At 33.9% G+C, this 69,614-nt stretch overlaps 2 protein-coding genes across 4 annotated transcripts; one reads left to right on the forward strand and one right to left on the reverse strand.

Moving 5' to 3' along the window:
* The first annotated feature begins 4,033 nt into the window (after positions 1–4,033).
* LOC143229174 (uncharacterized) lies at positions 4,034–6,413 on the forward strand. The gene is made up of 2 exons (XM_076461094.1): positions 4,034–5,375; positions 5,893–6,413. Exons 1-2 carry the CDS (start codon positions 4,995–4,997, stop codon positions 5,980–5,982), a joined length of 471 nt encoding a protein of 156 aa, XP_076317209.1. The 5' UTR covers positions 4,034–4,994; the 3' UTR covers positions 5,983–6,413.
* A 13,346-nt stretch (positions 6,414–19,759) lies between these two features.
* Positions 19,760–60,505, reverse strand: mRpS31 (mitochondrial ribosomal protein S31). 3 transcript variants are annotated; one of them, XM_076461097.1, is made up of 9 exons: positions 60,351–60,430; positions 48,057–48,110; positions 47,531–47,726; positions 41,647–41,756; positions 33,336–33,509; positions 23,685–23,870; positions 23,144–23,214; positions 20,949–21,101; positions 19,760–20,766 (listed from the first exon to the last, which is right to left on the reverse strand). In XM_076461097.1, the coding sequence occupies exons 3-9, from the start codon at positions 47,534–47,536 to the stop codon at positions 20,534–20,536; spliced, it is 933 nt and encodes a 310-aa protein (XP_076317212.1). In that variant the 5' UTR covers positions 47,537–47,726; positions 48,057–48,110; positions 60,351–60,430; the 3' UTR covers positions 19,760–20,533. The 3 variants fall into 3 exon arrangements, with proteins under 3 accessions (XP_076317212.1, XP_076317211.1, XP_076317210.1); XM_076461096.1 differs by lacking the exon at positions 48,057–48,110 and having other exon boundaries at positions 23,144–23,211; positions 60,351–60,505; XM_076461095.1 differs by lacking the exon at positions 48,057–48,110 and having other exon boundaries at positions 60,351–60,505.
* Between the last annotated feature and the right edge of the window lie 9,109 nt (positions 60,506–69,614).

Below are 69,614 nucleotides of genomic sequence, written 5' to 3' on the forward strand. Positions count from 1 at the left end.
ACATTGCACTATAAGGAAAATGTGTTTTGAAGGAAAGGAGTGGTTAATTTATATATGTTTTATATCCATATAAATAGTATATGAATGTACTATGTATGACATGTTATCTGTATGGATATTGATGATTAAACGTTTGGTTGCAAGTTACAATTACAGTCTTAGTAATAGAATTTTAGAGACAATATAATAATAATATTGTAGGTACTTGAGTATTTTATTAAATCACAAGTATATTGCAAACGAATTTTATTTAATTTTATGAATTAAATATATAATATTATGTTAGTTAGTTAGTTATCACCATTAGATTCCACCAAGGAACATAGGGCCGCAATCACTTGCGGATTCTTCAACAGGTATTTAAGTCAGTAGGTTGTTAGCCCGCTGCACCGAGCCGTCCCTAATTTAGCAGTGTAAGATTTGAGAGAAGGCAGCTAGTCATCACCACCTACCGCCAACTCTTGGGCTACTCTTCTACCAACGAACAGTAGGATTGACCGTCACATTATAATGCCTTCACGGCTGGGAGGGCGAGCATGTTTAGCGCAACGCGGGCGCGAACCCGCGACCCTCGGATTACGAGTCGCACGCTTTACGCGCTTGGCCATGCCAGGCCTATTTAATACTATAACCCAGGTATTTTTCTTGTTTCCTTTTATCATAAATTTGAGTTGTATAATATGTATAACAAAGATGTATGTTTTTCCTTTTCATTTGAACTATGAATATAAAGATTATAATAAATAAAATGGGGATATATTAGTTTTGACTTTGATTATTAATTATACTATATGAATATATAGTGTTAATTTGGAGTTCATATTGGCTGTTGTGTTTTCTTATAGGAAAGCCACATTGGGCTATCTGCTGAGACCACCGAGGGGAATCGAACGCCTGATTTTTGCGTTGTAAATCCATAGACTTACCGCTGTACTAGCGGGAACGCCGTTGTGTTAATTCTGTCGTAGCATCAATTAATTAATAGCATGACTACTGTATATTATGTTCCAGTACTGGGAACTAACAGTTATGATTACCAGCACCGAGAAGACAAACTTCCACGAGAGAAAGCAACAAATACTGTAGCTCATCATTAGAGGAAACAAGTTTTATAAAAAATATTATTGAAAGTTTAAAGAGTATCAATAATTGGAAGAATATCTGTAAAAAGACAAAAGTTAAACGTTTTGTTTCCATCCACTCTAATTTAATAATCTCGGATCTTTATGCTAATGTTGAGGAACAGTTACTAAGAGATAATGATGTAATTCACATGAATGGACAGCAACTGCTTGTTGGAGAAACACAAGTATAGAAGACAATATTTTGAAAGTCTTCTTCCTTTTGTCTTCAAAGAATATATAGTTGCATGCAAACTAATTAGAATATTTCACTTGTATTAATTAAGTTTAAAGAACTACTTGCAAAGTACATTCATTGGACTTGTTTAGGAATTGAAAAGACCCGGAAAATTGCGCATAAAACAATCTTTTCAACAATGTAGACATCTTGCTCAATCTGGTTCAGACTGACCAGAGTACTTATCATTTTGGCCGTGCTACAAACCTTGGGAGAAATATGTCACAGAAATTCTCTATCTAGCCTAACGGTGTTTCACTTTAATAATGTATATTGTCGGAGAGAGAAAAGTGAAAAACATTAACTGTGTCGAATATTTAGTGAGACTAAGGAAAGATATGAAATTGTTAAGATATATATAGAAGATTTGTCAACATTGTTGTATAATAAAAAAGTATGACTCAATGAATTTCTCATATTACTTTAATAGATAACCTGTTAAACAATGTATCCATGTTAATGAACATAGTAGAAAATTTAATTACTGAACGTATCAGTATTCCAAATGAAGCTGTGTTTGTATTACAGTTGTCTTCGCGTGATTTCTTCATTCCATACATAAATTCCCTGAGTTGGTGGCTTGAGTGCTGAACCCCAATATGCATAAACTGGATTTAAAATAAATTCATTTGCAAGATGTGTAAACTCAAATCCAGTGAAGATGACTACAGACCACCTGATACACAGCCACATTACATAGCTGCGACCAAATGCAACATGACTGATCTCAACAGTTAATGATGTTATGCTTTACCTCGACTAAGTAAGTTTTTATATATAGGTGTTATATTACTACTTTATTTGCGTAATCAAAATGAAACTAGTGATGTAAGTATGACCCCACAGACTCTACAGAAACGAGGTGGGTGAACAAAAAAGGACCCAAAGGACCTGACAACCTGAAGAATTGCCAACAAAGAATAAAAGGTAGGGGCTCCTCTTTTGTAATTATGTTACTGAGCAAAGCATATAATTTAGCAAAATTACTCCTTTCTTGAAGAATTGTAATTGAATATGCAAATTTAAATGCGTGGCAAAATATTTGTTTATTGATATTTACACAAAACCATACTCGAAATATATTTGCGCCAGACAGTTAGTCAACACCATCTATTGCCAACCACTCTTATAGCGTACTTACGATCCAAGAGCTCGAAATACAGTAATCTCTTAAGGTAATGGAATAAGAACCAGAACCTCAGGTTCAGCAAAGTAGCTATTAGGCTGTGCTTTGCCCATCAACAAATTAATGCATGAGATACTTGTTCTATATATATCATTTTCCGACCTAATTAGGTAAGGAAATCTGAAAAATTGCTTCTATGTTGGAATACTTGTATATTTAAATAATGAAGATACAAATATTATGGCTACGAACAAAAATATACATAACGTTTGATTCAGTTTTCGATGAAATATTGCAAAATGTGCAGTTGAAGAAACAGTAACTGCTCATCAAAAAAAATAACAAATAATCATTAGAAATGCGAGAACTCTGTTGTTAACTCTTCGCATAATCCCATTTACAAGAGTTATACGATCGGTGCTTTGAAAGTAGTATAAATGATTAATGACACGGATTATATTAGTTCCTCATGAAATATCAAAGATACCTTCTCCAGTGGACTTCACAATATAAGGTGGATAAATAAAATATCTGATAATAATAAACATGGAAAAGCAACTTCAATAAACAGTTGGAAAATGCAAAATAAACTGAGAATCTCAAATAGAAACCATGGTAGAAATAAGAAGTGTTAAAACCAATTAACAGTCCATTGGCATCAATTATTGCACTTGTTGACCCAAAATCAGTGAGTATTTTAAAATTAAAAATTTGCTTAACAATTATAATTATAACTACTTCAACTCAAAAACATTTTAGATACGATATTTGGTCTTTTTATAATAATTCTTTAGTGTAATTGGCAAAGAAAAATGAAAAAGCTCAACAAACTTATTTCAGAGTAAAAGTTTTCACCCAAATGATCATATTTGGTAATAAGTTTTCATTCCTAGAAAATATATCGATTCATGCCATGTTTCTTAAGTGACTTTACTTCTCTATTCGTAATTTTGTTATTATAGCATCTAGGTGCCACCCTTTATGATGTCACAGCATGTGGTCTGAAAATTATTAAAGAAATTCAGCTTTGAGAATAGCTATAGGCATCGTTTCAACGCAATTTGACAGATCAAATTAAAAGATGTATGTAAACATAAAGTAAATAAACTGATTTGAGTAGTGATGTATGTTTTATAGAAATACTGACTACACGAATGCTTACTGAGTTGAACAAAGAATGTTTTGGAGGATTTAGGAACGAACTACAAATTTGGACTTTCTTATAGTTTCTTTAGACTGTTTTTGTTATTCCTGAAAACGTCTTCCTATACCAGTGAAGAGCCTTCTGAGCCTGTCACAGCTACGGAAACGTTCTTCTATGACAAAAAACATTAGATAAGCGTACTAAGGTATAAACCATGTGGTAGCAAGGGTAAAATATTTCAATAACATAAATCCTCATTTATTATTACTATAAATAAATTTACTATATTTAAATATAGTAGATACGTAAGATAACTTATTATTTATCAAAAATAAGCTGTATTTATTAGACAAATTATGTAAACAAAGAATATTGTCATAGAAAATACTTGTAACCTAACCTGACACCTAATAATTATTTGTTAGTTCAAACAATGTTTTTCAGATTTATAACTCGAAGTGGTAGTCACAAATTAAAGTACCAAAACAGACACGTAAATAAAAATCATTGAAGTTGAAATTGGCTAGACAGATAAAATATAATTTTTTGATAAACAGTATAAAAATTAAATTCTAAGGTGAAACAAAGTATTTATAATGTCTTTTTTTAAAGATGAATTTTCAACAAATTTAATAATTGCCTTAGAAACTATACTTTGGTAAGGTATAATTCCTGTGTGGTTGCCATATTTTTAAACAGTTTAGTTTTTGAGTAAAAAATGAAACAAAATATGCGGGTCCTCGAACTCAAGTTTCTCTCGGCCGTTCAGCTGTTTCCGTGACGTTTTACAACTATGATGTAATAGTTGCTAAACACGCTTCGTTGCGCGCCGACCATTTTGTTCCTTTCAGTGCTGGTGTTTTATGTATTAGGTTGAGGAATAATTCGTGAGCGTTTTTAAATAATTTCATTCAAGCATTACATGCAAGACTATACAATACTTCAATGCATGAACACATTACACCCAAAACATTTATTATGATACTTTATTTCATGTAATACCTAGGTATATAGTATGCATTGTTTTAAACGAAATTGCAAGAAATTAAATGCGAAAAGCAGATGGTGTCGAAAATGCTCGATTTTGTCCACTTGACAGTCCATTTAATGAGCTGAAAATGAAAGCAAAAATTAAAGACATATGAAAATCAAACACACCATCTATTAGAGCAAAAAATTATCTACCAAATGACATGAAATATTTTGCGAAAGCGTTTTATTTATGAATATATTTGTTTAACTTGAAAAAACGCTCACGAATTATTCCTCAACCCAATAAATCTAGCGGTGCTTTTTTCGGATTACATACTTTGTGAGACTATTTTTTGCCTTGGTGTTGCTACTTTATGTTTGTTTTATGATAGCATGGTTTACTGCGTTGCTTATGGTTGTAAAAACGTTTCGGCATCGGGCAAAAGCTTCTTTTCGTTTCCCTGCAAGGAGAAAAAACCGGCAAGGTGGCGACAGTGGGTCCGGATGGTCAATAGGAAGAACTGTACAACTTCACACCATGCAAAGCTTTATCAAGATCACTCTGAACGCTCATGTTTTGTGTCGGATCCCACTGTTTTAGATTCCGTAGGTTTCAGGCCAAGCAGGTTGAGACTGAAAAAACCATCGGCAGTAGACAGGATCGTCCCCACCATCTTTCCTCGTGTGGAGCTGAGGACTGATCTCAGCCTGCTGCGTACAGGTTCCACCCCTCTGAAGCCATCCCTTACCATCACGAAAAGAACAAACTTAAAGGTATGTGTGCAGTATAAAGCGATAAACATAACTAGTATAATATAATTTAAAAAGTACAAGTTTTTGAAGAATGTAACTAGACATACACATTTCACATTCATGAGCGTGTTTTGCATTTGTGGCATCTGAAAGTCAGTGAAACCTTGATTTCCTGGTCTAGACAGTGGACAAATTTATCCCAAATAGAGTATATTCCAAGTTTAAAAGCTGGTAGATCATTCTGTAGATGTTTTTGTATCATTTTTACATATGGAAAAGTGAAGAATTCCATTTTTTAAATTTAACATTTCTAGATAAACTGAAATAAGACTATGTCTTGAGCATATTAAAGTAATCAAGTACATGCTATGTATTTAAAAGAAAAATTGTAACTTGTAAAAAATCAAATATAAACTCCATAACATATTTCCATAACTCATCATAATAAAATTAATCTTAACACAGTACTTTGACATTGTCATATTAAATGTAAATCTCATAAACCATGTTGTTTTAATATATAATCTTATATCTTCAGCTTTTAGAGGAAAGTGCTGCTGATGACATAGTGCCTACTTCTGTAGAGGAAGTTGTGATTCAGCCCACCCCTGATGATGACTGCCATTAATTTGAATCCAACCGTGAAAGAATGTTATTATTTCAATACCTAAATTAAAACCTATTGATTTAGCCTATCCCAAGTATTCCAAGAGAGACACAGACTGGCTGGTATTCTGTTTCCAGTAGTGTACAGGTATTCCCATCTGACTTGAAGACTGTAGCTACCCAGACAGAAAATCTTCCAACAATAGATTTTGCTTGTGGTACTGGTAAGTTAGTTTAAACATGAGTATGAAATTTTCATTCATGATTTAACAATATTCAATAGTCAGATTAATCTTGTAAATATTATTTTGATTATTTATTACAAACTATTGCTAGTAAACAGTACATTGTTCATATACATGTAATTCTTTCACTGATTTTTGCAGAATCATCACCTACTGCTAAGAAGTCCTCTGTATCACAAGTGACAAATGCTGATGATGTTCATGAGTGATGATGAAGGTGCTGATCCTGACTAGTACTTGTCAGATCTGTATCAAAAGTAACTATTCTAGGTTCGTTCAGAGTAGGTTCGAATTGATATGGCGCTACTCGACACTGTTCAGAACACAAAGTCAAAACAGACTCCGCCTCTGTTTCTCCGTATGCACTGGCCATGTTTATTTACATTCAACGCGCTGGCGTTGGCGGTTTGTTTGGCAACTATTACGTCACAGTACTTTTCCTAGCGGCAAACGTAAAAACTACAATGTTCGGATTGTCGCTCGGAAAGGGCTCTTTCTACACCAAGTTTTGTTTCATTTATTAGTACATATTTTTATAAAAAATGTGAACCTGCAAAATTAATCAGTATGAGTAGTTCTTTTGACTGCAAAGTTTTCTTTTTTTCTGTAAAATTCACCTTTAAGTATCTTACCACAATACATTTCACATTTCGTGACATAAAAATTATAGGAAAAATTTCATTATATAAAATTTCTTAAAGAACAACATGGATACAAAAGTAAGTTTTCTTTAAGTTTCATACAAACTGGTTACATCAGCGTATCTCAAACGTCTCGGTTCACAGCGCCCGTTTTGTCTTACCAGTTTTTTCACAGCGCCCATAGGCAAAAAGGAAAACTAAAAGTTCCGTTCATTAAGTAATTATGTCCAAACAACTTAATACTTAATAAGTACTTATGTCCTAAAAACCTAGTAGCCGTTTGAAAGAATAATACATGTAAACTGAAAGTAAAAACAATTTTAATTTTTTTTAAATAACCACAATTACTAACGGAACGTGTGCGCCGGTTGGGCACTGCACAGCTTCTCAAACCTTGGAATAAGATTGGACACCGCCATCCTCATTTTCCTGTTTTACGTTGGTTTTCGCGCGGTACTTACTTTTTATCACAGCAACCGCCAAAAACCCAACTTTGAAGAGATATGACGTCGCAAATGGAATTAGGATTGCTGAACTTTAGCATTTAGCAGCAGATATTCATCTTTTACCGATATCCAAAACTCAGTTAGTTCCATGCTACCAAAATTTGTTTTCAAAGTCTTGTCACAAGACAGCTTAATAAGATTTCTTCTTATGCAGATGTAAATTCACATGGAGCCTTAGTTTTGAATGGATCTTGGATCCATGGATACTTCTCCATATCTTCTGGAAAGTAATTTTCAAACCAGTCACTGAGCTGCGTTAGGTGCTCCTCAAAAACAGATTTTAGTTCGTGAGTCAAATCGACTTTATTGGATGTAACAAACTGCTGCAAGAGGGGAGACACTTTTCCACCATCTTCATTTTTCTTCTCCGTTGTAGTAATGTTTTTCTGAAGGATGAAATCTCTGCGAGTTTAAGAATGTTTGTGTTGCTTCCCTACAGAAAGAGATTCAATGCATTCAGTTTTTCGAAGAGATCGCACAAATATGCTAATTTTGACAAAAACAGTATCCAAGAAGTTTTTAGCACATTCGTGTTCTTCTTCTTCGAGATAAGGGTAGAGTTCCTGTCGTAATTGAAACACACGAGGCAATACATTCCCACGGAAGAACCATTGCGTGCTACAGTAGTACAACAAAGATTTGTGCTTAGATCCCACACCCTCACACAATTAAAAAAAAAAACACAAAAACTTGCCTTCTGTGGCCGAGGTTTTATAAAGTTCACTACTTTCAACACATTTTCCATTATCAACAGACCCGAAGAGTCGACAGGTATTTACATACAAAATCTAAGAAACGAGAAAGTTCGAGAAGTTACTGGCGTAACCGAAAGTATAAGTAAACAAAAACAATCTCAAAAATTCGAAAGTTATCGAAAGAATATAGCGCAATCTAATGTTAAAATTGTGAACTATCTCGAGCTAGTAATTCGCACGGTGTCCTACAGATGCCAATATCGTTGCGTTTTCCTCGAAAATTTGAAATATCCCGCGGCGTACAGTTTGGTTAAGTGGTTCCACTGCGAAAAGGGGAAAATAAATTTCAAGTTTCACTGTGTCGGTATTTGGGTATTGATGTTAACTACCCAGGAGGGTCAGGTACATTTGACCTCTTCCTCCAAAAGGAATATTAGTGATTTTAGTTTGAATTTCGCGCAAAGCTACTCGAGAGCTATATTAGTGACATCTCAGTAAATAGTAGGTAAGTTACATAGTATAGAAAAACAACTCTATTTGTAGGTATGGCAGTAAAATTGTATAGAAAAATAAACTATTTTTAGTAGATAGGTTAATTACATACTATGGAACGAAAAAAGATGTGTTTAATAAATAGATTACTAAAACAGTATAGGAAGAAAAATGCATGCCCATTATGTACGTCAGTCAGATTATATAAACATATAAAGCAAAAATATTGATTACTTAAATTAGTTAATATCAGGTAAAATAATTAAAACTATAATAAAAATATTTCACAAGAAACGCACACGAGTAGTTTGCAATAGCTTGAAAGTAATGTAATTGGATTGTGTAACGTAAGTTGCACGTGACCAAAGTGATTTACAGTTTGGATTTCAGAACGGCTGGTATGAGTATTAACACTTTTATTGATAAGGAGAGAACAACGTTTCGACTTTCCTAGGTCATCTTCAGGTTAAGAAACAGAGAGTTTGAATATGACCGTTGACAGACACATATCTCAGGGACGAGAGTACTGATTCTATAAAGACTAGTATAAAGACGTCATGTGGTCGTTCAAATCGAACAAGCCCGTGTTAGGAGTTAATGAAACACTACACAATCCCAGAAACTTCTTAACAGAAAAAAATCTAAAGTCAAAATAAACAATTCTGTGTCCACAGCTTTTAACTTACAAGCAAGAGCTCCACTGAAACCTTTGCAAAACACCTAAAGAAATATTCCTAGAACTAGCTACAGCATATTACGAAAAACCTAAATATCGAAACTCCCAATCGAGAAAATCACGAAATTAGCTGAAACACCTGAATAATGGAACAAACACACATCTACCTTTAACATAATCCAAATACTTAATACAAATTAAACTCCATGGGGATTTACTTTTTCCTAAGCCCCCTTTACACATTTCCAATCAGACATGGACAAAGACTGCATGTTATATTGGTTTACGTATTGTATACATAATGTGTTAAGTTCTGTTGATGTAGTAACTGCATATGTTCATCATTTTCTGTTATATCGTAATCTGCACTTATAGCTTCTGTTTGCCCTGTTCAGTATTAATGCTGTTTATTTGTTAGCATTGTAAATGTTTATATTTGTTAATTGTTGTAATAAATGTTGAGGAAGAGTCGTTTGGTTCTCCTGATGTCAGTACGTGCCATTATCTGCATCTTCCCTGCTGAACATATCCACAAAAGTTGTAGTAGGCTTGACGGGTAGCTTTATGTCTTGTAGTCGACAAACAATTTGAAGAACCTTTCCGGACTACTCTATAAGGTTTTTCCATACTGCTTGAAGTGGCAGTTCAGAAAATAATTATTTACTCCAAGAACCAACTGAACAATTTCAGAATGTAAAAAAACCAAAAACAAACAGGAAACAGAGCAGGGCAAAAATAACATCATATTTCTAAACACCGACGTTTTAATCCAAAATACCCATCTCAACGAAAGAAAAGGACACACTGACCTTTAGACGTCTTTTCAGCTCTTGAATCTTTTTACAACAAGCTATTCTTTTTTCACAATATAAAGGTACGGAAGAGGAAAGTCAGCAGCATGATCTCAGGTACAGAGCCTAAGACTAACACAGATGCTAGCTCCAACCAACCTATGTCAACCACCCCATGATGAATGGCAACAAAATTTACTAATAAACCACAAGCCAAAGAACAACTTGCCATGATTCAAGTTTAATCAAGTTAATTGCATCTCTAATATGTCTCTACCATCTTGAACAGTGCAAGAACAGTACCAACTACACGTCTCCAGCAAAGGTACCATCACGACAAGCACCAACAGTCTTGATCGTCAAAGGAATACCCGCCGTCTACAGGCAACCACAGATTGCAACTTAACTACACTGTATATTCCCAGAGTTAAAATTCACTAATGTCAGGTGACTAACCAAGGAATGAACAGTCATTAATAATAAAGCCCCTAAAAAATATGTCAACATATTAAAGCCATGAGAAGTATCAGCCTTTGAAGGTTCGAAACTACAGGTACGTATTCTCAGAGACAGTCTCGCGTCTAAGTCAACTTTCAAAAGTGTACCAATTATCAATTGACATTACTGTAGATGAAATCTCCCACAAACTGAAAACCTAAGGGCTTGCCATCAAGAACATTGAAAGAATGAAATCCATCAGAACTAACCAACTAATTCTACTCATGAGTGACAACAAAGCTGCCAGAGATCTAATTAAAAACGGATTTAACTTCTGGATCGTGTACCACCAAGTTGAATCTGCCATGCCTAGACTGCCTCCACTACCCCAGTGCTTTCATTGTCAAAAATATGGAAACACCAAGACTATAAGTACGTCTTTTATGAAATGTATCTGATAAGGAGACAAACACCCCTTCACCAACTGTCCTCAACAACGCCAGGAATCCACGTGCCAGCTACAGAGGTCGACATTTCACTAGTTACTGAGAATGCCTGAAATATTAACACGTTCTGGAGGTTATATAATGCTCAGACCACCACTAATGGACAGCCATCACAGTGACCATTCACCCAGTGCACGCCACCAACTTTCACTCAACAAAAGAGCACTGTCCACCATTCAACCCAGCCAGCCATGACACATAACCAGCAAATTACGAGAAGCCAAATCCAACAGATCCTACATAGATGTGACTCAGATGAATCTTCAAAATAACATCTCATCAGACAGTACTGCAGCATTCATAACCAATCTCATCCTCAAAATTATCAAACAGGAGGCCACCACCCCTGAAGATATCAATGAAAATGCATCTCATGCAGCCTTCTTCTACTTCAATGTCCTTGCAACAATGCCTGAAAGATTGAAAGCCAACATGGAAAGAACAACATGGAAAATGCAAACTCCTAGCTCCAGGAAAAGGTAAAATGCTCAGACGTTTGCAAATAAATATTCAAGATGATTTCAACACAAAGAGATGTGAAATTTTTAATCTTAGTAATAAAACTAACTGATATAATCACTATCAAAAAACTTTTAAAACCAGAACAGTAATTTTAAGTTCCCTAACTATTACACCAAGTTCTTCCCCCAAACCTTAGAAAAGGCATTCTACTTCTCTATAAAACTGGTTTAAAAGTAACTCTTCTACACACAAGCACTAACAACTCACATCCACATGAAAGATAATTCTTTATTACTTTCCTTGCTGCCCATTTTTCCCCATCGAAAACCTTACATATTTCACCCTTTCAAATAAATTACAGAGAATAACAAACATATAATAATTCTACGAGATTTAAATGCAAAGCCCGCGGACTTTAATTATCGAATGTCAAAGATCATTTCTTGTACACTATCATTTAATATAACAATATAGTTATACTCAGCAATACAACACCAGTTGATGCTATCCGTAACAAATCATAAAACATTATAGATTTAGCTATAGTATACCACACAAAAACAACTTCTATTTACACGAAAACGTCACCAATAGCCATGACCCAATTTTCTTTAATCTACAGTCCAGATCAATTACAATAGCCGAGCTCAAAAGAGGAAGGGTAGATCCTAATAATAAGCCTCTTACACGCTTTAGGTAAACTATTAGAAAAAAATAATCGCAACCAGTTTGCTCTTTTATCTAGAATCTAAAAACCTTTAAACAAATTTACAAAACGTGGTCAGAAAGCAGAGATAAAGCACGGACCATATGGTCAGACCAGCCGAATCAACAGCAAAATCTCAACTTTTACCCAAAAGACAGGAGCCCTGCAAGGATCCGCACTTGGGCCACTGATTTGTGTCATTTTTGTAAACATTAACTTTCCAGAATTTCATGAAGCTTCAACGTCCTGTATTTGCAAATGATGTTGCAGTCTGGAGCACGTCGAGAGACCCCTCCTTGCTATCAACAAAGTTAAGCGCACGCTGGACCATGTAGTCACGTGGTGCGTCATCCTTAGCTCTTCCTAAACCAAAGCTATCATATTCTATAAAACATTAAAAAGGAACAAAAAACAAACTGATAAAGGAAACTTACACAAATACAATACCAAATCAAATTTATCAGAAAACTTAGCTTTATAGGAATATCATTCAAAAGCACTCTTCAATGGAAAAAAATCATAAAAGAATTAGTTATCTACTTAAAATCGGCAATCACGCAATAAGGTGTAATGCCAATTCTATCATCTCGAACACAAGCTGCAATATTCCGTAACCTTCAACATGAGAGATAATCTATTCAGTAAACTGTAGTCCGCCCAACTCAGAGCTGTTATAATAACACTTCCTGTTTATACACCTGGAACCTAACAAATCAGACAATCTAGAGAATGTTCAAGAAAGTATAACCACCCCAGTATTCTTTGTTTAGAATTAAGCACAAAACTACACAGTTGACTATCTATGCTCTGCTCTCCATGGGTATCGAAACACTGTTTTTAGCAGTGTGAATCCGCAGACACACAGTAACCAGATATTTCCAAAAACCAAAATTTCGCTATTTTCGAAATCAGTATTATTTCAGAAACATCGGAAACATGAATTCATACATTTCGTGATACAAGTACTCGAAACCCTTAACCACCAACCACTTTGAGCATTTACCTTTCCCAAAGAAATCAACTAAAAACTTTTATGGATAAACGATACAGCATTAACTCAACCATACTCGGACGACAGCTTCTACAGAACTGTTTAATTCGACTTACGGTCTGTTTCTTCAGTTTCGTTCATGTTTGTACGTGTACCGCGTTAAATGTCAAAAAACTTTTCTTTTTTCATGATGACGAGAAACCCACTTGAAGTAACAATGTATCTTAGGACGGCTGAAATAGGTATTAACACTTCTACTAATAAAGTAGAGAACAACGTTTCAACTTTCTTAGGTCATCTTCACGTTAACGAAACTGTTACACAGTATAGAACGAAAAAGGAATATTTGGTAGAACGATTAATCATGTAGTATAAGACAAAAAGGCATATGTATGAGGTAGGTTGGTGATATAATAAAAAAGAAAAAGGTTTCTTTAATACGTAGGTTACATATGACAAAAATAGTTGCTCAGTTGGCAGGCTATTATATATAGAAAAAGGTTCTCCTTATAGTTACACAATAAAGAAAAAGAAAAGCAATTAATGTACGATGGTTAGTTACATGATAAATAAAGAAACAAGGTGTGCTCAGCTGGTAGATTATTTACATAGCATAGAAAAATGTACGTGGTAGGTAAAGTAATTGAACATTAAACAAAAGAAAAGGTGTAGTTAGGTTGATTAGATAATATAGATCGAAAAAATATAGGTAAGTTAATTAGGTAGTATATAAAAAGTGTATACTTAGTAGGTAAGTTAATCAGGTAGTATAGAAAGAAGAGGGTATACTTAGAAGGTAAGTTAATTACGTAGTATAGAAAGAAGAGGGTATAGTTAGTAGGTAGGTTAATTAGGTAATATAAAAAAGAAGAATGTACACTTAGTAGGTACGTTAATTAGGTAGTATAGAAAGAAGAAGGCACACTTAGTAAGTAGGTTTGTTAGGTAGTATAGAAAGAAGAATGCACACTTAGTAGGTAGATTTGTTAGGTAGTATAGAAAGAAGAATGTACACTTAGTAGGTAAGTTGGTTGATTAGTTGATTTGGTGTTTTATGGCACAAAGCAGCTAGGTAATCTGCACCAAAAATGTGGTGAAAAGCTAAAATTAAAGTCAATTTAGTGAAATTCATAAAATGAAATTAAGGTAAAACAAAACAAGGTTTTAAAAAACATATAAATAGCATAAAACCAATGTTTACATCTAGTTTACAACGTTAAGAGAAAAACTACAGTAACAAAAATTGAAAAGGACTTTCTGACACTGAAAACACAGACCTGAGAGACTCAAAGTTCCTGCAGAAAAAAATGGGAAAGTGTCGAACCCACACGAACTAGGAATCTCCTGTTCATTAAATGTTTTTAATAAAAACGAGCAAATGATAAATTAGCCCATATATATGGAAGTCTTGCAAAATGCCATACCTCCATGTTGTATCACAGGCCTTCCCAATGTCAAAGAATGTTGATACAAAATGTTATAATTTGAGGAAGGCTTCTCTGATTGACGTTTCAAGTCGAATCAGGTGGTTCACAGTGGAACACTGTCTTCGGAACCCACACTGGGTGGGTGAAAGGAGGTTGTTTGATTCAAGGAAAGAAACAAGACGAGCATTAACCATCCTCTCTAAGGTCTTACAGAAACAGTTCGTCAAAGCAATTGGATAGAAAGGTAGAACAATATTTATACGCAAACACGGCTCGTTTGGGTTGAGAAAATATTTTACATAGAAGAGCGAACAACGTTTCGACCTTCTTCGGTCATCGTCAGGTTCACAAAGAAAGAGGTAACTGACCGGAAGCTGACCACATGTTTGAAAGGGGTTGTGTAAGTGAGTGTCGGAATGTAGAGGGCGGTGTTAGATGTTTGAATATATAATTTTATTTATTTTATTATTTTAATATAGGTATAAAAGGTACCGAAGAAGGTCGAAACGTTGTTCGCTCTTCTATGTAAAATATTTTCTCAATCCAAACGAGCCGTTTTTGCATATAAATTTCTCAACAAGTGGGTTTCTCGACATCACTGAGGTAGAACAATAGCTGGTGCCAAGCATTAAGAAAAACATTCTCCTGCCAGATCCAGTTAAAAAACAATCAGAATAATAGCAAGGAGATAGATGGCGCAGCATTTCATAGTGTACATCATCAGGTCTAACTGACAATGGGCCAGTTCGAGTTCCACCAGCATAAAGGAAAGATTATAGTCAAAGAGACAATCAGCTTGAAAATGAAAGAGGTGATTGCTCTGCCTGAGTTTTGATGGCTAAGAAGGTGAAGGAAGAAGCAGAAGTGCTAGATACCCAGCAAAAGCTTTCACCTAGAGTATCGGCAATGCTCCAGGTATCAGCTACTTCCTGGCCATCAGAGAGCAAGATTGAAAGGGTAACAGAACTATATTGCCCACTGATCTTTCGAGTCTTGTCCCATATGACTTTGGAAATGGTGGTAGAAGATATGCTGGTTGTGAACTTAATCCAAGATTCCCTCTGGCTTTGACGTCTTACCCACAGAGCATGTGTGTGGACCTACAGGAAAGTGATTCAGTTTGTGAGTGTGGGATATCTATGGAAAGTATCCCAGACCCGTTTTTGAGCCTTCTGTGCCATGTGGCAGGCAGGATTCCACCAGAGACAAGGATATCTTGTCGAGGTTTTAGGAATACAATGAGCACCTGTTTGTATAATACAGTCAGTTACTGCTGCCACACAGTTGTCTACTGATGGCTTACAGACGATAGCAGGATCAAGTTCTGTGTGAGCAGTGAAAGAGGGCTAGTTTGCATGATTCAGCTTCCAGCGGGGCATGCAAGTTAGGTGGCATTGACCTTGGCCAGTCTCTCCCAAAATTATAGGAAAATGATCACTGTATCATGGATTATTGTCAACCCTCCATGAAAAATGGGAGAATAATGAAGGGGAGCAAATTGAGAGATCAATAGTAGTAAAAGACTGACTAGGTGCATGAAAATAAGTAGAAGAACCAGTATTGAAAAGAGAAAGGTTGTGATCAGAGAGCATACACTCTACAGAACGACCCCCTCCTATCAATAACAGCACACCCCAGAGGAAATGATGTCCATTAAAGTTCCTCAGGATTAAAAAGGAAGATGGCAATTGTTTAATGAGAGCATCAAGGTCTTATTGATCAAATGTCTCTCCAGGTGACAAGTAGAGAGAACAAACAGTGATGGTATGAACCAAAAAAACATGGATGGCTACAGCCTCCAAGGGTGTGTCGAGTGGCAAAGACAGGGTGGGCACATGCTGATGAACCAACAGTGCCACCCCTCTATGCACTTGTCCATCACAAAGCCTGTCATTTCTGTAAACAGAAAACTGCCAAAAGGTGACTGTATCAACAGGTTTTAGAAATGTTTCCTGTAAGGAAAGGCATATAAGATGGTCGAAAGAAATGAGTGTTTTGATGTCATCCAGATTAGAACGTAAACCTGGACAGTTCCATTGTATCAAATTGCCCATTTTTATTTACGTGTAAGCGAATTGGGTGGAGAACCCTTCTGTTTGTGACCACACCTTTTTTCTTTACTGTCTTTATTCGAATGAGGTCTATCAACCTCTATGCATCCTGCCCTAGGTCGATTGGGCAGGTCTTTGCTGCTGGAAGAGGATTTCAGTGAATGAGGACGTGAACAAATGATCATTTTGCATCTTGGGGTGGGAGAAGATGTATCAGAGGAGATGTTTGTACCATAAAATCAAAGGAAGTGAATCTTAGGATTTGTTAGAATGTATGTAAAGAGAGGAGATGGGTGTTGAAGTTGATTCATCAACTTTTATAACCATGGAAGTCAAAACTTTTCATTTTTTTTTAGAGCAATTCTTTTGTAGGCACAGAGAGACTCTCTGCACTCCCTCTGTAGTAGTGGAATGAATTGCAGCAGCATACATCTGAGATGAAATGGTGAACAGCAACTTTTGAGCCTCAGGATATGTAATGTTATGAACCGTTTTCAAGCACTGCACCTCTTTTTCTTCCACCCATTTAAGGAAAGAACTAAAGTAGAGCAGGTGAGAGCCATTGCAATTAATGCAATGAGGGTCCATTTCACACTCATAGGCATTGTGGTCCTTGCCACCCCAACAAGCACACGTCAAGGAACCAAGACGTGATATCTTTGAGTGACCAAACCATTGACACTAGAAACATCAGTGAAGGTTTGGAATGTATGACCATACCCTGCAATTAAGATAACATGCCTTGATGGTGGCGGGTGGAGGTGATGATGTAAATGTCAGAATGAGGATATTGGTTGGCATCATAATTCCGTCTTTCAGAGTGGAGATACACCTCACTGCAGAAACTCCTTGGGTGGAGAACAAGCGAGAATTTCTGACTCAGGGATGTTCTTCAAATCCCTCTCAACAATAACTCCTTGTGATGAATTCAAAGTATCATGAGGTTTAACCTTAATAGGTATATCCCCAATTGCCTTCGAATGCAAGAGAAGTTCATTGTGTTGAGATGTGGATGTTTCCACCAATATGTCACAAAGTCAAAGCTTCTTTATTGACTTTGGAGAGCCAGAAAGTTCCTCTAGTCCCTTCTGAATTAAAAAGGGAGACATTTGCCCTAAATGTTTGTCTGAAAGAGAATGTAGGATAAGAAAATGAGGTACAACAGGTGTTACAGATGAAGATAGCTGCTCAGAATCTTCAAGATGTGGTCTTTTATCCATGGACTGTTTTTACACTATTTTATGTAAGTTTTTATTTGGAGGATCCATAATAAAAAAAGGAAATTTTGGTGCCCACTGACCCCACCCACCATGGAGCCCTACAATGTAAAACAATAACACTGCAGCAATGCCAGGGTTTTGTGAGCACTATACCCAAACACCAACATCAGATATAATGTCCACAACACCTGTTGAGAACATCCAACACTGGTACTTGGTTGACCCTAGCCCAAGTGGACCAGCTGATTGACCCAAGGGGGCCACCCCAAAGCTGCCCCTCTACAGGAATTCAAGGCCAAAGTGGTGTGTTAGGGTTGAATCCCTCAACCACCAGGATCCTCTCCTCCCTTCACGAATTGCCATGCACAGGAAACATGTGGGTAGATATTTAGATCCCAGAGGAGGTAAACTAAAAGAACAGAACCTTCCCCCGAAGGTCCACTCACCAAATACAGGAATCCACACCAAGGGGAATTAGGTAGTATAGAAAGAAGAATGTATACTTAGTGGGTAAGTTAGTTAGGTAGTATATAAAAAAGGTGTACTCAGTAGGTAAGTTAATTAGGTAGTACAGAAAGAAGAATGTATACTCAATAGGTAAGTTAATTAGGTAGTACAGAAAGAATGTATACTCAGTAGGTAAATTAATTAGGTAGTATAGAAAGAAAAAGGGGTACTTGACAGGTTAGTTAATTACATAGTACAGAAAGAAAAAATATACTTAGTAATTTAATAACAGTGTAGAAAGAAAAGGGTGTATTTAGTAGATAGCTTAGTGTCATTTTTAATTCATTAAATTTATAGTTTAAAATTTTGGTTTTTAGGTTTTTTGTTGGAAATATTCCAGAGGTTTAGAAAAAGGAACATTCCTGACATTAAAATAAATAATAAATATTACACAATATTAAAACTGATACACAATGAAAAACAAAAAACATTCATAACATGTTCATCACATAATTATCAGAAAGAGGAAGTTTTACTAATAATGCTATACTGGTTTTTTCATATTTGTTTTCATAGCTAAAACTTCAAGAACATAATTTATTTTTCTGATGTGTTTTAACTTCACCACTCCGGAGTTGGATCTTTACACACAATTAATCATAATAAGCTAATTCTGGAACATTTAGTTCATGCAAGTCACCTTAAAAAATGTTACTTGAAGGGGTTGAAATGCATCTTATTATTATCACAGAAATGTGTCCCTATCAGATATTTAGTGCACTGTAAAAGTTGTACACTTTATCAAAGCAAATATTTGCTATACAAAATTATAATTTAATTTTGACTAACTGCAAATCAAATAATGATGTCATAACACAAATATTTCACTAATTATTTACAGAACTAACAACTACAATGAAAATATTTAATCAAAATACCAAAATAACTTTTAAAAACAAACTTGTAATGACATAATACACATATGACACCAATATTTATAAAAGTTATTTATGCTCTTATTAAATACAACTTTAATACTTGTTCTGTTTCCTCTCCTTATGTTTGTGATAAACTTGCAGTGGTTAGAATGGCAGCTCAAAACTTGCATAATCACCTGCTAAATAAAAATTCCATTGAACAAATGGCATAGCTATGTATGCAATCCTGTTACAATATCAATTCTAAGTTGATGTTGTAAAAAACTGTAAAGGAATTTATTTATAGGATTATTTATCTCATATTGTGTGGATATGCCTAAATCTCTTAATATACTCACATTTTACTATCCTTAATTAAGTGTTAACTAAGTACCTAAAATACTAAGGATTTTTCATTAATGTGCATGAGCAGTATATGTAACATTGTACAAAATGTTTCAAAGTGTTTTAACACTTAGAGTATAAAAATAGATAATTGTATATACTTACAGTTGTCTAAGTTCCAATTTATTTACATTCATACCATGTACAATGCTTGTAACAAGTCATTAAAAAATTCCAACATACTTTGATAATAGCCAAAATTTTTTTATTCTTTCAATTTTTTACTTCACATATTAGATAGCTTAAAACACTAGCATACTCAATACTTTAGAATTGTTCTTCATCTACTCTAAGATCTGACAAAGACATTTAAATTTCACACTTTAGTATTACCATGTCTTGAAAATTCCTCTGACTTTCAACATTCAGGTTTCTAGTTTTTATCTCTTGTCTTTTACAAAAATGGAGACTTTGTTGATACCTAGCTTTCATAACAAACTCGTAAAAGTTTAAATGTGTTAATTCATAAAAGAAATCCTGACAAAAACTTAAATATTTTTCACTTACTTTAAAAATAGTCATTTTCAATTTTAAACAGAAGAAACATTTTATTGTTTAAATTATAGCATTATTGAAAGCTTAAAAATGTTTTTAATCTAATTCTACCATAATAGTGCACTGTCATCAAAAGCAATCAGGGTTTTAGCCAATTTTTAGAATTATAATGAAAATACTATTGTAAAAGCTTATTCTCTTACTTGAAGTCATTATTGAACACTACATGATTTGTTAACATTTAACTATGTAATAAAATGTTTAAGATGAAATGTTTAATAATTTAATAAAATATTACAGAATTAAAACAACCAGAAGAATATCAATTGTCTAATAACAAACACTGTGATTTTGAGGTTATCAACCCTTGTTACCACTAAATCAAACAGTTACCTATTTTGCAGCTTAAACTTCACTAACATTAGACAAAACTGATTTGTAATAGCTACTTGACCAAGACCATTACTCTGAAAGAGCTCCAGAATCTTCAATAATTTGTTCTTTTTCTTTAAAGTATTTTCTAAACCATTCTACATGGTCCTTCTTCCTTTCCACAGTCAAGTAAGGATTTTGTGAAAGACCTGTAATGACCAGCTCCATGAAATGTCGTACTGGTCCTTGTTCAGGAAATCCTTCCAACAGATGTTCAAGGAAAATGTGTTCATGGAATTCTACATTTGCTTCTTGTTCCAAACCTATAAAATGGTCTTTTATGTAAGAAGTGATGATTTATGAAAAACAAATTTTGATGGATAACAATTAAAATTGATAAAAATGATTATAACAACAAGATTGTTAAAATTATTTCTTTCAAAAAAAATACTTCAATTATAATAAAGTTGGTTCTTTTGGAACTTTAAAATGAATGCCATCTCACCAGCTTCATTATTTATGGGGAAAGTCCACAACTTGCCCTGCTCTGTTAACTGAATCATTTCTTCAAATCCATTTCTGGGCAGTTGTCTAACTAACATCTTAAGTTCTTGCTCTTGCAGAATTTCCAGTATTTCATTATTTGAAACATCAGTGACTAGAAAAACAATATTACAAACTGGTATTGAACTTTAAACTTTTTATTTCTTTATTTTCGATAAGCATTCCAGCATACTAAGAGATACAAAAGACAAGCTACAAAAATTTCCTTTGAGACATGTGACAGTTTATTAAAAACGATTTCTTCTGTGACTTAAATATAGCTTTAGAAATGTAAACATCTTAAAATTGAGATAATATTTAAATTATTATTTCACGTTTCTAGCAGTTTTACACTTTGATTTGTGTCATTTGTGTGAAAGAAGTATGAACATATAGTAGTTATGAATATTAGCAACTGAAGTTTCACAATTAAAAAACTAACAATGTTTACGATGAACAACAATATTTATTTATAACCGAAGTGGATACAAATGTTTTGGAATTCTACAATTTCCAATTTCAGTACCTGAAGTAAAATAAAATTGCACAAATCTTGTACCTGTATCAGTATGAGTTATAGTATGCTACCTTTGTGCAGTCTTATCTAGACTGATCAAAATATAAAGAACTATCAGGCCAACAAAATGTTTTTTCTTGACCCACATAAAATTCAAAGAAAGGCACAAATCCATTCTGTCTTTTTTAGTTTGTGGGTGTCAATGTTAGGTATCTTTTGTGAAGATGGAAATATAAGAAAACATCAAGCCAAAATATCTAATGTTTTAGTATCATTTGACCTCCTAATTTTAAAAGGGACCAAAATCAAAAGTTTCAGACTGGTTGACCCAGAAATAAAGTAATGGCACTCAACTGTAATCACTGAGAATAAACATACAAAATACAATATTTCTCCCTCCATAGGAAAAATATGTAAACAAACAACAAAACACAACCTAAAAACTGAAAAATAACAACTGAAGCAATTCTATAATTATCAAGAGAAACAGTGACTAAATAATTAGAGCTAGATAAGTTAAGCAATTAACTGATACTAGCCAATTACATGTGGCACCAGTGCATTAGATCCTCGTATGACATATTTATGACATCTCATCTGCACCCTGAGAATGGAGAAAAATAAAATTCTCCATAACAGGTAATGGAAGCAAAACAGAGAAATTGTGACCCCTTTTGCAAATCTACATGCACATAGGATAACAATTTTGAGAAGTTGGGGTTGCATGTAGTGTAATAGAAAAGGTTTTTCAGTATCACATAAGCAAGAGTTTTATTACAATACAATAACAGATTACCTAAGAGTAGTGATTACATAAACTAATTTATAAATTGAAATTAGTGTGTTATTACTTTCAATTACTCCAAGAATTTATTATATCAGTTATCATACAAATAAACTGACATTATGATTAAAATAATTTTTAAGAAATTAATCAACTAAGCATAATTAAGGTTTTACAATCATTACTATTTCCAATTATTGCAGCAATGAAAGTAATCGTAATTTTGGTACTATGTTTGTTGCAAAGCTCAAAGCTATATAGCAGGCTATCTGTGCTATTCAATTTCATCCTTACACAAGTTTTTTTTTTCCACTTCAAGTTTTAGTTTTGGTGATTCAAGAGTCTTGGGTTCAATTCCCATTCCCCCAAAGCTTGTTTGCCCTGTTTTATTGTTATGGCAAAGTTATTAAGGTTAACTTCCACTGTTTCTAACATTGAATTGCTGACTAGAGAGTAAAGTTGGCTGACTGGACCTCCTAACAACTTGTTTCATTCATTGTTTCTTTCTTATTGAACTTTTACCTGAAAATAATGAAGGCATCAACCTTTTTTTTTCACTTTTTTGAGGTGCTGACTGGAAGGAAGACAACTTATTAATTTTTTGTTGTACATACCATGATTTAAGGAGCACCATACTAATCAATTAATTGAAAGTAAGTAATTAAAAGGACTATCAATTAGCAAATAAGTAATAGATTGCAGATTACATAAATAACAGCCACAAAAAAAGGGGAAAAAGAGAACAGACAGGTCACACAAAGCAACTAGAAAGTCTGTATCTTACCATAAGAACAGTTAATGGTTTAGTTTAAAGATATTACAATAAACACTCACTTCAACACATACAAGGACTTACTCTTCTTGTCTGATGTTAGAAAGATATTTAGAGGCTCTGAACCGAAAAGATCAACTCTGCCAGTTATGCTGCTAAAATATAAATTTAAAAAAGTAAATTTTTAAGTTACTTAATAGAAATTCACAACCATAATTAAAATGTATATAAAGTAAAATTACATTAATCAGAAACTTAAAGTTAAATCACATCTGTGAAAAGTTCCTTCCATTACATACTTGGTTACAACAGATAACAAAGGATTGTATCTCGTACATCCTGGCAAAATTATTACATCTAAATATTTATACACATTGGTAATGCTTCATGTCACATAATAACTCTAAAATATTAAGATTCATATTTTAACATTTATTTATCAATTTACACATAATTTAAAGAAAGAAAAATATAAAATAAAATATTCAATTGCTTAACAATAACTTTAAAAAAATACCAAAAAATTAAAATAACTTAATTAAAAGCTAAAATAAATTTTAGGATTAAACATTAAATCCTAAAATGTTAGGATTTTTTTTTATTTTAAATGATAAAATTCAAATACCTTTTGGGTTTCATATTTTTTTGAAATTCAGATGAAACTGGTAAGCTATCACAAGGAACAAATTTCTCTGAAGTTCTTAGCATTGGTATCTCAACATCAATTTTACTATTTGGATGAGATTGCAGTGTGTGTCTTGGAACCATTTTTGGCTTACTTCTATCAATCTTCATTCCCAAAAATACTTTGCTATTAATCACAAAGATAGCATTTTGGAAGTTACCAGTAAAATAAAATAATTTTCTATTTATTGATGATTCCCAAATTTTGACTTTAAACATTTCATATTTAAAAGATGCATTTTATATCTCTAAATACCTTTTATATCTTTAAATATGTACTAAACAGTGGTTAACATCATTATAAAATTCACAAACAATTCTATAAATTTTAGATTTTATTGATTATATAACTTGGACAAAATTTTCTAAAATAGCTGATAGTAAGAATTATTTCATGCAATATTAGAAATATCGTTCGTGCTTCTTATGTCTCAACACAAACATTTTGCAATAAATGATAAATAAACATCCACATCTTGTATATTGAATGCAGTAATGTATTTGATATGCAAGTTCCAATGTGAAAACAGAATGGCATGGCACAAAATCTATTTTATGTTTAACTTATTAACACTTATGTGAGTGCATTGCAAGCAGTTTGCACTGATTTTTTTTAACCATATAAAGTGCACAATGTAAAAAACAACTGTGTTCTTTTCATTTCAATTAACCCTTCTGCTACAGGTCATGGGTCAAAGGCCATTTCATCTTGTTTGTTGACTTGCATTCAAAATTTGTAGTTGGTCAAGTAACAGACTGCACATAGTTAGAATATAGAAAATAAAATATAAAGTCTTACTCAAAACATTTGTTTGCAATATATTTAGGAGGTTTTAGAGATTTCACAGATAATACTTGAGATTTCGGGGAGGAAGAATAGTTTTCTTAATCATAATATGAAATCACTCTGCACTTGAGATTAGTAAAAAAAAACACAATTATATAAAATGATCTAGAGGATAATGCCCTAAATACCGCAATCAGCCACAGTGCTATGTTAAGATCTTTAAATTTCAGACCTAAAACCTACACGGAATTTCGAAAAAGACATAAAATAGCACATGTTTAAGTATTCAAATATACTTATTATTCTTAAATACATCTCAACATAGCCTTAATTAGTCTTAACACAAAGTAAAAATTTGTCTAGTACTGATTCAGTTAACACCACTTTTGAAATCACTAAACTTACCAAAACCAAAAAAGCAAAACCTGGGAGCATCCTTTTGTAATAGGTACATTTTAATTTAGTTTGATTGTAAAAACATTTTAAATTTTTTGGCTCAAAACTATTCAAATTACAATATTAATAACACTTTTTGAGTTTCAAATCAACCACATTTTTATTTTCTGGTATTCTGATGTAAAAAGCTTCTACAGTGGTTTTATGCCTTTCTTTGTGGACTTGAATGTTTTTCACAACAACAATAATAATAAAAAAACCTACAAAATAATCAATCACATGAAACATTTTAAATTTAACATTACTTTTTTGAATGAAGTTTAAGAATTAAAGAATGATTAAATAAATATACTAAAAAATAATAAACACAAATTATTATTATAAATAAGATGGTTACTAAAACAAAGTATATAAATAACAACATACCTTTGTTGCAGAGCATCATTAACAATATCCACCAATTCATGTTCATCAAATCTTATCATTTAAATGTCAAAAGTGCTGTACAATTACATATACACTTTAAACTAAACCTACTGCAAAGCTTTGTCCAAAGTACCCGTATGCAAGTGTTCCGTAAAGTCATTGGGATAGTTATTTTTTATATATATGTTCATATACATAGCATTATAAGACTTAAGCTACTTGGACTAAACATCTGTATTTTCGTGTTATAATATGTAATCATTCTAGCATAAAAAAAGCATAATTTTTTTTTTTATGATGGTTATGAGATTGGTCAAGTGACAGACCCTACATAGTTAGGGTACAGAAAAAAACATAATATATATAATCTTACTGAAAACAAACATTTAAAATGTATTTATGAAGTCTTAGAGATTATGCAAATAATATTTGAGAACTTTGAGATGAAGATTAGTTTTTCTAATGAAATTACTTTGCACTCAGAATAATAATGAAACAAACTCAATATTTCACAAACAATTCTTATGTGAAAATAGTTCATTAATAAAAGTTTTTTTTTGTACAAAAACTTGTATAATCTTTACTAAAAGTCTAACAAATTTTGTGAAGATGCACATATTATATCAAAAGTTACAGTGCAAATACTTAACAGTTACAAATGTGTATACAAACACCAAGGCCAATTGCAGATGGGTTAAGTGTCTTGTGTGCCTTCATGCAGTTTATAAAAATCTATTCTTAGAACTTTCACAGATAGTTTGTCTTTTTCTAGATGTTTTAAAATGCGTATGAATACCAGACAATGTGAAAGCCGAATTCATAATTCCATTAATAAGATACTTAAACATTATTGTTTCAATGCCTTTTCAACACATATGAAGCATTATTATAATTAATTATATTTGCTGTAATAAATTTGTTCTTTATCTAGTTTTATAGTTAGAAATGTTTATAATAATTGTATTCCATCCACATTATGTTATTATATTCGAATTCATAAGTTAATGAAGTCATCTGTTGTTCTTCATTATAGATACACATTTATTTCAAATACTAGAAAATTGAACCTGTTTTATGAAAGTTTACCAATCTTTACATGCTTCATTAAATAAATCATTTTTTGAATGCCTACTGTTTAAACTTTACAACATGAAAATTAAAACAAGCATATAAACAAGCTAAAATGTAAAATAAAAACCTCCCACCTCTTTGATTTCGTATATGTAAATATATTTAGTCAATCTAGGACAGTGATTCCTCTGTTACTCCCAAAAGAAAGAGTAGTTTGCTGTGTACATAAACATGAGTCATTTGTTAATAGCAAGAAGAAAAAAAAGTCATAATTTCACTGAAATCATTTAAAGGCGATGTCTAAGCTGTTGCTCTGAAAGAAACGGAATTTTTAAAACTTCTGTTTGTTTAGATCCCCAAATAAATTATAGGTATTATGTATGCACTAATATAATAAGTTCATAATTATTTGGTTTACTAAAAGTTATAATTTTCTTATACTGAAAATGTACTTTCAATAAGTACTTTTTTCTTCACAAGATTAATTATTCTCATTCTCTGCTGCCGTCTATATGCAAACTTGTTTACTTATGCCACACGCCTTCTATTTCTCCATATTTGGAATCAAATTATTCCAATGTATTTTTTTCATGTAAATCATCATGCATCACCTCTCCATTAATAGGAGCATTGTATACTAAAGTGATGCATGTGACTACCTTTTTGTGCCTCTACCAAACTATCACTTTAAAGCAGTGGTTCCCAACTTTTTTATGCCCAGCACCCCTAAAAAATTTTATTATGTTCTCATACCCCACACAGTAATTATTTATTTAACAATAAAAGTGAAAGTGGCCAAAACAAATGTTATCTCGCACCCCCTGGAACACTATCTTGCACCCCTGGTTGGGAACCACTGCTTTAAAGCAGTGGTTCTTAACCTGGGTTCAATCGAACCCCAGGGGTTCGGTGAGTCAGTCTCAGGGGTTTAGCAGAGGTCAAGACAAACACACTGTGTGTGTCCATTCCGTTCACCCCACTTGTATGATTCGTGTCATCATGCTCCACTTGGCCACCACTGGCTGCAGCTGATCACGTCACATCACTTGGCCTTAATGTCTGTGCTGCAGGGAAGTTCGTGCGCTTAGCAGTCGACTTGTGACTGTAGTAATCGTGCATCATTTGTGATTTTTTTCCTAATATTTCAATCCCTTCATACTAACTATGTCGAGCAAAAACAGAAAATGGTCGAACAAATACGTACAATATGGATTCACGTGTATAACAGAACATGGAACATGATGGGAACATGATTTGCAATGCCATGTTGAGCAATTCTAGTCTAGCACTGGCAAAACTAAGAGAACACTCCCTAAAGCTGCACGGAGATGGGAAATACAAGAACACAATGCTTGCTGAATTCATGGTAAAGGGAACAAGGTTCGATGAAAAGGCTACTTTCCCTGTTCTCAGCTTTGTACCCATCGACAAACTGATCCTAACAGCATCGTATGAAGTTGCGTATTTGATCGCAAAGCAGGGCAAACCACACACCATTGGTGAAACACTCGTAAAACCAGCTGCATTGAAGATGGCGAATATCCTGCTGGGAAAAGCTGCTGAAAATAAATTATCCCAAATTCCTCTTTCAAATGACACCATCAGCAGCAGAATAGATGACATGAGCAATGACATCTTGGCTCAAGTAGTTGCAGATCTGATTTCAAGCCCAGCAAAATTCAGCCATCAACTCGACGAGACCACTGACGTTTCCAATGTAAGTCAGCTTGTTGTATTCATTCATGTGCTATGTGAAGAACGATGAGATAAAAGAAGATTCTTTATTTTGTCAGCCTCTTACAACAACAACTAAGGCAAATGACATGAAGAAACTTGTGGATGACTTCTTCAAAGACAATGATCTCTCATGGAATATGGTTTCTGCAGTTTGTTCAGACAGAGCTCCAGTCACGCTGGGATGAAACTCCGGTTTTGGTGCACTGGTGAAATCCGATGCACCACACATCATTGTAATGCACTGTGTTCTGCACAGGCATGCATTGGCAACAGACACCTTGCCTTCAAAACTGGCAAAATTATTAAAAATTGTAGTGGAATGTGTGAACATTGTGTGAGATAGTGCCCTGAAGCACCGCATCTTCAAAGAGCTGTGTAATGAATTGGGCTCAGAATTCGAGATACTTAGGCACCATTCTAACATTTGGTGGTTATCCTGGGGAAAGATGCTGAATCGTGTTTTTGCCATGCGTGTGGAATTAGCCTTGTTTTTGCAAGAGCATCAACATTGTCATGCAGATTGCTTTGAAAAATCTGAGTTCGTTCTCATTTTGGCATACATGGCTGATATCTTCAATGCTTTCAATCAACAGATGGAGGGTGGTGGAGTTAACATTATCAAAGCGGAAGAAAATCTGAAGGTTTTTTCAAAAAAAGCTACCATTATGGAAATGCTAAAGAAAGAATGAAAACTTCGCAAACTTTCCCTTGCTGGACGACTGTATAAGTAAGATCAAAGATGTGTCTGAAATCGGAGACATTTCTGTACCTGGGGAACTGAAGCAAGCAATTGCCAAGAACTTAGATGAGCTCGCAAAGTCTCTCAACAGATACTTCCCCACCAAAGAGTCATTTTTAGCATGGATGAGACAGCCGTTCACGTTTAGTGTTGTGACAGCAGATGTCAACGATGAATACCTTGACAAAATCATTGAACTTCAGCAGAGCCAGGTTCAACAGCACCTTTTCAGAACAACGCTCTCAGCATTTTGGTGTCACCAAATCGTAGCGTACCCTATTATTGCTAAGAAAGCCCTTGAGATACTCATACCATTTGTTACAATGTATCTTTGCAAGCAATCCTTTTCGAGGATGGTAGACATAAAAACAAAGAAAAGAAACAGACTTTGTTGCAAAAATGATATGAGAGTGGTACTTTCCAAGGTGAAGCCACATATTTCTGAACTTTTCTCTGAAAGGCAACAGCAAAAGTCAAATTGATTTGCAGTAAATATTCATTGAGTTATGTTTTTGTTTTTGTGTGAAATTCATGTTTTGTTCTTTGAACACAGAGATATTGTGTGCAACTGATGTATGGTTCATTTTGTGCACTAATAAAATATCTACTTATGTTTTGAATTTGAAAAAAATATTTTATTTTTCCAATTATGAAGGGTTCAGCGAATGCAAGTATGAAACTTCTGGGGTTCAGTACCTCTAACAAGGTTAAGAACCATTGCTTTAAAGTTTGGCAAAGAACAGAAGCAACAGAGGTGTGTGGGGAAAGTGTAAAAAGTACTTAATAGAAATACATTTTTAGTGCAGGAAAATTATAACTTCTGATACGTTACTTCCTTCTACTCACAATATTAGCTAGAATCCCACACTGCTTAGAAAAAGAGAGACCAGTTCAAAGGAAGAACAGACATATTACTCTGAAAGCATCTGAAGGATACATCTTTAGACGAGACAGTCACTTCAAAAGAACTGAAGAATAGAATTGCACCACTTTTGAGCCATGTATACTCTTCATCTATGTGTGGAATGTGTAAGATATAAAGGTGGAAAATACGAGGAGCACATCCAGGTGGTAGGAAATTAATCCTAACCAGAGAAAGATACTGTAACCCAATCACATGATGAGAAAAGTGGATAAACAAGGATGCATCCCTGGATGTAGAATGATGGATCATACTTAGTAGCTCAACTACATCCAAAACCTCCTCATGAGGTACTGAAATCTGTGTTATGGTAGGAGGAGTATCATACCATTTTCATCCCAAACCCAAGAACTGTGGAGTTGAGAAATATTCTGATTCCATGTATGGCACAAGAATTAACTCTGAGTTGTTGATATATGAACTTGATATCCTGTATTTAAAGGATGTCTACCTCATGCTACTAATTCCTGCAACCATGAAACAGGCCAGGACTAGCCACATGGCAATAGTATCCCATAAAAAAAGAGAATGAGAGATAACCAAGGACAAAACCAAAACCATATTTTGAAAAGCAGACCATACCAATTTACTTAATCAAGGTATGGTAGGAATGAACAACTATCCCCTTCTGTCTTTTCCCATAACGTACATAGATAATACAGTCTAGAACAAGTTAATTTATGAAGCAAGCATCATGAGGTCCTTCACCTGCAACTGATCATGTAAAACACTCCCTCTCAATGGTGAATGCTGTGAAGCCATGGAAGATGAAGTATGAGTCAACATGGCCATACAGTGCGGATTTAAGAGTTAAAGAATACCTGGTTAGTCACCACTCACCATAGAAAGGGATTCATGTGATAAAACGTAGATAAAGGCACCTGAAAAAAAGAAAGTATGAAAAAACAGTTACCAGTGAGAGCCACACATAAGTCTGTAGCATGGCCACAAGTGAGAGATGGAAACCCTGACGAAGAAAAAAACACAATATAATGGACACAGTGGGAGATGAACGTACTGGGAATGATATACATGCCTGATTGCAAAATCTTCTCCACTGGACAACAAAGACATGAAACAAGAGAAAGAGTGAGGGGTCAGATCTCATGAAAGAACATCTCGAATAAAGACCAGGATAATGAAGGTAGGTAAGAATAGGCCAATCAAACCATGAGGCAGACACAACTGGTAAGGGTAGAAGGTGAAAATTCATAACAGGAGGAAGATTGCCAAAAGATCAAGAGTCGTGAATGTTTAACTCAGAAGTAAGCAACAAAAACAAAATTTTCTGATTGTACACAAAAGTCTATCCATATCCAATCAAGGATAAAAATTGGAAATAGAAAGAGGAGGAGAAAGCAGAAACAGCCATCCTGAGCTACTAAAGTGTTCACGAAAGAAGAATGATCTGGATAAAAGAGAAAACAAGTAAGGTAATAAGGCAAACATGAAATGTCAATGGAACAAAATCTAATCTTCAATGCCCATGGGTTTAAAGAAGGATATCCATTTTATGTAAAAGATGAAACAGAAGGAAGTGATTCAAACGGAGGTAAATCAGAGGAATGTTGAACCACAAGAATGACCAAATCCAGAAGGGTAAAATGTCAGAGAAGGAGATGTATTCTGGAAGGAACATGTGAGCATGAAAAGATGTAGATGCAGACACAGGGAAGGAAGATGCACACCCACCAACATACAGGTGGAAAGAAAATCCCAAATGAAGGTTCCATCATTCATGAAGTGCTCACTGAACGACCAGTGGTGTCATAGATTATCACATTCCCAAAAACAATAAAACTTCTCAAGCCATAAATGACTAAGCAGAGAGGGCATGATGAACCACAGTTTTATTGAACTAAATCATGATGAAGTCAGTGCTCAACTGATAGTTATGTTGACAAAGACCCCCAAACTGACAACGAGGACTTCTCCTTGCTAATCAAACCCACCTACACCACCACAGAAGTAGCTGCCAAGCATAAGAGGCTGCTTACTGTTTGTAATGAGCCAGAAGAAGCCAGAAATCCATATAACAATGCAATCACAGTCTCTGGGCATAGAAATGATGTGTATAAGCTCAGACAATTTGACAAAACATGAAGTATCAAGGCTAGTCTAACGGGAAGGATCCAAAAGTATTAAACAACTCCAAGATGGACAAGCTGAAGATATAGACTAAATTGAGGTGATATTAGTATATCTAAGCAAATGTTGGACATAACTATTTATGCCACTCACAACTCTGGAGAAAATGTCACTCTAAAGGTGAGAAAAAATTCCAAAATGAACTTGGATAGTGATATGAAGCCATTGAAACAAAATAAATCAGTTATTTATTGCTAATCCTTGGTTTTCTAAAGAATAACAAATATTTTGGGATAAAAAATCCTTGGAAATATGGGGAACAGATTCAACTGTCCAATGCTAGAGAAATTTCCAAATTGTTTCATCTCAAAATGTTAAGGAGAAGGAAAGGAAAATGAAAAGGTGAAACAAGAGGTTCAATAATATATGGGACTGTGTATGTCTCACAAATGAGACCATACATAATCCCTAAGAGACGTCAATGGTGAATACACCCAAGCCTATACAGTATAACTACCTATAAGGTTCCAACAACAAGAAACAACATTTCAATGCCAGAGCCAAAGATAAGATGCAGGCTAAAGTGTGGAAGAGAGAAAAACAAAGGTAACTCCAGAAAACCCCACAGGATTTCTGTGGAGAGCCTCAGAGAGGAGGTGTATGTAAGGATACTTTAAGAGATTGATAAGGGTAAGAAATAAACAAGGATATTTGGCATGTGCAAGATAGACATACACTTCGAGAGCTGCCCTGCAAACAGGTAACAAGCAACCAAAGAACTGCAGATCTAAAAATGGATAGACAACACCCTCATAGGAAAAGGCAAAATAATCAGAAAGAAAGACGATCAAAGTCCTCATCAACCAACAATGGCTCAGCAGTTTCTGTAGCATCCTTGAAAATGTCTAGGGATAAAGATTAGATCATCTAACATTCAATTTTCTGATTTATAAAAGCCAATAAATTCATCACTGGGTTGCTCATACATGAGAAATAAAAAAATGGTAGATGCTGGCATAACATCTGATATGGTAAAGTGAACTTCAAAATTTATTGCATAGAAAGATTTCACCAAACTTTGATGGACTGATAAATACAAAAATCAGATTGAAATAAATCAACTTAAGGCGAAAAAGTCGAGCATGCAGCAATAAACAAACAAAAGAGTACATTCAAACTCAGCTGTTACGAAATGAGAAGTAATAGTACAGTACAGGCACACAGAAGGAGTTACATGCATCATGTGAGCATACTATGCTCCTACTGGTGGAGGGATGACACATGATAACTTACAAGACACCCTGGAATCACTTGATACCAACAGGGGGCGGAGCATATAGCTTCTGGCATGGAACGAGAATAGTTAATTAATATCTCTTAATCTTCTACTTGGATGAATAAACAAAACTTAGCAAGTACAATTTACCTTAAACTGTCCCTATCTTGTGATCTACTGGCAGCATGTGCTTCCTGTGTCTCCTGAGCATGAATTTGAAGCTTTCGAACAAGTTCTGATTCCGTCTCATCAGGATTTCCCTGCAGTGATTTTGCCACATCTCTAACTGCAGTTACAAGCTGCTCATCAAGTTTCTCATACAAACTGCAAGCAATGTACAAATATAATGAAATAAGTGAGACAATTTTCTTTTGAACAAGTATTGTATACACACAACAATATGCAGTACACACATTTATATTCTCATCAGTATGTTATGGAAAAAAACTGATGAAAAAAGTTAAATATTAATTAAAATCAAAAACTCACTCAAAAATCCCAATCTAAACACTAGAGTTTAGATTACAAACAGTCTTGCTATATTTCCATAATTTTAATGGAATATATACAAGAGACAATTAGAATGTGCTTTATTACTTTAAAATTTCAACAGTGAGGAGAGTTATATTCATGACTTGAATACAAGTTCATGTAGCATACATTTAGCAAATAAACAATTAGCTCTAGCTATTGTTAAGATACCTAAAACTTAATATACATATGTATAATTTGACAACAACATGGTACAGTGAAAATAATGGTGCCTGTGTAAATTCTGAACAAACTTATGGAGGTATAATGCTAATATTTAAAATGCAAAATTTAAGATAAGTTTATTCTTCTAAATTTGGAAATGTTAAAACCATTTATTCTCTAAAAATACTCCACTGTAACCCACAATACCTGGAAAAAATGTAACAGTAATTATTTCATCAATACTTGATAATTTATAAAGCTAAAACCAATTTTACCTTATAACCTTAACATAGTTGAAAGAAGTTTAAAAAGTTTATTCACCAGCCTTTAGTACAGTAATCATACCTAAGCAACAAATTAGTCTGTCTTTCACTTTTCCCAAGATGCAGTATTAGAACTTAAGAAGCACAAAAAATACAATACAAAAACAATAAATAATTACAATTAAGTGGTCAATTTATCAATACTACAATAAATTGTAAAAATAAAAACATAAAACAAACTGCAGAAGGCACTAGTATTTTGTAATTGCTTTAAGCATGCACTCTGTAGCATAAAATCAGAGGTGTGAACAATATGTGCATTACACCAAAAAAAATATACACTGCTGGCCAAAATATTAAAACCAATGAACATAAAGAAAACAATATGCATGTTGCGTTGTTAGACTCGACCACTTATTTGAGTAGAGCTTCGAAAGATGAAAATAAGAAAAGGAAAAATAAAAATAAAAAAATTTTTTAGCATTTAATAGGGAAAATGTGAACACTATGAAATTAGCCTAAATACCAGCTGGTCAAAGGTTCAAGACCATAACAAAAAGAAGTCCAAAACAGGGTAGGAAAATCCCAACAAAAGGTCTCAGTAGTGAATTTCATGGTTGACATTGCGAATAACTTCAAACAGTCGCTTTGGCATGGTCGATAGAAGCATTTGCAGAAGGCTGACTAGAATGTTATTCCAAGCGGTAAAGATGGCTTCATGAAGATCATGCACTGTTTGGAATTGACATCCATTTCTATAGACTTCCCTTGCCATCCACCTCCAAACATTTTCAGTTCAAGCAAATATGTTGAATGGTCCAAAAAAATCATGTTATTCACCATGAAAAAATCCGTTGTTCTGTGGACATTGTGGATTGCAGCATTGACCTGCTGAAAGATCCAGTCATTTACACACAAGTGAGGGCCTTCAATCAATAAGGATGCTCTCTCCAACATGCCAATATAACCAGCTGCTGATTGATGCCCCTGTATAACTTGAAGCTCCATTGTTCCACGGAAGTAGAAAGCACCCCAGATCATGATGGAACCTCCTCCACTGTGTCATGCAGAAAATGTCTCCGGTGGGATATCCTTATCGTGCCAGTAATGTTGAAAGTCATCTGGGCCATCCAGGTTAAATTTTTTCTCATCAGAGAACAAAATCTTCTCCCACTTTTCTACATCCCATGTTTGATGCTTCTGAGCAAAGTTTAACCGAGCTGTTTCGTGGTGTGTAAGGAGGCATGGCCTTTGGAGATGTTTACGGCTTTTAAATCCTTTCTCTCATATATGCCGTCTTATTGTTCTTGAGCTGCATTCTGCATCTGTAAGGGCCTTAATCTGGTTCGACGATCAAATGGTGTCTTGCTGGACAACCCATCAAGTCCTCCTGCTCCACGCCGGCGAAATTTTCTTGGGCCGACCACTTGAAATTCTCGTTCCATATCCTTCAGGGTCTTTTAAGAAGTCTGCAACAGCAGTTTTACTAGGCCCAATATCACCAGCGATAGCACGTTGAAAGAGGCCTTGCTTTTGCAGCTCGACAATTCTGCCACGTTCAAACTCTATCAACTTTTAAGCCTTTGCTATGTTTTTACCCAATGTAACACAGGAGATGTCAGTGGGAGTTGTTGACAATGCTAATGCTTGAACACAAATGACTAAATTTTGTTATGTGTTTACTGATTAATGCTTCGTTTCAGTATGGTCTTAAATTTTTAACCAGATAATATTTAGGCTAATTTCATGGTGTTCACATTTTCCCTATTAAATGCTAAAAAAGTTTTTTTATTTTTAATTTTCCTTTTCTTATTTCCATCTTTCTAAGCTCTACACAAATAAGTGGTTGAGTCTAACAATGAAAAATGTATATTTTTTCTTTATGTTCATTGGCCTTAAGATTTTGGCCAGCAATGTATATGTCGTCCCAATGCTCAACAAATTCATGACTCAATTTAGCAGAACATCTAAATTGTAATTGAAAGCAGTTTATTCGAAATTTTTATATAAACCCACCATTAAATCTCATCATTCAGTAATTAGATTGAAAAGTTAACATTTTCCTAAACTGAAAACATATTTCTTATTGATACCTCTACTCAACTGATACTGCTCTGTCAGTTTTCCTTGCCACTAACCTTGATACTCCCACTTATTTCTGCATACTAACATGCAAATGATTATTTAGCAACTCTCCTGCAATAACAGTATAACATTACCCTTACCAACTAATGATATCTCTGATCTTACAGCTGTTAACCATTTTGAGATTGATCAGATCACATTAAACCACAATGGAAGTGAGAAGAATGCTTAAGAAATGTACTTAGGAAGTAAGTTTCTACTGAAGATACATTTTCAATTTAGGAAAATACTAACTTCTAATATGATATCTTACTTCTCCTCACAACAAGTTTGAACCTTATGCTGAACCAGTGGAGGGCCATTGAGAAGATGATCCCCCCATTAGGAAGCACCTCAAAAAAAACTATGGAGTGTGAGAAGAAATTAAAAACAACACACTTGTGGGAGACTGCACAAATTCTGAGCTAGGTATACATCAGATATGTGGTAGTAAGTGGGTCCTGTTCCATTTACCTTGATTGGATACTGGCATGGACAAAGAACTTACTTTCAAAGAATCTGCCACCACTTGTGCACACTTACAACACAGTAAATCCCAAATCCACCATAAACTGAAATCCAGTGGACAATAAAAAGATGGACCATTATTGCATCTCCAGTCAAAAACCTGGAGGCACTAGGAGTCTGCAGTAGGAGGGTAGCATCTGAACACATGAAAACCTGTATGACTGGACTGGCACCACCCATGCTCAAGCTCTGGGAAATGACATTTGGCAGATGGTAGGAAGGAGGGTGCCTCAGCTGAAGGGGGAAACTACAATATATGACAAAGTGCTACATCCAACACTTAGCAGAATCATAAATTATACATCAGGTTCATGTTAGGAAGGGCATCATGTTATCTATACCAGCATAATGTCACTGTCATACTCTCAACTGAGTACTGTACACACTCATGAGGACTGGCCTCCAAGGTCCACTGCTCCAGCATCTAAGAACTGGTAAGAAGCAAGGGCACTCACACTCCACTAGGAGGAGGAAGGAAAAATGTGTGGGAGTTTCTGGAGGGCTACAGCATCAGACAGTACAATAGGTAATTCTAATACCTGATTTTGAAAAGCAATCATGTCGATAGAATCAATCAATCAACCAGTGGCAGTGTCTAGAACTGTACACCAGCTCCATGGTGGGAAAAGCCCCAATGCCACATATCATCAGAAATGGGCAGTAATCCTTGTCTGCTTTACTGTTAATCCATGGGTGTATAGTTCAGGACAAACATATATAAAAAGCAAAAGACCATAAAGGATACTTACAAGTGGTCCTGTGGAACATCCCCCCTCAAGGGATGAAAATACAAAAAATGTGACAATCATCAGGAGGAAAGGAAGGAAATGCCACACGAATTTGCCATACTGGCAAATTCAACCTAAAAGGAAGAAAAGGTCACAAAAGAGGTAAGGATTTCATGGAAGAAACAAATGCACTCATAAACCATGGAAGGGAGCAGTTTGATGTGTCACAACCACTGAAGAGCCACAATCAGACAAAGGAGGCAGGCAGAAATGGAACATTCACAAATGTGGAAAAAGGAGTGAAGGTAAAATTACCTTCTCAAGCAGCCAGAGCCTGAGGCATAAAGAAACAATCAGAAAGGAAGAAAACACAGGAACTAAGAAAACAAAATATGGCAAACATCAAACACACAAACACATATAAGGACAATAACATTCAGATGCCAACAAAACCAGGATCAGGGACATCAAAGAAAGATGATTTAGAGAATATGAAGACAAAAGGTCCAAAAAAGGACAGGGAAGTACAAGGAGGAAAACACTAGATCTAGTAGGGAAACAGAGAGATGAAAATGCAGGATAAAGAGAAAAAAATAACAATATAGGTAAGGCTGGCAACTAAAAAACACAAGTTGGTACTGAAAAGTGGCAAACAACATTGCTCTATGGCCAACAACGGAAGAAATCAAAGACCCTATTCAAAAGCCAATGCAAAAAGGATGTTATGTGAGAACCACAGGATGGGAAAAACTAAAATCCCTTCAAACAGACCAAAAGTGGTACATGTACCAAGCACATAGGTAAACCACCATGGAATCAGAAAGAACAGGATGGAAAATGAAGGAAGCTATACATAGAAAATTTGGTACTTCAGGTAAAAAACCAGACAAAGCCATGCAATAAAATGGCATACACCAGAGTGTCAGAGAAAAAGGAAGAGAAAGGGTGGCAAACTCAAAAGCTGGTGCAGTAGTGAAAACAAGTGAACTGACTAATAAACAACTAGCTGCAGGACATTACACAGAATGGTCTGAATTATGATAAGAGCAAATGGGAGGAAATACATACAAGTACCAACCCAACCAGTCTTGACTGAGAGTGTTAACTGCTCCAGTCAGAAGACAAGGAACAGAAAACCAAAATTGGAAAGTAGTGCATTGAGGAAAGTGGCAAAAGCATCCAAATATGGGACACTCCATAGAGCAAATAAACCCCCTCAAAATTGGGCAGATCTGACCCCAGAGAAAATCTTGTTGGGACAGGATAATTGATCTTCATAACTGATGATACTTAGAATATGATATGCCATTAAAATGACAGAATGTGAATGTTAGAAAACAGAGGTCTGTTAAATAAGTGCTCCTTAACTGGGGATGATGGAGATAACCATAGAATTATGAGAGTGAACCATCACAAAGTGATCCCTAGAAGCCCACAAAAAGTGTAGTAAAGCCTGGCAAACAGTAAGACGTAAAACACGTCCACATGGAGGTAGAAAAGAGGTTCATTCTCATGATGAGTCAGCTTTAATATAAAACCCAGCCATCTAGTGGCAGTAGGAAAGGAGTTTATACCATCTTTACCTCAAATTCAGCAGGGTGGATGGAATCTTTCAATTACTTTTTTTTGTTACATGATTGATCTTATTGACATATCTCATATAGAGACAGGGTAGAGAAAATAACAGACAAAATATAAAATTTGACTGAAAAAATTGTTTGAAACACATTTAGGAAGTTTTAGGGATTACACAAATAAAATTTTTGATTTTTGAGAAAAGTATCTTTAGTAATTTAAGAAAACTAATTTCCACACAGATTATTAAAAAAAATTCAATATATTCATGGACATATTATTATTTTAGTTTATTAGAAATAGTTCTTTTATGAATAAGATTGTGTGAATGATTTATAATGTTAACTGAAATACTGTCAAATTTAGTAAAGACATACACAGTATACTGAAAATTCAAAATATTAGATCTATAATGACTTCAAACAAGTATAAAGACATCATGTTGTCAACCAAGACTGTGTTGAAAGTTTAACATGATTTCAGCACAGCTACACCAAAATACAGTGACACAGACTTTGACTAATATATGAAAACTTCCTGAAGTATTATTTTTAAGAAATGAAGTAAAAAGGTGAATTCCAATAAATGACAGTGTTACCTATTACAGGTCAGTATGATGATCTCCAAAGTTTACATAAAATATCATCTGATGTTAATATATCAGTGCTCTTTAAAAACAATATTTATGTTACTATATTTCTACAATTATTTTAAGACGTAAAAATGAACATTAATTCATAATGTTTCCTAAGAGTAGTATATTAAAAAGAATATATTAAGTATGATAAGTACATTAATTTCATCCATTGATGTCTTGTCTGTTGTACTAATACTGTTCTGCAGCATAGACACCGTATTAAGCACAAGTGACCTGGTGTACAAAATTTTGCATCTCTACCCAGTGTGGAAAGCACAAGATCTCTCTGAAAGTAACTGTTTTATTTATTGTGTGTAGATTCTACAGTAGTACTTTCACATGTAATGTTAATGTAAAATTTGCTTTACTTAGTCTGAAGTAAGAGGCATGTCTCCTTCCCCCAGAAATTAGTAGTAACTAAAGGGTCTTAAAGACTGTAAATACATAAAAAATCCCAAAGATTTTGGTGATTCTCCAGCACTGACCTACAGCATAACTGTAGTTAATTAAAAATATAAAATAAAAAAGTGAGGGCATATCCAAATTAAAATCACACTGAAGATTAACAACAAAAATCTATTATTTATAAAAAAGCATATTCAAAGTAATCCACAACATTAACAAAAGCTACACACAAAAATAGCAATTCAAAGCACGTTATAATACAAAACTATGAAAGCATTAGAAAATGTACAAACATTTTGGCTTTCATAACTACATTATTATAACATAATTAGGGAGACAGTAAAAAATTTAAAAATAACGTGGCACATCAAAATAAAAACCATAAAATAATAAGCTACAGAGAATATAAATGAGTGCATTCAATATAATGGAAATATAAATATGTCACACATCAAACAATTCTATGTATACATCACTTTCAAACAAATGAAATACTACCCCAAAACATCTTTTTTTCAGAGTACCCACAGTATGCAGTAAAAAGAACATGAAAACTCATCAGAATATGCAAGTTTCTTAGAACTCAAATTTCCAAGCACACTGATTACTCTCTAAATAACTTTAATAATAGTAGAAGAGTAAATCAAGAAATAACATAAAATAGAAATAATTAAAAGCCAAATGAAAACTATCATTAGAAAACAATACCTTAAACCAATAAATCATATTGAAAAAAACAAACTGAAAACAAAAAACATTAAGATACACAAACTTTTGTGGCACAGCAAAATGATGTTGAGAGCAATTTAACGTGAGAAAAAATTATAAATGGACACAAAAGAAAAAACAGCAAACAAAACATTCCTATAAAACCTTGCAAAACATCAAAACAGATTCATGTTTGTGTAAAATAACTAAATGTAATAAAAAGATTCAGAAAAGACATTTTAAAAAGATAAAGTAATACAGAAATTTAGTCATAAAAATTAAGTCTCTGCTAAAACAAGTAATTTATAATTGGAAGAAAATCACATTAAACTGTCAAAATTCATGTGAAAAGATAACCAAAGTGTACAGAACCAAACTATAAAATAAAAGTGAAAACTTTCACTAACTCCAGGAAATAGTTATTGAACACCAAAATTATGAAAAATACTTCTTAATAACTTGTTCACACACTTATAATTATGAAGGAAGAAAAAACACTGTGTTAAAATCCAAAATAGTATAGGCCAGCACTAGAATAAGTAAATATGGGCACAATAGCTCAATCAGCTTTTAAAACATACAAAATATAGGTTGAGTCAAGTATAAAGAAAACAAATGATGCTTTTAAAAGATATCATATTAAAAAAAGACTGTGATAAGAAATCCCAAATGCACATCACCTATAAAATATTAATTATAAAAATTTAAAAAAGTTCAAAGTACACTAACATGCAAAATTTATACATCTTTCAAAAAAAAAAAACATTAGCAATGAAGCAATTCCAACTATTACATACAGTTTGTCCTGCTCAATTTGATTTTTCATTGCACCTTTTTCTTGTTTTGGTTTAGGCTTGGATAGATTTAAATCTATGTCACTTTTCATTTTTGATGATAATGTATCAACCTTGAAAGGAAAATGTAAAATTACTGGCAATATTATTGAACCAAAGATGTGAAAAACAGATCATACAAGCAACAAAAAAATATTTTTTATGTAAAAAAAGTAATAATACACAGAATTTTTTTAAAAATTAATATCCCATCTAACACTGGACTGGAGCAATTCTGATATAATAATAGCTTGGAATTAACTTGGCACAACCCCAATTATTATCACAGAAGTTATTACATTTAGTGATAAACAAAATGACAAGGGCAGCAACAATGAACATTTTACATGTGTGGGTACAGTAACAAACATCTAATTATTGAATGTTTCAAAATATGCCTCTTCCATTTTCAGCAAGTAATACTAAACAGGGCAGACTATTAGATACAAATATTTATAAAGTTTAAGCATTTAATAAAATAATTAAAATACAGAATAAAACAAGGAAATAAATTAAAAGACAAAGAAATATTAAACAATGGTTATCTCTTTCATTTTATTCAAGACCTGACACACAAGTTCTTTTCCCACAGATTTGAACCTCCAAATAAACTATACATTGTAGATAAATACTCATTAAGATTGATTGTTCCTTTTCTAGGTAAACAAAGTTTTATAGAGAAGTCACAAATTTTAAGAATAATTAAAATGATTTATCCACAAGTTCAACAAAAATTTATATTTAAATCAACTTTCAATATAAAAATTCTATTACACACTTCTGTGCAATCCAGAATCATACATAAATATATGTAGAGGTTATAATGCCATTTATACTGGCAAAACTATATGCCAATTATGCCTCTGAGCATTCAGGAATATTAAGCAGAACTGACAAAACTATCAAATTCACCACACCCTGAAATTTGTCCACACAGTGAAAACACCAATCACTTCATCTTGATTACAAATTTCAAAGTCATCTCACCTGGATCATCCAATACTAAACTTTTAATAAAAGAAAGTTTATCTATTATAAATGAACTACCAACTTTAACCTTTGTTTATTTGGTTGTCTTTTAATTTGTTTTGTCCTTTTATTCTGTATTTTAATTACTTTTTATAAAATGTTTAAACTTTATAAATATAGCTTGCTGAAGATGGAATATGTATATTCTGAAATGTTCAAGAATTAAATGTTTGTTACTGTACACACACACATCAAATGTTCATTGCTGTTGCAACTGTCTTTTTGTTCACCATTAAACTTTGATTTCTGTTAAATGAATCCTTTGCTAGTAATGTTAAATTATAGTCCATTCACACATGAATATGGTATGCAAATGGTTTACAAATATCTGCAGAAAATTATAGTAGTTAATGCATCATATGTATTCATCCAAAAATAATTGATCAGATTGAAGTTCAATAATTAAGCTAGTAAAGTAAATGATGTTACTGCTATGTCACACTCCTTGAACTACTTTTGGATAATACTAGAGCAATGAAAGAATCTATAAATCAAAATGAAAATATAACCTTTTGTGATGAACATTACAGGTAATAACATTCAAGAGCACTCTGAATGTTATTGCAATTCTAAAGGAACCAAATAAATTAATGCCTTGTATGAGAATGTTCTTCAAACCATTATGACCTTCAACAGAATGCAATCTCAGAAAAGTAAAAATGCAAAAACAGCTCTTTGTGGTACTAACATATTAGCATATAGATAATATAGAAAAGGGTAAAATCACATGCTCAACCATTCAATGTTCATAATTTCCATTCCGAGCATCACCAAAACATTTTCATCCCAAGTAGCTAGTTTTTGAACTAGTTATCACCTTGAAAATGACCATTTTTTACCTCTGGCACCAACAGTGATGGAGGTTATTTTTTTACTCATATGTGTATGTGTAGATCTCAGCAAGATTTCTTGAAAACAGCTGAATGAATCTGGGCAAAAGTTGATATATGTTCAGACTATGACCTAACTTAGAAGTTATTAGTTTTTGGATGTTCAAGATTATTGCAAGGTCATAAATATCCACTAAATACCTATTTGTTAACATGGGAACCAATTTTCTACACTATTTTTGCTCTATAACACAGTTAAAATTGGCTGGACTTTAATAAAATTTGGTAAATATACACAGAATATTACTGTCCTCACTGTCCTTCAAAATAGTCTGGGTCCATCGATAATGAAAGATGTAAGGTCACAATTTCATAGTTTTGAGAGCCAAATATGATCTACATTGTGTGGCAGAGGTATGCACTCTACTGAATACCTCTCTAGTTGTAATTACCTGTACTTGGTACAAATTTATTAGGGATTATCAAATCCTGACCTCTTTTGAAGAGATCATTGAACTGTTATACAGACTGGTGATTGTTGCACTTTAAAAATCTAATTATTGGTTCTCTTATTCTGATACCAACAGATGATAACCTCAGCTATTCTCACCATTTAGTTTTGATTGTCACAGTGATGGACCCCGATAACTGACATTTTTAAACACCATAGAAAATCACTGTGACTCACCTGTTATTAACTTAGGATCTACATGAAAATTATTTTAATTATGTTCTACATCATTGGTTTACTTTTGATCAGTGTAACAGATTTATCATTATACAGTTATTATAATGCCCACCTTTCTTTCATTTGTTGAAAGTTGTACAAACTCATGTTTTGTGTAAAAGTAATGTGCCAAGACATAAGAAGAGTCTACTGTACTGTTGGACAGCTACAATTAGTACATTATAGGCCTAGGAAGCTACAATTGTCATTAACATCTATTAATCAGAAAACTACAGGGTTTAACCATGAAAGTTACAGATTTCAAACATTACCAACCATTCAACTTCAATGAATTACTTCAAGTGTTATTATTTCTATAAAGACATTAAACATCTCCCTCACCAGAAGAAGTGAACCTGTACGGGTGTGAGGCTAACCAAAAGAGATGTCATTAGGGAGATCAACCGAATCAGCTTACATAAGCAAGGTGTGTGACAATGTCAAAGCAGAATTAATTTGCTCCTTATGGACTTGGATCATTGATAAAATATTTAGTTCTAAACCAGAGATAAAACTCAGTGTTGTCTGTAAGTTTGTAATACTGTTGTATATAAGCCATCATTTGTAGTAACTAGTCATAATCATTTGAAATTGTATTGTTTTAATGTTTGTATGTTAAAATATATTTGAGTTAAAAAAGGAAATTCTGTGTATCAATCTTGTTAGCAAATAACATAAATTTAATACATTAACATTTAATTAACTACTAAACTCAAATTCAAAATTCCAATTACTTGAGATAGTAATACCTCAACATCAAATATTCATAATAATATTAAAATTACTAAATTAAATAAAATAAAATATTAAAAATTAGATAAGAGATATATATTACATACTTCTTACACTGATATGAGTAACACTCACAAAATGTAATCAACATACAATACATGATGTTCTTTTTTAATCATCAATACTACCTAATGTTCACAGGATGAGTACATGAGAGTAAAATTATTTTGGAGCCATAATCCATCCAATGTATGAGGATGACTATTTTCCAGAGTCCATTTCAACAATCCAGTCACAAAGAAGTACATAATGCCACACCCTTTAAGATAACTGGCATGTTTTCATATGGAATAGCATGATTATTCATTCCATTCTCCAGATTCTTGAGATGATGACTATACCCTGTTGATCTCATTTTCATGTTAAGAATGTTAAAGACTTTCAGGATTACAAAGAAGCTATTGGCACATCTAGGTCATCACATCCTCTAAACTAGACTTAAAAGTAAACACTTCACCAATAAAATATTAATCAAGCCTTCTCTCAAGTTCCCTTACATTTACTGCATCTTTCACATCTGTAGGCAACTAATTCCAAAGGCCAACTGGTCTCCCTTTCCTGGATAGACTGTGAAAGAAACTTTTGTCACTTCTTGAGGAGATTTTTTCTGATTATATTATATAATATTGCTTGGGACATGTGAACATCTATTGCTACTGATCTTTGTGTTTGTGGATTCTCACCTGTTATAAGACACCATACTTTGCTGACCACAAATAGAATACAATTTATTGCAACTTTCATTTTGGATGATCCTAATACTCTAAGCTGATCCAAGTTCATTTGTCTTCCAATGACAATAAATGTAAGGAATATCCCCATCTTGTTAATTGTAAATACAAAATTTGAAGGTACAAATGTTTTGTAACAGAGAGGGATACTACATGCACTTACCAAAGCAGTTAATTTTCAGCAGTATCATAATAGCTATGAAATTCTACAAAATGTAATTCTGATACATTCCATTCCACTGTAATTTTATACAGCTGTGGTTGTCACATAATTGTTGATTTGCAAATTCAAATTCATTTTTATGTAAAGTACTCAATCCCTTTCAACATTATACAATACTATTATTTTCTAAAACTAAATGTATGCTGTATAGTACTCACTTTAACTAATCAAACATACTGTACACTTCTTTAGATGACAGAAGAAATCAACAAACTACTGGGGGTGATAACATGCTGTATGCTTGTTTAGATTGCACAAAGTTATTAAGGGTGATAGCAAAAGAAATTATCAAGCTACTCAGGGTGACATTACACCTTCTTTACTTCAGCATGAACCAAGTTGAAAAATTATATTGTAGTGTGTGTTTGGCATTTCTTATTTAACCAAAAGCCCAGTATAAATAAAAAGGTATATTTCTTACAGCAATGCAAGTATCATAACAATATCACATAAAATAATGATAAATGTCTTTTAGTTTAGCATAAGTCATGTTTCAGGTTTTGCTCAAAATTTAAAATTATAAAATAATGTTTGCATACTTTTGTATTGCTCAACTATACCAAATTCAAATACCTTATGAAATGCCTCTATCATCTAAAATTTATACTTTCAACTTCACAGTAATGATCTGTGAAGGAAGACTTTGATCTCCTTACAAAGACTATCGCCATAAACAGCTAAATTACCAAAATAAACTAGTTGATGGGCCAACTGACCTGTAATGGTCATCCTACATCAACTCTTAACTAATCCTAAAATTAACTGATAAATAAATACTGAGGAGTAGATCCAGAACTTTTTTCCATAGCTTACATTAACAATTTGATTATCCCTTATCAACTTAATGCTCAAGTCATCCCAAAGACAGTTTATCAAAGTGCCAAATATTTCCAAAAATTTGGTTTTGTTTATTACTTTCCTTTCTGAAGTATGAATATACTTCATCTACACATATGGAGCAAGTTACACGACATTTGTTTTTTAATTCATGGTTAAACTCAAGCCTTAAATGTATCAAAACTACATACAAATTATACAAAATGTTAACAAAGCCAATTCGCTTGATAAATGCATTAATGAGCAACACCAGAACAGCATCACATTATTCAATGTAAAACAAATAAAAGAAAATTTATAGATATATTTTCACAATTGAAAATAAATTTTAAAAATGTTATATTCTTACAGCATACACTATTTTCTACATAAAGAATTAAAAAGCATACATTTTTAGGCAGAGATTCTAGATTCCATTTAATGTATTAAATGTTTAAACTATTTTAAAAGTTTTTAAGAGAGTTAAATGTTACTATATCAATTTTAAAGAAACACTGAGTATTCATCTTGGAGTGAAACAACCCTATATTACAGTTTACAGACACGATAATAAAACATATTTCTATAAAATACTGAAGTAACATGGAAAAATAATTACATCTGTGGTACAACAGTGGCTCTCCAAGGCAAGCATTAATCATACAATTAGAAAATGAGCACACTAGTGCTACTACATTACCTTCATACTGGCCAATAATGATGATAACTTCTTTTGGGTACTTCCATCAGACTTTCTACTGTTCTTATTATTTTTGTCTATTTCTTTTCCTTCTTGCTTTAAGCACTGTTCTTTATCATCACTAAACTTTCTCTCTTGCTTATTATTTCCAAGTGATGCTGCAAGTTTGACTTCCGAGGAAAAGCTTTCCAATATGCTACAAAAAATAAAATAAAAATATACTGATAGGTTAATTTTTATTTTGTTAACAGAAGCAGCATATTCAGCTAGCTGTATTAGAGAAATCTAAATCTTTATAACGACTAGCTTTTAAGATATAGGACATCAACAATAAAATTGATTTCTTCCATGGAATTTGTCTTATTTATAACACTCAGCTATAAAATGTACAAAGTACACACAACCCAAAGAAAGGGTCACATACTTTTGAATGAACAATCATTAACAAATATGGTTTATGAGGTTGCTCTATGTTTTAGTCATACAATGCATTTCTGCATGGGCAACTATAACTAATTATACTTACGCATGACATCTCTGTTTCGGAGCACAATTGGCTCAGGAATTTATGGTTGCATATCTGTCAAATATACGTATGTAAAAGATGTAACATACGCAGCTTTATAAATGATTTACAAATGATCAAAAAGTGCAGCAGAACATTGTACTACCATTAATTTCTTAAAATGTAGATAATGATGTATATTAATATTCTACAAATAAATATAAATATCAATATTTTTTGCCATGACTGGTCATTACTCCTTGCAACATAGGTCAGAATAAATTTAAAAAAACTCTGTGGTTCTAGGGTGTTTTTTGTTTTTTTTTAACTGCATGTACACGACATCATAGAAAGGATTTGATAGAATGTACAGTAGCAGTCTGGATGTTTTTTACATGGCAGATGGCAAAAATATGTTTGACTATGGTACATTAAACTTTCTATGCATTTTTTTGTTCAACCTAAAAGAAATATAATGTATCTTCTAATGTTTTATATGATTTCTCGTTATTTAGTTAACAAAAAAAAATTTTAATTGTTGATTAACTTCCTAGCAAATTTTGTCCTCTCTGAATAGATCAAGACTGAATTAGAATGTTTTGTTTCAGTATTTCAAACAGTTTTACCATGGCTATAAGTATATACTGTCAAATGAAATATTTTGGTAACATTCACAGTTCACAAAAAGAAAATATAAAGATACAATTTGAAGATGTTTAAGATTTATGAAATTAATTTTTCATTTTATTTTATTAATTAAATTTTATTATTAATTTTTACTTATATAATAAATTTATTATTTTAGTGAAGTATCTTTGGTAAAATTATGGAGATTATCTTTTAATGAAAAGCATAACATAACCTGGTCCTATTTACATGCAAGTTTTTTTTCTGTTTTCTCTGTGAATATATTGTACTATAAGCAGCACAGACAGATAACGTCCCAGGTAAAGATTGCTGAAACATTTTCCTATAATGCAGCTGTAATTAAAATTCTTCATAACTTAACACAGAATAATAATAGTAGTAAAGCTACAATGATGCAGTATCATTTATCAAAACCCTGTGTCAAGTGGAATTAATAGGCTTAAATATAAACAATTGAAAAGAGGTATTAAACAGTAAAACAAATGAGTTAGTGTTGTGACAATCCATACAGAATGGTCTTATTTTAGTATTTATCCTACTTATATGAAAATTTAATTTTTAATATTGCATAATATTGTTGTAAAAATGTGCAGTTCCTGATTATTTATCTATTTTACATATAACAACCACAAAGGAATTATTGGTATTTATATAATAATGATATAAAGCCATCAGACTTATAGACTTTCATCACCATATTGACAAAAATAATCAGAAGTTATAATTTTCCTATACTGAAAATACATTTATGACAGGTACTTTCCTCCATTTAAAAGATTAGCTATTCTCATTCCATGCTGCCTTCTGTATGGCCAGTGAAGACAAGATGCCAGAGAAATAGTAAGGATGTTAAACCTGACGAGAAGGCAACTTGGAACATTCTAGGAAGCAGATGATAAAGGAGAGTAAGCCAAACACAACTGCTGATCGCAGAAGGAAAGATCTCACCTTAAGGAAAACTGCCTAGGAATAAAAGGGCAGGAGCAGACACTATGCAATGGAAAGAAGCCATATAGATAACAGAACAACAAATAGCACAGACCATACATAGGAGTCAATCCAGAACAAGATGAGAATAAATATGAGAAATGAAAAAAAAGAGAATAAGGCATAAGAAGTTCTTCTCCTAGCCACCAATGTCTTAGGTAAAAAGGCATAAATTATGGTTAAAAGGAGGGCAGAAACATGCAACTTTAGAAATATAATGCAAATGAAGGCAAAGTAAAGAAATAAAAGATCATATGGATATCTCAGATTGAAGTGGTAGACAGTCAAAGAGGGAAATCAGAAAGTAACGTATAAATACATTAAGGAGAGGTGAGTTGAAACTCTGCAGTTCCAGGTAAAAAAAAGAAGGTATGACAGAAGCTCCTAAAATGGAAAAAGGCTGCCCAACAACAAAAGATTGAGAAGACAAAGACCCATGGTTGAAAAATCAGGCAAGAATCTCTGCACCTGAGATACAGGAGTTTGATTTGCAGGAAATTCCCAACATGTAGATTAACTTCCCACAGAAGAAGAATTAATGGAATGAGCTAAAAGAAAGCTACCTGCAGGTATGAATGCAAACTCCTTAAAAAAGACTGAATAAGAGCCAGGCATGAAGACATGATGTGAATATCTAGATGGATTACTGGCAAACAAAGCAGACAAAGAAAGGTAGGTGGCAAAAGAAGAAGCAGTGGAAGTAAAATTTGAAGCTGAAGAAGTCATGAAAACCATGGTTGTGCTGGCCATTATGGGGCAATCAGAAGGGCCTAACATAGAATTGTAAAGATGAAGGAAAGCAACTACGAAAGTAAGAGGATGGGGAGAAGTCTGTGAGACCAATCCTGGCAAAAGAAATCAACAGCCTTAGTTCGAGGAAGAAGTGCCAGATACCAAATAGAGGTAATGGGAGGCTAAGAGATACAGTACAGAGATCTATATGAAGAGAATCCCATGGAAAGCAAATCCATTAAAAATGAAAATGTAAGCAGAATGCTGAATAAAGGGAAACATGAATAATAATAAATATGAACAATGACAGACAAAAAATTAACAAATGCCAGAAAATCTGCCGGTGTTAAAGCAAGCTAAATTTGAAAGTCCATAGAAGTCTTTTAAATACCAAAATGCAAAAGAAACAGCACAGGGGATATAAAAATAATATTTGGAAAAATGTGTAAAGGAGATCTAGCAGATGCTGCAACAGAAGTATAGAAGGAATTCCATGATAAAATCAGAGAGAACTGACAATTTTAGGATGTTGGAATACAAGTTCAGCAGTTAGATGGAAAAAGTGAACAACACTGGAAACAAATATGGCAGACCTTGTCTCCCAAGGATCAACAAAGGAATTTAAATTACTGGTACAAAGGATAAATTATAAAATGAATTTAACAGTAAGAAGTACAAGGCATACAGTGAACAAAAGTAGCTGTAAAAATATAAACTACAAAGAAAACAAAATGAAATAATTAATGTAGTGAAAAACAGGAATAAAATGGTGAAGGGAATGTATCTCTTGCGATGTTGAGTTGAAGAAAAATCTAGAATTGTGGTGGGTATGAGCCTATCCATAAAACTACAGGAAACCAATAAACTAATTAACAGTAAGAAGGATAATGTATACACTAAATGAAATGAATAGTAATAATTATAATAGAGATGAAACAAAAGTAACTGTAAAAGGACAAACCATAAAAAAAGTAATGAATTAGCAACACATTAATATGGGATAAAAACAGTGTAGAAAATGAATCCCATATGAGGTATTAGTAAAGAAAACCTGGAAATGAAGTAAATATTAATCCATCAATAAAATCATAGGTAAACTGATAATTTAAAGAATGATGATGCAAATCAAACAAGATAGTGAAGAAAATCAACAAGAAAATCTAAACTAGAACTACCATGAAACTGAAAAGTACAAAAAGAAAAAAGAAACTGAACAATAAATAGGCACAATCCACAGAGAAGTCTTTGAGGGCTTTAATTGAAGGGTTCTACCCAAACCATGTGAAAAAAAAAATTATTAACAATACAAAACAGAAATGATGATATACAACAGAGGAAATAATGTAGTTAAACCAATGAAACTCATACCAGATGAAACAATCAAATGGTATAAAAGAAAAATGCAAAACTAATTACAAATCTTAATGTTACTTAGTATTAACTAATTTAAATAAGCATATGTTATTGAATTCAAATAATTACAAACAATAACATCAATAATAAAATTGTAAAATGTCTTATCTCCCTAAAATTAGCTGACTGTATGGCAAAGTCCAATGAAAGTCTAGAGAAGGTGATTAAACTCCTAACAAAACAAGGTGAAAACTGTCCATGGAAAAAGATGAATGAAAACCATTATAAACATACAAAAAGAACATAGGATCTCTGTTATGGGAATGGAGACAACATAATGAAAATGAGGAACCAAACACTTGAAATCTAATGGTTAAAATAGACTGTCATTTTTCTATCTGCCCAAACAGGATCAGCAGCAACTGGAAGAATTGCAAGTGAGAAATGATTACAGATGCTGATCTTTTAAACATTCAATCTCCCAAATAATAACCACCAAACAAGATGTAATATACTATAATGGTATATGAAAATTAAGGTAAAAATATGTAAAATTGTTTCAAATATGTTTAGCAAATAGAGTGATATTTCCCACTTGAAGTACCGGCCTTCCTCAGATGACTCAAACACAGGTCACAGTTGAGGATAATAATTAGCCATGATGGAAGTGACCAAACTGTTGATACTGCTATGCTAATTCAAAAATATATCCAATTTTTCTGATTGTGCCCGAATATGAAGGCTAAAAGAAACAATGGAAGATTTTCTATTATAGAAAAGTGTAGCCCATTGAGGAAGGAAAACACAACCCCAAGTAGGATGCTGCAGTAAAGAGTGAAGTTTGGAAGCATATATTAAAGACAGTTGCAAATGATGAATATACAGAGGGGGTTCATGGGACTCCACATACAAACTTTGGACTGGAAAAGTACGAAAGGCCCCAGCGCAAAGCAGAAGCGCCTGATGATGGATCCAACATTTTCAGTGCATGGCTCTGGCAGAACCATAAACCATAAACCCATAGTCAAGTTTGGATTGAATAAGGGCACGATAAATTTTAAGCATGGAGTATCGATCCACTCCCCAAGAGGTGGAAGAAAAAACACGGAGGATGTTCAGTGCTCTTATACATTTAACATGAAGTTGTTTGATATGGAAAATAAAGTTTAATTTACAGTCAAATATAAGACCCAAAAACTTTACCTCAGGAACAACAGGAAGTACATCATCATCAATACCAAGTTCTGGATCTGGATGAATACCCCCGTTGGCAGCAGAAATGTACACAAACAGTTTTAGGGAGAAAAAGTTGAAAACCATTTCCTGTGGTCCACTTAAGTATATGATTGATTGCAGTTTGTAGCTGCCACTCAATGAACCTCATATTTGATGACTGACATGAGATGTGAAAGTCATCAATGAAAAAACCATTTGCAACTGTAGGGGTAACTATTTACTGATGGAATTAATCTTTATAATGAAAAGTGTGACACTCAGAACACAGCCCTGAGGAGCTCCAAGTTCCTGTGGAAAACAACAAGAAAGTGTTGAGCCCACACAGACCTGGAATCAGCAGTTCATTAAAAAATGATTAATAAAAAGTACGAGTGAAGGTCTCGCAAGATGCCATATCTCCATGTTGTATCATAAGCTTTCTCTAAATAAAAAAATAGAAATAAGATGTTGTCACTTCAAAAAAGGCTTCTCTAACCCATGTTTCAAAGTGAATTAAGTGGTCTATCATGGAGCGTTGTGTTTGGTACCCACACTAAGTGGGGAAAGAAGGTTGTTTGATTCAAGGAACCAAATATGACAAGCATTTATCATCCTCTTTAAGGTCTCACTGAGACAACTCATCAAAGCAATGGGAAGGTAATTTGAAGAAATCTTTGGATCCTTCCCAGGTTTAAGAATAGGAAGTACAATAGCTTGGCACCAAGCATCAGGAAAGACATTCTCCTGCCATATCAGGTTAACGACAGCCAGGAGAATAGTAAGAGAGGCAGGAGAAAGGTGGCATAGCATCTCATAATGTATATCATGAGGTCCAACTGATGTTCTGCCAGACCTATGAAGTAGAAGTTCCACTAGTGTAAGAGGGCGATTGAAATCATAGGGATGATTAGTCGCAAAGGAAAGAGGCAGATGATCAACTTGTGTTTTAACAGCTAAGAAGGAAGGGAATGAGTTTGAAGAGCTAGATACATAAAAGAAACATTCACTAAAAGTATTGGCAATGCTCTGAGCATCAGCAACTTCATGACCATTGAATATTAAGATAGAAAGTGAGGCAGAAGTATACCATCCACTCACCTTCCAGATCTTTTCCCATATGACTTTTGAACTGATGGTTGGAGAAATGCTGGAGGTATATTTAATCCAAGATTCCTTATGGCTTTGACGTCTAACTCTCCAAGCCTGTGCACGGGCTTGCTGAAATGCAATGTGGTTTGTAAGCGTGGGATATGTACGAAATTAATCTCAAACATTTCTGAGCTTTTCGTGCTACAGAGCAAGCAGAATTCCACCATGAAGTTTTGGGAATGCTTGGACAATACATTTAGTACTGCTGCTACACAATCTTCTATCAATGAATTACATAAGATGGCAGGATCAAGTTCTGAGAGAGCAGTGAAAGAGGGCCAGTTGGCATGGTTCAACTTCCACTGAGGCACACAGGTCAGGTGACACTAACCATGGCCAATCTCTCTTAATATGATAGGAAAATGATCACTACCCTGTGGATTGATGTCAACCTCCCAAGAAAAGTAAGTTAAAAGTGAAGGGGAGCAGATAGAAAGATCTGTAATAGTAAATGATTGACTGGGTGCATGAAAGTAAGTATAAGAGCCAGTATTAAAAAGAGACAGATTGTGATTCAGGAGCATATGCTCTATAGCACGACCCCTCACATCAATACTAGAACCACCCCAGAGAGGATTATGCCCATTAAGATCCTCCAAACATAAAAAGGGGGTTGGCAGTTGCTCAATTAGGACATCAAGGACAGAGGGATGATAATTTTTTCCAGGGGTAAGGTACAGAGAGCAAACAATGATGGTACAACCCAAGGTGATATGGATGGCTACAGCCTCCAAGGATATATTCAATGACAAGGACTGGCTGGGCACCTGCTGATCAACCAGCAATGCTACTCCCCCATGTCCTTATCCTATAAATTGACCTGTCATTTAGGTATAAGGAGTATTGTCAAATTTTGACTGTATTAGAAGGTTTCAAAAATGTTTCCTGTAAAGAAAGACACTTCAGATGATAAAAATCAATCAAATGCTTGATATCATTTACATTTGATTGAAAACCTCGACAGTTCCATTGGATTAGCATGGCCATTTTTCTTTATTTTGGAGGAGAATATGGCACAGAGATCTTCTGCTTGTGACCACACTTTTTTCCTTTACTGGATGTGGATTGGTGACTCTCTGGTGATCCTGCTCTGGATCAAGTAAGCAAGTTAGTGTTTGTAGATATATGTTTCAGTGATTGAGGATGTGAATGAATGGTTTGTTTAATTTTTGGGGTGTCAAGAGGGAAAGACCCCATGGAAACACCTGAGCTTGAACAAGGTGAAGTTGGGCAATGACCAGAAGATGTGGTACGGACATAGATAGTAATAGATTCTGATTCATTAACTTTGTTGATTTTGGAAGGTACTAGATTAAGATGCACTGTTAAGAATTATGTAGGAGGCATGGAAAGATCTGTCTGGACTCCTACTGTAGTGATGGAATGGATTATAGCAACATAAGTCCAAGATGTAATTGGGAATAGTAATTTCCCAGCCTCTGAATAAGTAATATTATGAATTGTCTTGAAAACGTACTTCTTTCTCTTCCACCCATTTAGGGCAAGGAGTAAAATAGGAAGGATGTGGACCATTACAGTTAATGCAATGCGGTTCTCGATGGCTTTCAAAAGCATCATGGTCTTTCCCAGAACAACGGGCACATGTCAAGGAACCATGGCAAGATGTTTTTGAGTGACCAAATCACTGACAATGAAAACATCTAACAGAGTTAGGATTATAAGGCCATACCTTACAATTCAGACTGCCCGCTACAGGAATTCAAGGCCAAAGTAATGTGTTGGAGTTGGACACCTCAACCACCAAGATCTTCTCCTCCCCCTTCACAGGTCACTGCACACAGCAAACATGCAGGTGGATGTTTAGATCCCAGAGGAGGTAAATTGAAAGTACAGAACATTCTCTGGTAGGTCTTATCACCACGTACAGGAATCCACATTGAGGGACAAAATGTCAACAATCTTGTTACGAAAATAAAATTGTTTTAAGTGGACATGACTCTTTTCCTTTCAAAATGTATATTTGCAACTCCTTGTACTCCCATTCTCACTAATAAACACACAAAAAAGTAATGCATCAAAACTATCAATTCACTTCATAAACACCTCAGTCATATCTCCTATAACTCAAAGGAATTTAACCTCTCCTCATGTGACAGCCTATCCATCCCAGAAACCATTGAAGTTATCCTCCTTTCAATCCTTTCCAACAATTCAATATTCTTATTAAAGTGAGGAGCCATAGACAGAAACCTTTTAAAGAAAAAAAACCCTCTTTGATTTATATTATATATTTTTGTGAAAGCAAAGCAAAAACACTTATAGCCCTTCTTAAGGTTAATAACTTTGTTAGAAAAACAAGTGTTTAAGCAGAATACAACTCTTACCCTATCAAAATTTAATTTACAATTCCTTGTACTCTCATTCATATTACTAAATACATTTCAAAACTATCAATTCCCTCCTCAGTCAAATCCTTTATAACTTTCAATTATTCAAGAGTATATAATTTCAGAGATTGTCCTCGCAAGACAGCCTTTCTAACCCACATATCATCCTAGTATCCCTCCTTTGAGCATTCCTTTTCCAACAATTTAATGTCCTTGTTAATGTGAAGAGATCAAAACTGAATACAATACTCCAAATGAGACCAAACCAGAGCTTATAAGGTAATTTGAAGCTATCATAATTTTAAGAAGCATTACTCAAGATGTTGTCAAAGCATGAAAAGTTTGAGTTAATCCCTCTGTTAATCACAATAAGCATTAAGATTTTAAAATAAGAAAATTTAAGCAATTTATTGATTGTTCCTTCATATATCTACTTGCACATTAATGACATATAATAATTTTGATTGAAATCTATTCATAGAAACCCTTTGGTTGTTTTCTGTCTAGCTTTTTTTCAATCCAATAAGGCAGCTTGTCATCTATACTCACAGAGATCATTCTTTTAAACAAGTCTTTCCTGTGGCATATTTTCAAAAGCTTTCCAGAAATAAAAATAGCCTAATCTATACCCTTACCCACATAAGCAATAATGCTTTGAGGAATGTCAAAAGATTAGTCACCATGTTGAATATCCAACCAAATTTTAAACTTTGTTAAGTGAACATACAAAACATATTTTATCACACTTTCAACCTTTCCTACTACTGATATAAGAAAGGAGTAACATTAGCCAAATCATAATTGTCTGCTACCAGTCCACTATTCAAGAACTTAGAAAAAGCAGTAGCAAATGGCTTACATAAGCAATATCCTAAATGTCTTTCACAACTCTTCAAGATATATTATCTGCTTTGGGGGTATCATTATTTTTTAAACTCTCCAAATTAATGGAAATTAATGTTTCCATATAGAAACTGCTCAGAATGAGGAACATTAGTTAAATCTCCTTTAGTAAGAATTGAAGAAAAATGTAAAATCTAGTAATCAAAATTTATAATCATCAGAAATAAACCTTTCTTTAACAGTTATACCTGCAGAAGTCCAAGTCAAATCTCACACGTTTTCTCAAAAACTGTAAAATAATTAAATAGTTTTATACAGTGAAAGTGATTTAAACTTACGTGTTGATGGTTACCATTTACTTTCGTGTTTTAGATGCAATGTTTTTCACATACACTGCTGGCCAAAATCTTAAAGCCAATGAACATAAAGAAAAAATATGCATTTTGCATTGTTAGACTCAACCACTTACTTGTGTAGAGCTTTGAAAGATGAAAATAAGAAAAGAGAAAATAAAAATAAAAAACTTTTTAGCATTTAATAGGGAAAATGTGAACACTATGAAATTAGCCTAAATACTAGCTGGTGAAAAGTTAAAGACCATACCAAAAGGAAGTCCTAAACAGGATAGGAAATGCCCAACAAAATGTCTCAGTAGTGAATTGCATGGTTGTCATTGCGAATAACTTCAAATATTCGCTATGGCATGGTCAATAGAAACATTTGGGGAAGGCTGACTAGAATGTTATTCCAAGTGGTGAAAATGGCTTCATTAAGATCATGGACTGTTTGGAACTGATGTCCATTTCTATAGATTCCCTTGCCATCCACCCCTAAACATTTTCAATGGGGTTCAGTTCGAGAGAACATGCTGGATGGTCCAAAAGAATCACGTTATTCGCCATGAAAAAAGTCCTTTGTTCTGTGGGTATTGTGGATTTTAATGTTGTCTTGCTGAAAGATCAAGTCATTTCCACACAAGCGAGGGATGCTCTCTCCAACATGCCAATGTGGCTAGCTGCTGTTTAACGCCCCTGTATAACCTGAAGTTCCACTGTTCCATGGAAGGAGAATGCACCCCAGAAAATGTATCCGGTAGGATATCCTTTTCATGTCACTAATATTGGAAGCCATCTGGACTATAAAGGTTAAATTTTTTCTCCTCAGAGAACAAAACCTTCATCCACTTTTCTACGTCCCATGTTTGGTGCTTCTCAGCAAAGTTTATCCGAGCTGTTTCATGATGTGTAAGGAGGCATGGCCTTTAAAGATGTTTACGGTTTTTAAAGCCTTTCTCTCGTAGATGCTGTCTTATTGTTCTTGAGCTGCATTCTACATCTGTAAAAACCTTAATCTGGTTCGACGATTGGCTGGTGTCTTGCCAGTCAACCTGTCAAATCTTCCTGCTCAATGCCAGTGAAATTTTCTTGGGCCAACCACTTGAAATTCTCATTCCGTATCCCTCAGGGTCTTTTAAGAAATTTGCAATAGCAGTTTTACTATGCCCAATCTCACCAGCAATGGCATGTTGAAAAAGACTGTTTCGCAGCTCAACAATTCTGCTATGTTCAAACTCTGTCAACTTTTTAGCCTTTACTATGTTTTTATCCAATGTAACACAGGAGATGTCAGTGGGAGATGCTGACAATGCTAATGCTTGAATACAAATGACTAAATTTTGTTATGTGTTTACTGATTAACACTTTGTTTCAGTATGTTCTTAAACTTTTGACCAGCTTGTATTTAGGCTAATTTCATAGTGTTCACATTTTCCCTATTAAATGCTAAAAAAGTGTTTTATTTTTATTTTCCCTTTTCTTATTTTCATCTTTCAAAGCTCTACTCAAATAAGTGGTTGAGTCTAACAATGCAAAATGCATATTTCTTCTTTATGTTCATTGGCCTTAAGATTTTGGCCAGCAGTGTACTATTCACTAGTTAAGCTTTACATAAAAGCTGCTTATTAAGGCCTGACCATAGACACTTACAGTTCATTATTAAGAGTAGGGGAAATTCCAATTCCACAATACATTGGCATTTCTTCAGTGATGTATACTTTAATGACTATACAAACTTTGGTACTGAAATTCACTGTTGTATTTATAAAACTTGTACTACAATAAGGTTTAATACTGAAGTCTTTTATCTGTAACAGTAAGCACCTGTAGGCTGATTTGGTACTACTGCTTAGTGCATTAATAGGACCAACAATTTGGACTGAATTATTATGGTGTAGTAAATTCTGTGAAAACTAAAATAAATAGTATTTAATAGTTTAACTAAAAATTATAACAAATTGTCTTATACCTACTTACATAAGACATGAACAACATAAGACGCATCAATCACCAAAAGTGAGATGCAAACACAAGGCTTAAGCCTACGTACCTGACCATTTTGGATTTTCAAACACTATTACTTTGTTGAACTACACAATAACCTGCACAATATTGTCCACAGTACTGTTTATAATCACAAAAATAAATTATGAGAAGGGATAGCATATATATGACTATTGTGTATCCAGTAAAATGAAAAAAAATAATGACTATAATGAAAATAATTTATGGTCTTGACTAAATACATTATTTGTTTGTAACATATTACAGCTCACATTATATGTAAAAACAGCTGGTATAGAATGAGAATTGTTTTTTTATGTAGAGGGTGAAACAACATTTCGACCTTCTTCGGTCATTGCCAGGTTCACAAAGAAAGAAAGAGGTAATTGGCCGATAGCTGACCACATGTGGTACTAACTATAAGTGTAACAAGGTGAACTACATATACTAGCCTAATCAAAAACAAGTCATCTTGTCTTCATTTCACAGAGTATGAAGTTAAGAATGTTACTGTTCATGTTACATTATCAATGTTAGTCTGTTACTTCAGGTTCAAATCTCAATAATTTATTATCACAACACGTTCCTTATTCTTAAATCCTAACTACAATACAACATATAGGCATGCCGAATTTGTCTAATGCAAATCTGCAAAAACTTAAATTACAATTTAACATCAATTAGTGATTTCTATAACATACTAATTAATCCTTCTTGAAGAAATAATTCCTATCCAGCGTCTAATAGAAGTCATTGCTGAGCTCACATAACGAGGTTATTGATCGTCTCCTGTAGAGGGAAACCAATAAAGTTGTATATTATTCAAAACTTTAAAAAGTGTTTTCATTTAACGACTCTTCATTGTTTGTGCGACAAAACGTAATGCTATTTTTAATGAGTAAATAGATATTTATTTGTACTTGCATGGTGCAAGCTTCATAGACTTAAATGTCTCAGCTCTTTTTTAAACAAATTGTTCAAAATGTGAATTTCATTTTTCATGGTTTGTTTGTTTTTTGAATTTCGGCCAAAGCTACAAGAGAGCTATTTGCGCTAGTCGTCTCTAATTTAACAGTATAAAACTCCACCCACCTCCAACTCTTGGATTACTCTTTTGCCAACGAACAGTGGAATTTTTTGTCACATTATAATACCATACAGCTGAATTAAGAATCGAGTGTCCTAATCACCTTGCCATACTGGGCCCCATTTTTCATGGATTAGGGCTACTCTAATTGAATAGTGGAATTTAATCGTCATTTTTAACTCACTCACGACATCAAAATGCAAAGTTCGTTTATTTTTTTATTCCAGAAATGCAAAGCAAACCAAGCCCTTGAGAGCAATTTAAAGTTACACTTTATATCCTTATACCATAACGTTTGAGGACGACAAGGCATCTTCCCAGGACTGAACACGTTGGTACCACTAAACGGGGCAAATTCTGTTACGTATTTTTGATCTGTTACATATCTTCAGTTTTAAACTGTATTTGATAGCTATTTAGTGTAACAAAAATCCGTGCTTGAATAGAAGCACAATCTGGGAAAACTGTATGAACCAATTCAACATAACTGTCTAAAAGACAGGTTATATTGAAATTACTTACATATTATGTGTTATTTTAGCATATGCTATTTACTTTCACATATCTGTTCTCTCTATAACAACAAAGATAATTGAAATATATTCACTTATGTAGCTAAAGCGTATCTTATAACAAAGAACTTCTCAGCAATAAAATTACAAACATGAGTTCTCGATGTATTTCAATATATCTGCTTGCTAACAGAAACCACAGACACTATAAAGCTGTTTTGTAAGTTTTCTTTGTTTAAAGTTTTTCTGGGGTATATACTAGAGTAATTTATAACTACCATAAATCTGCATTTTAAGATTTGTAGCTGAAAAGTAATAACTTCATCTGATTATACATGTATAACTACAAATAAACGCTATATTAGTATGTCTTTTATGTGTGTCTTTTTTAGTAAAGAAACCTTTAACGGAACATTTTAGATCATTAAGTTCAAATATTGTTCACCTTTCTAACCTTGCATTAGAAAACAATAAATCGTCATGTCTCAATCTCATTAAATCTAATGTGGCATGACGCATTATTTCTTCGATAAAAGGAATACTTTTTTATTTAAATTAGAACAAACATTACAGTGATATTGAACACATCAATAATGTTTACTTACTTTTACAACTATGTTACATGTAATCAAACAAACAATTGTTAATAGTTGTATGAATATTGGGTATAAACATGCTAAACAACCTTCAGCAATACCATGAAAGCATTATGACGCACTTTGGACATCACCTTCATCACCACGAAATAATTAAGGACATGTATATCATACATATTTCTGTAGCTTAAGCCATAAAGAACACACCAATGTGACACCATACCTAAAATTTTCATAGCATTTCTAACTGGAAAACAGCTCAAAGCAGTAAACATCAGAAGCCATATATATCATTGACAAAATAATATAATGTCTCCTACGACAGTTAATCCTAATCCTCATCTTTCCTTACTTTTCTGAAGGCAATCATTATCATCAGATTAAGTATCACTGACTTGATTGGTATATGATTCATTTTGCACAGCTCTGTGTACCTGAGTTCATTAGTAAAAACTGGTACTTATCACAACTCCCCTTTTCCTCTTTTTACACGAAAAGTATACATCGCAGCTCATTGAGAATTTTGGTTGATGCATTGGTACCGTATAAATGGCATATAAATGCTTCTAGTTGTTGGGACAATTCTATAGTCAGGGCCACTTCTTTGTATTAAAAGTGAGTCTTAATGATTTTAAAGGTAGATACATTCCCTTCTTCAGCAAAATGTGTCACATCTTATGATAGCATTTAGCCAAGAAGTGACTTGCAGTTATCTCTCTGGAAGACATTTGCAACCTTGGTGATGTTTACATACTTTGACCTTGATCATATACCACTTGTACATTTGACTTGAAACTATTTATGTTTAAAGCTGCACAGACACATCTGCGTCATTTACTACCACTTTTAGTGACTAGTACTCACCTGATGCTGCATGAACAGCATGTTGAAAGATTCATTTATCATATTCCCACATCAGAAAATAATCCCATATGAAATAAGCTTGGAACATTTGATAAGTTCCCACTACTGTAGTCTTCATTTTCTGTAATATATATTTTCTCCAAACCTCTTTCTTATTAAACAAACTATGGCATTTCCTGTGGCATAACATGTTTGGTACAGTAAATTCTACTTTCTTTACAATGGCAAGAATCTGTGTGTTGTTTTGTATTTCAGCAGCTTTGAGCAATGTTCTCAAGGCAAGATTCAATGCCCTTTGGAGCATACATATTAGAGATTTATTCATCCAATCTACCTGAAGTGAGACAAAAGAAAAATATTAGATTTAGTGACAGGTTCTAAAAGAAGCAAAACGCTTTAAAACATGAATGCAACTTATCGTATTTTATTGTGCTTGGTACTACGTATACGTCTTGTGGTTGATTTGCATACACCTATGTTAATATGTTAAAATACATTATAACAACCACATTTTTCATTATAAGTTGGTTTATTTATGTGAACAATGTATACTATAGCCATGTTACACAAAGAACACTTGTTTACACGTATACGTTTAATTTTCTATTACACAAAAATTATTGTAACATTAACATGTAAACAGCGAACAGTGATATCTTTCTCCTCTTTTTCATTACAATTTGTTAATATTATTTAGATTCTATAAAAAATATCCGCTCTATATTAAATATATTCATAATTCTTGTATAAAAAGTTCTACTACTTCAATAATGTTGTTAAAAACAGTATTTAGTTTATACAGGCTGAGAGCTGCCGTGATACCAAGGCTACCGTAATTTTTGTTTTCATTTGGCCTAGGGAAAAAAGTTTATATGTGCCATTTTGTCCCTAAAATTGGTACCGACCGGCTTTTTTACATTTGTTTATATGTCATCTGTAACATATTTACTGTTGTATATTTATTTTAGTGCCTACATTTGTTTCAGTACAATATTTTTTTTCGCCTACAACGTATTGTGTACTGTACAAGTCGCGCCTGTTATAGAAATTTGTAGAATATTCTTGAGTAAGAATCACCAATATTCATTTTACGAAAATGAGCTAGAACATTCTTGTTGAATTTTCTACAAATTTGCGTGCTTCGTATAAAAGGCAGCCAGCCGAAAGACAGTAGAAGAAGTAATATTATTGGTCAGCTAAAGTCATTGTGCTATGGGCCCGGCATGGCCAAGCGTGTTAAGGCGTGCGACTTGTAAACTGAGGAGCGCGGGTTCGCATCCCCGTCGCGCCAAACATGCTCGCCCTTTCAGCCGTGGGGGCGTTATGATGTTACGGTCAATCACACTATTTGTTGGTGAAAGAGTAGCCCAAGAGTTGGCGGTGGGTGGTGATGACTAGCTGCCTTCCCTCTAGTTTTACACTACTAAATTATCACCGATAGCCCTCGAGTAGCTTTGTGCGAAATTCAAAACAAACAAACAAACATTGTGCTATAGGCTTAGAAACTATAAATGTGATTAATGCCTATTAATCGGAAAAAATGCATAATATGATCAGGAACATTTATAGATTTTGAAATTACAAACCGTTCAACTTCAGTGAGGCCCGGCATGGTCAGGTGTTTAAGACACTCAACTCGTAATCCGATGATCGCGGGTTCGAATCCCCGTCACACCAAACATGCTCGCTATTTCAGTTATAATGTGACGGTCAATTCGTTGGTAAAAGAGTAGCCCAAGAGTTGGCAGTGGGGCAGTGATAGCTAGTTGCCTTCCCTCTAGTCTTACACTGCTAAATTAGAGACGACTAGCGCACATAGCCCACATGTAGCTTTGCGCGAAATTCAGAAACAAACAATCAACTTCAGTGAATTGCTTCGAACGTTAGGATTTCTACAAATACAAAAAAAATAATCATCGATAAAAGTCAGCGGTGTGAAGACAATCAAGTTAGGTAGCTAAGGCAAGGTGTGATGATATCAACTCAGAATTAACTTGCTCTCCGTAGACGTAGATCGTCGATAAAATATTCAGTTCTAAGTCCGATATAAGACTCCGTATTGTTTGTAAGTATGTAAAACTATTGGGCCTGGCATGGCCTAGCGCGTAAGGCGTGCGACTCGTAATTCGCGGGTTCGAACCCCTGTCGCGCCAAACATGCCAAAAACTAATATTTGGATTAAGGACAAGCCTGAAGTAAAGGGGATGAGAAAAATATGACATGTAAGCATACCATGGGTTTTCCGTTTTCTTATATTGGTGTGGCTTTGTTCAACATTTATGAGCTGCACATAACCTGCAACACTGTAGAAGCAGTTACAAGTACACGAATGTGTGTTGTACCATTATTACCAGCCCACAAAGTGTAACACTCAAAAATTTCTGCAGCTAATGATTTCCAGAGTTATGCAGCAAGAAATACCACAGACTTTGTACAACACAAATACTGGTGTGAACCAAGGTATAATCCACACTTGTGTTAAAACTTGATGGATATCATTCTGGTCATGAGTGAATCAAAATGTTCAGCATTGTTACAACCACTATATGGAATGCAACACTCAAAGGAAACGCTGGTCGAAACAGAATAAACTTCAATGGAGAATTGTTGAGTCTCCTTTGCATAGGATGGCCCTGGATATTACTAACAGTGAAGAAGATGCATGAAAGTGTTGAAACTAGCTTCTCTAATATCAGACTTCTGACAGTTTGTTCCATTTACTGTGATTTCTCACTAATTGCTATACACGATATTGTGTTCTGTTATCATTAGATGATTAGTCATTGGAACCATAAATACCTACCAGCTCTTACTGTATAAACTTTACCTCTCATCAAAGTTACGGCACTTGCTTGCTTTACAAGTTATTGAATGGTATTGGAAAGCCCAGTGTAAGAGAACCATTAATTTGCAAAATTAACAATTGAAATAAAGTAATGTTCACTGTTTTCTGAACAGTTACGTAGTGATGTCTAACGGAATGTATAAGCTAAACTTAAAACCTTCTACTTGACTTTTTACAGTTCAATGAGTTGCTAATCTTTATAATCACAGACCGAAAAGAGCTGGCATTTCTTACTTTTCATGCTATAGAATAATGGTAAAATTCAATACATGTACTATCGATTAAAGATGGTCAGAATGTCCATGTGAAAGAAAACTAAGTGATTAAAAAACATTTATAACCTCTTATTTTCGAAGACAGAGTGAATGTTCTGAAGTGAAATGCCATCCAATGCTTTGAGAAATCACTTCAATAATGCTATATAGAGCATATCACCTTAGGCTCATTAGATGTTTCATCAATATTTAAGAAAAAATGTCAGATCTACGTGTGAGTCCGTTTTTTTCTGAATTTGTGTTGAAATACAGTAATAACAATATGAACTTTAATCTTGAAATATAAATGAATTTAGTTTGATGGCTTCTAGATAACACCACTATCGCTACAGATCATAACTTCAGCACTTGAGTGTTACTGAAATGTTCGTATTGTAACTATATATGAGCTGTATAAACTATTAAAGCAATTGAAAAAGGGCAGTGACAACGTATATACATACGTTACCATATGTATATACAAGCAAGCATACCATGTAACAACACGTGTTTAAAACATTACGCTGAATATTTCACAGATAATTTCAACAAATTAAAACAAACGAAACAACCACGCCCGGAAAATGCTTATAAAGAACAAAACATGAGGAAAATTAGAAGAAAATAACGAGAGCGCCTAAGTGTTCTCAAGAAAAAATTAGCTGTTATGCGAACTAGACAGGTATTGTATATATGATGAAGAGAGTCCTAAGCACCTCTCTCCGATAAACTTATACGTTAGATCATTAAGCTAAATTAAGTTTAAAAAATAACAATAATAATATAAAAAGCAAAATAATATAATAATAATGCAATTAATATATATATGTAAATGCTAGTGCTAAAATAAAACAGGCCACCTATGTTCTAGACTTAGAAAATCTGAAAGAACAATATACATGGACATTGCCCTGAAAAGGGCCTGAGTTATGCTCATCACTCTGGCCCTCAAGTATTTACTTTAAATATATTAATAAGTCCACTCTAACAATGAAAAGGAAGGGGGAAGAGGTCTAGTGTACCTAACCCTCCTGAGTATACAAATTTATATACCCAAACACGTAGAGAGAGTGTGTTCTCAACGACAAGAATCGATTAATTTTAGGTTAAATTACTGCATAAAGTGAAGTGTTATTGGGTAATATACTGTTGTTGTGAGTTATATTAATACTTAGAGAATGTTTCACTTTTAACATTGAAAGATTCTAGAGGTTTGTGAATTTTCCATGGAAAATCAACAGTAAAAAAAAAAAAGAAGAGATTTACACTATAACCAAAGAGAAAGAGAGAAAACAGTTTTACCTGGTGATTCTCAGTAGCGTAGTGCAAAGATATTTTGACTGGATAAAGTTAAAATATTAACGAATGAGCGAAATTTTGATTAGTACGTGAAATTAAAAAATCATGGCTATGATATCATAAATTTCTACACGATATATGGGAATATTTTTAGTCATGCAAAATGAAATACCTTTAATAAACAGCTGTCTACTCTCAATATTTTTCATAACAAAATGTAGTTTCGAATCATGAAAATGCTAAATTTAAGAGTAGTGGGGAAGAAGGAAGTTCCACCTCCTAAACAGAACCTTGTAATCAATGCACTATGAAAAACAATTGAGAATGTTGACCGAAACTATTGCTCAAAGATGAGATTAGAACTGCCTAACTCTAGTCAACCTAACTATGTAGGATCAATTTGTCTCAACCTCCATTTCTTCCTACTGGAGCTGGGTTCTGTCTATGAAGCTAAGTTAAATAACTCAGGGTGCATGTTTCCATTGTATAGAAGGAGAAATATCAAAAAATAAGAACACAGGTCGAATGCAAACCTACGGAAACTAGGGAACAGGAAGTATTCGAGTTCCTTGGATAAACATTCTATAGATAATAGCGGGCGTGAGAACATAATAAGACTGTAAGATTGTAGGTGTGTTGTTTGACCTGTTTCTAGTTCAAACTCATAATGAAATGTTATGATTTCCCCTTATACTTACACACTCAGCTGGATATTTGACCAATTAGAACTTGATTAAACTTTCAATTAAAATCTGGGCTTTCAGTATTTAAGGTCAAGTTTTAGCCACAACCAATCTTTATTTAATTGATTAGCTAGTTATTTCCTGACTTTCATAATACTGAGAAACATTCCATGTTTGCTCACAGAGATATCTAATGTCTTCAAAGAAATACTAACGTCTGTTAGTAATGTTCTAAATCTATAAACATTCCTGGTCAAATATTTGTACTTTTTGATAAATAAGCGTTTATCACAGCTAGAGTTTCTGAAAATTATAGTTTTCTAACCATAGTAAACCAACAATATTCTCAAAAGTGTCTCTTGACGAGTCGATTTATGAACTTTAAGTGGGTTTCTCATAAGTTCAGTTAGCAACAATGTAAACAATATTGTGGACTCTTACACTCGAGAACCTTCTACAAATTTAAAGAATAGACGGGACTTTCGCAACACGTATTTAACAATATATAAGCTAGATGCATTTCTAAATATACATTTTCATTTAAAACAAACATCAAAGCCCAGTATGGCCAAATGGTTGAGGCACTTGACTCGTAATCTGAGAGTCGCACCAAATATTCTCGCCCTTTAAATAAGCCGTGGTAGCATTTTATGTTACAATCAGTCCCACTTTTCATTGGTGAAAGAGTAGCCCAAGAGTTGGTGATAGATGGTAATGACTGTCTGCCTTCCCTCTATTCTTAAACTGCTAAATTAGGGACGGCTAGAACAGATGACCCAAGTGTAATATCAAAATTCAAAAACAAAGGAACAAACAACAATATTAAAATAAATATATAGTAGAAAATCCGTTATACCTCTCTCCTTACAGAATTAAGAATCGCTGCCACTCAATAAATATCATGCTCGACGACATGTAGAAGACATTGATATATAGCTCATTTGCAAGAGGCCAGGTATGGCCAAGCGTGTTAAGGCGTGCCACTCGTAATCTGAGGGTCGCGGGTTCGCATCCCCTTCGCGCTAAACATGCTCGCCCTTTCAGCCGTGGGGGCGTTATAATGTGACGGTCAATCCCACTATTCGTTGGTAAAAGAGTAGCCCAAGAGTTGGCGGTGGGTGGTGATGACTAGCTGCCTTTCCTCTAGTCTTACACTGTTAAATTAGGGACGGCTAGCACAGATAGCCCTCGAGTAGTTTTGTGCGAAATTCCAAAACAAACAAACAAATCATTTGCAAGAGTATAAAGAGGTTATGCAGTGATAGCATTGATCTTCACACTGAAAAGTGTGACACTCAAATTACAGCCCTGAGGGGCTCCAAGATCCTGTGGAAAAAAACAGGAAAGCGTCGAGCCCAAATGAACTTGGAATCATTGGTCCAATAAAAAGATTTTTATAAAAGTGGTATCGTAAAAAAGCTGTACTTCCCCCTGTAAGCCTTCTCAAAATCAAATAATATGTAAACAAGATATTGTCGCTTGAGAAAGGCTTCTTTAATCGACGAATCAAGTTGAATCAGATGGTTCAGAGTGGAGCACTGTCGTTGGAACCAACATTGGATGGGCGAGAGTAGGATGTTTGATTCGATGAACTAAACATGATGAGCATTAACCATTCTTTTTAAAACAATACAACGACAGCTCATTAAAGCAAGTGGACGATAATTAGAAGGAATTTTGGGTTCCTTCCCAAGTTTAGAGAAAGAGGGGTAATAACCCAGTGTCAAGCATCAGGAAAATCATTCTCATGCAATATCTGGTTGAAAACAACGAGAATAATAACAAGAGAGGCAAGAGAGACAAATGGTGTAATATCTCATAGTGA

The sequence above is a fragment of the Tachypleus tridentatus genome, chromosome 10 (genome assembly GCF_004210375.1).
Source record: "Tachypleus tridentatus isolate NWPU-2018 chromosome 10, ASM421037v1, whole genome shotgun sequence".
NCBI lineage: Eukaryota > Metazoa > Arthropoda > Merostomata > Xiphosura > Limulidae > Tachypleus > Tachypleus tridentatus.

Excerpts from the sequence above, each read along its gene's own strand:
- LOC143229174 (XM_076461094.1), top strand. The coding sequence starts at position 4,995 with ATGGTTTACTGCGTTGCTTATGGTTGTAAAAACGTTTCGGCATCGGGC. Across the intron at positions 5,376-5,892 it reads CGAAAAGAACAAACTTAAAG|CTTTTAGAGGAAAGTGCTGC; the intron begins GTATGTGTGCAG and ends TTATATCTTCAG.
- mRpS31 (XM_076461095.1), bottom strand. The coding sequence starts at position 60,403 with ATGACTTCTATTAGACGCTGGATAGGAATTATTTCTTCAAGAAGGATT. Across the intron at positions 41,757-47,530 it reads CATTATTGGCCAGTATGAAG|GTTGATACATTATCATCAAA; the intron begins GTAATGTAGTAG and ends TTTCCTTTCAAG. Across the intron at positions 33,510-41,646 it reads CAAATTGAGCAGGACAAACT|TTTGTATGAGAAACTTGATG; the intron begins GTATGTAATAGT and ends CATTGCTTGCAG.